A 72,089-nucleotide genomic window follows, 5' to 3' on the forward strand; every position below is an offset into this window, starting at 1 on the left:
GAATAGACAATAGCACTTGTAAACTCGAGCCCACCAAAAGGGATCAAGCAATAAACTATCTACTTTATTGCTGCCAAGTACCTAAGTAAATACACTGAAATATAACCCCGCACAGAGTAAGTGTACCCAATCTAAAAATACACTCACAAGGAGCCTGTGCGTTCCTTCCCATAGAATAAGAGTACCACTGTTAGCTATATAAGGAGATGCATTTGTTCAATAAAAATCAGTATCAGAAACAGTACCATAGCTGCCTGTCACTCATCTTCCATCGCAATCAACAGAGGCTGTCGCTGTGTCTTCAGATCTTCACTTGCGCACCGTAGGATACCCTCTCCGCAGTCCAACTGGTTCAAGTTCTAGTTCCGACGACCAAACTGTAGACGGTTTATGTACCGTATGCAACCCAGCTTCCTACACACACACACACACACACACACACATTAACAGTTCCTGTGATAATAACTTTAGCTTCATGTGTGCCAGTCAGTGTGATGTCCTTGAATCTGTGCCTAAAATTAAGTCAAATGCAATCGGACTGGATGAAATACATCCAAAATTTCTAAAAATCTTACTTCCGAAAATATTACCACATGTGACTTATATTTGCAATACTGTCTTAACAAAATCAATACTTCCAAGTACATGGAAGCTTGCGAAAATAACAACGGTACTAAACTAAACTAAACTAACACTAAAGGAAAAAATGAATATAGACCTATATCAAATCTATCGTTAGATAGATATAGATCGGATAGAAGACAGGTAGTGGTAAGTGGAAGTAGAATTTCTTCAATGATGAGCACTGCACGTGGTGTGCGTCAAGGTTCAATTTTTGGGCCGCTTTTGTTCTCATTATATGTGAATGACCTGCCAGACGTCCTGTTAAATTGTAAAAGTCATATGTATGCGGATGACGTCCAAATGTATGTTAGTCGTCCATTGAGTAAAATTGATGAGTGTATAAGTGTGTGTAACAGTGATTTGCTCAATGTGAGTAGCTGGGCGAAGCGTAATGGTCTGGCACTTAATCCAGATAAATGTAAATGTGTAATTATATACAAGAAGCAACTAAATACGATGGCCTATCCAAAACTTGAAATCGAAGGAAAACAAATTAATTACGTAGATCATGTGGAAAACGTAGGATTAACATTTAACAATACGCTTTCTTGGAGTAGCCAAGTAGTGAAAGCTACTGGTAGAACATACAGTCTACTAAGAAAACTCGCACCAACACAAAAATACCTACCAGATATACTCAAACTAATGATAGCTAAGACATATTTGACACCCACCTTATTCTATGGTATTGAAATATTGTGGAAATTGTGAAATTAGTGAAAACTAAAAGTAACATTTAACAACATTGCCCGCTACATATATAATAAGAGACGAACCGATCATATCTCAATCTTAGCAAGACAAATATTCAAAATGGATTTAAAGACATGGATAGGGTACAGAACAATTATTTTTCTACATCGAATAATCTATACCAGACAGCCGAGCTACTTATATGATAAATTAACCATAAGGTACAAACTTGCCAATTCAGGAAAACAATTTTTAACAAATGCTATTCGGTTATGGAATGAGTTACCTTTCAATATTAAAAATATTAGTAGAGCAACGCAATTTAGGGATAAATTAGAAAAACACTTGATAAACCCATAAAAAAAAAAAATAAATAAATAAAAATAAAGAATAAAAATAATAATAATAATAATAACAATAAAAAATAATAATAATAAAAAAAAAAATTTTAAAAAAAATGCAAAAAAATTAGAATTAGTATTAGTATTAATATTAATAATACAAATATTAGTCATAAAAATAAAAAAAAAAAAAAGAATTCTGCTGCATAACCATATACGGTAACAAATGATCTTTACAGAGGGCGTTGGAAATAACAACAACAAACTGCATTTTTTTTTGAGCCGCACCACTGGCAAAATTTACAATATTTAAGCTGCTTGACCCGACATACTCCCCCTATTGGAAGCCTGACTTTCAACAGCATATTTAACGGGCAGTAGGCACAGCTTGTTGACGGCGTGCTTGGTGATTCCAGATGACGTTTTCAGCACAGCAACTCGGGAAACGCCATCTCGTCCAGGCAAAAGCTCGACCACTCTCGCCAGGGGCCACTTCATGGGAGGAAGATTCTCATCCTTGACAAGAACCAAATCTCCGACTGCTAAACTAGGCTTCGGAGTGCGCCACTTTGAGCTCTGCTGCAGAGACGTAATGTACTCTTCCTTCCACCGGGAACAAAAAAACAACTGCAAATACGAAACGCGCTGCCAGCCGTCCAGGCGATCGAAGTTTAGCTGCGTGACGTCAGGCTCAGCGAACGAAGCAGGAGGGCCACCATTCTAGAAATGCGCTGGAGTTACAACATCTAGTCGACAGGGCTCTCTGAAATTGAAACTATTGGTCTTGAATTAATAACTGCCGTGATGAGGCACAACAGCGTCCGCAGCTCGTCAAATCCAAGCACCGAGTGGCCTATGGCACGGTAGATGTGGTACTTGGCCGTCTTCACTGCAGCCTCCCATATACCACCAAAATGCGGGGAGCGCGTACTGGCAGTTCGTCCATAGCTTCAACCAAACAAAAATCTAGCAGCGCATTCTTAGCGTCGACAAAATTTGTTGCGTTGTCTGACCAAATTTGCCGCGGCTTTCTCTCGTACATATGAAGCGCTTTAGGCCATGAAGAAAAGCAACTGTGGATAAGTCCTTTATAAGCTCCAGATGAACAGCCTTGGTAGCGAAACAAAGGATACGAAGACGTAGCACTTTCTTGGTCGTTGACATGCAATGACTGCATCTTTCAAGAGGCGATGCAGTTACTGCACCGTCAAGTGGCCCGTGTGAAACCAGCAGAACTCTGTTTCGCGCGGACTCCAGGCAAAACGCAGCCCTCCTCCCACCCAACCGACCGAGGGGCGCTGCCGCATGACGCGCGGTGCGTAGCCGAACCAAACGCGAACATACAAGAAAGATAGATATTAGACTAACATTAAAGGAAAATTAGCACTAAACTTACTAAGAAACTAAGCATGCAATCAAAATACAAATACCACCACAGTTACTAATTAATACAAAGGTGTGTAAGGATTAGTAATTTAAAAAAAGGAAGAGAATTAGTGGTGGATATAATATGGTAGAGGGAATTATATTCCGAGCATAAGACCCTATACGGTTCATGCAAGGAATAAGTCGATCTACAAAGTAGAAGGAAGAACGGTATAAAATTTCTAGTCAGTCTAATCGGAATGGTGAAGCTTATGCGGCTCAACAGATCAGGGCTGTCTATGTCACCCCTGATCAAGTTGTGCATAAAAATCACACCAAGCATTTTTCTACGGTTAACTAAGGATGGGAGGTTTACTAATAGCAGTCTACTAGAGTAAGATGGGAGTCTCACACCCGCATCCCAGTTAAGGCCCCGCAGAGCAAAGACTACAAAGTTTTTCTGTACTGATTCTATACGGTCGTGGTGTAATTTGTACTGAGGGCACCATACACAGGAGCCGTATTTTAAGATCGGACGAACAAGCGAGGTATAGAGAGTCTTTGTTATATAGGGGTCGTCAAATTCCTTTGACCACCTCTTTATAAACCCACTCCCCTGGCCTTATTTACCATGGTAGAAATGTGTTCAGAAAACTTTAGCTTGGGGTCTAACATAACACCCAGATCATCCACCAGGGTAAATCGCTCAAGAGAACCACCAAATAAGGTATAGGGAGTCAACAAAGGGCTAGAATGATGAAATGTCATAACTTTGCATTTCGAGGCATTAAGGTGTAACAAGTTTGCAAAACACCATGACTGAAAGCTATTGAGATCGCATTGCAAGCGAGAATGAAATTAAATGTCCTTGTACTCGACACAGAGTTTAACATCATCCGCATACATAAGTACTCGAGAGTATGTTAATACTGAAGGCAAGTCATTAATAAAGAGTGTGAAGAGTAAGGGGCCTAGATGGCTGCCTTGTGGTACTCCCGAAGAAACCTTTACTGGTAAAGAGATGGAGTTTTTGAAGAGGACTCTTTGAGACCTAGAACAAAGATAGCTACAAATCCATCTCAGGAGGTTGGGCTGAAACCCTAAAAGGTCAAGTTTATGTGCTAGGTTAGGTTAGGTTGAGGCGGCTGCCGGGCTTGCTCGGAACCGGTCACACTTAGGCCGTTTTCGGCCCGTTGTGATACCGCATAGGATCATTCCATCCTTCGTTGTGAGACTTCCTGTCTCATAGTTTGTGACATAGTTTGGACATCTCTGAGATGTCGTGTAGAAAGGCTGAGCCCAAGTTGTGTAGCCTTCTTCTGCTGAGAGCTGGGCAGGAGCAGAACAGATGTTCCACTGTCTCCTCCTCTTCCTCATCTCTACAGCTGCGACAAAAATCGTTATGTGGGGCCCCAGCCTGTTAGCGTGGGTGCCTATTAGCCAGTGTCCCGTGAGGGAACGTGTGACTACGCTGCACCTTTCCTAACTTGAGGAGCTCGGAGGTGCGCTTCATGTCCATGGTCAGCCATGTTTGCCGAGTTTTGCGACATCGTGGCACTGTTTGCCACATATCGTTTTTTAGTCGCTTGCATTGCTCCCTTATAATGAGCTTGCAGGTGGCCATTGGCATACAGATATCCTCCTTGTCTTGAAGAAGGGGGATTGTAGTGCCAGATCTGGCCAGCTCGTCCGCTATACAGTTGCCCTAGATGTCCCGGTGGCCCGGGATCCAAATCAGGCTAATAGCAAATTGCTGAGCCATCTCGTGCAGAGATTTGCGGCAGTCTGCCATGGTGGCCGAGTTCGAGGAAATCGCACTTAGCGATTTGATCGCAGCCTGGCTGTCGCTATAAATGTTTAGCTTAGTTGCCGTAACGGCAGCCGCTTGTAGGCAGTCTAGAGCCTCCCTGATTGCTGTGACTTCCGCTTGAAAGACACTGCAATGATCTGGGAGCCTGAAGGAATGCCTTATGTTTAGCTGTTCAGAGTAGATTCCCCCTCCGACTCTGTCGTCCAGCTTTGATCCATCTGTGAAGATGTTTATGGCCCCATCTGGGCCTGGGAGTCCCTCGAGCCATTCGTCTCTGTGAGGGATGATTGTGTCGAAGGGAGTGACTGTGTACTCTCTTGGAACTTGTTAGTCTGTTTTTGAGGGGACGGTACTGCTATTATTTAATATGGCTGAGTGACCTATGCACTGTGTCACCCATTGATCTGAGTCTCTTAGACGTATTGCTGCTGCTTCTGCCCGTTCCTTTCCTGCGAGGTCAAGGCTCTGTAGGCATAGGATGGCATTTAGCGCATCATTTGGGGTGGTGGGAAGAGCTCCGCTGATACATAGGGCGGCAGTCCGCTGGACTTTGCCCAGTTGCTGGGTGATCGCCCTTTTTGATAGGGCCGGCCACCACACCGTAACTCCGAAGAGTAGTATTCGTCTAACTATAGCTTGATATATCCATTGGACTATGCTTGGGATCATACCCCATATTAGCCCAATAGCTTTTTTGCATGTGTAGTGTGCAGTCATTGCCTTCTTCACTCTGTCTTTGACATTCGGGTTCCAGCTAAGCTTCTTGTCAATTACCAACCCTAAGTAACTGGCACTGTCGCTAAAGGAGAGCCTGCATCCTTGTAGTGTTAGAGGGTTGAGGGGCGGGACCTTGTATTTATTTGTGAATAATACGAGTTCCGTTTTTGAGGGATATACTCCCAGACCGCGCGATTTTGTCCAATCCGACAGTTGCGCTAGCTTTGTGGTCATTAAGTCGCACAGTGTTTGGGGGTATTTCCCCGAGAAGATAATCGCAACGTCGTCCGCATAGGCCACGACTTTGCAGCCCCCCCCTTCTAGGTCACATAGAATCTTGTTGACTGCTATGTTCCACAGAAGAGGAGACCGGATACCACCTTGCGGCGTGCCTCTGTTGACATACCTTGACTGGGCGGACGATCCCATCGATGATGTCACCGTCCTGCATGTGAGCAATTGATCAATGAGCATCACCAAGTGACGGTTCACCCCCAGGTCAGTCGGGGCTTCTATAATGGCTCCCGGTACACCGTTGTTGAAAGCTCCCTCAATATCGAGAAAGGCTATGAGTGAGTACTTTTTGTGATGCAGAGATTTCTCTACCGCTGAGATTACTTCATGAAGATCCGTTTCCGAGGATTTTCCTTTCCGGTAGGCATGCTATGCGCCTGACAGCAACTGAGGGTGTATAGTTGTCCTCAGTTGCAGCGCGACGAGTCTCTCAAAGGTTTTGAGGAGGCAGGACGATAGGCTGATTGGTCTAAAGTCTTTTGCAGTTGAGTGCGAGGCTTTTCCTGCTTTGGGAATGAAGACTATCTTTGCAAAATTTTTGCCAAGAGGCCCTTTTTGCTTTCCTTGTTTCCTTTTTATATAGTGACAGACTGATTTTGTAGTCTGCCCAGTGGCTCTCCTCGTTCGCGCTTTTGGCCCTGTTGAAGAGGGTCCTGCAGCTTTTACGTAGGATGTCTATTTGTTTTGACCACCAGGGGGGTTTCTTTTTCCCCCTAGGTTTGCTAGAGGGGCATTCTGCCGCGAAGGCTTTGTTGCATGCTTCTGTGAACCTGTTCACTAGGCGATCTAGGTCGTCTTTTGTGTCCGGGCATGATGGTGCTTTGGAGGGGAGTAAGTCCTCCAGGGCTGAGATATATTTTTCCCAGTTGGCTTTCCTGGTATTAATATAGTCCTTAGGTTTCGGACACTCGAGTGATAGTGTGGTCTCGATGTATCTGTGGTCAGAGAAAGAGTGGTCATCAAGGACTTTCCAACTCTTGACTATGTCTAACAGGTTGGGAGACACTAAGGTGAGGTCAATAACCTCCTGTCGATTTTTAATTATAAAAGTGGGGTCGTTGCCCCGATTACAAATAAATAGATTTGAGCTAAGGATGAAGCTGAAAAGTGACTCACCCCTTACACTTGTGTTCGAGCTCCCCCATTGAGTGTGGTGAGCGTTGGCATCGCAACCTAGTCGCTGGCTAGTTTGCGAACAAGGTCGTTGGGAGGATCGTTTCCCTCATGGGCCAAGTAGGACGACATCAGCCTTAGATGTGTCCCTTTCAGCTCTATGCTTGCCGCCGTGTTGTCGCTATCGCTATAATTATGGAGCAGAAAGATATGAAGGTGCTTTCTGGCGAGAATGCAGGTGCGGGTTTTACCTTCATGTTGAGCTACAATTATCTTGTACTCCATCGACCCTACTCCACAAGTTGTCTCCCACTATCCAAGGTTCCTGGATCAGGGTCTGCTCCGCTCTCTTCGAAGCGGAGTATAAGAGCAGCGGATGCTGCTTTACAGTGGTGGAGACTGATCTGAAGGAGCCTTAGGGACATCTTTAGTGTTCTCCACCACTGTAATGTCGGCATCCGGATCTTCCTCGACTTCCTCGTGGCAACACATCGCCTCGAAGTCGCATCTCAGCGTGCCATCGGTGGAGTAGCCCTCTAGGTCTCTCTCTGTGTGATCGTCGGGTGCTTCGATCTCCGATGCTGCGTCCTGCTCGACTGGCTTGTCGACAGGACGTGCCCCGGCCGCCGCATCCGACTTGTAGAACTTTGCGGTCACAGAGCTGAACCCAAAATTGAGCTCGCCTTTGGCAGCCTCAATCGGGGCCAGCGACTCTTTGTTGAGGATGACCACCGCCTGGTTTGTGGGGCCCTGTGTCGTCGTCTCAACTTTGACCACCTTCCAATCCGCTGCTGGGAAGTGTGGGTTGCATCTTTGCATCATTTTTAGGATACGCACTACTGGGCACTTCGCTCCAGTCTACAGCCACGAGCTTCGCCCCTGTGTAGACTTCCCCGACTTGCGCTACCGCTGCTTTGTACAGCTGTACGGAGCGCTCGTCTTCACAGGCTACGATTTTTATGCAGCCCTGGGGTCCAGGCTGCTTTTCCAGCAGCTCGAAGCAGCGGTCGGCCAGTGCCGCTTCCACCCACTTCCACTGGTTCCTAGGGATTCGGGAGTCCGCGCTGCCTTTGTCCAGGACGCCAATCAGCGTCCTTTCTCTGGCAATCTGCGCGAATGATGTGTTAGGCAGTACTCTGGAGCGCTTCGGTGTTGGCCCCGGAGTCTCTTGCGAGCGCTGCCTTTTTGGCTGAGGGGCTTCCTTCTTCGGTGTTTCCTTGCCAAAGTTCGGCAGCACCTTCGAAGCCCACTCAACCTTCTTTATTCATTTGTCCGTTGGGCTGGACATCTGGCTTGCGTTCTGCCGACGGAGTATATTGCCAGCACTCCTTCTGTCGGCATATGTGAATGTCTTGGCTTGGACGCTTGTAGATGGTAACTCGTCCCCTCCACTTTACCAGCAGGCAGAGCAGCCGCAGGATTGCATAGCCACTCTGCCAAGGTATCGGTTTTGGGAGCCAATTCACCACCCACCCCGACACCGGGATGGGACCCCTTCGGGCTCTCCCTAGTATCTTCCGCCGCGCATGTTTTCACTGCTGATTTGCGTGTCGGGCCAGGCCTTTGAGTCGCTGCCTTCCCCTGTTTGGGATTGCTCCCTGTTGGCATTTGGGGAGTGCCAGACTCATTTTGTTTGTTTTTTAATTCTTCCATTCTTTTCCCACGAGCTGCAGAGAAGGGGTACGGTCCGTCCGGGCAGAGATCTACGTTGACCGGATAAGGCATACTTAGAACAGGGGGCTGCCAAGTCCCTGAGCTCTCCGTTAACGACTGGGCTAGTTTTATATACCGGGCCCCCAGCCAGGCTGACTCTCGGCACGGGTCGAATAACACACTTAGTCCGGCCCGGTGTGGGCTGAATGTGGGGATTGGGATGTGGGTAGGTAGTGTGTAGGGATAGGGGAGTGTATGAGCTACTTATACGAGGCGGCACCACAAGCGCATCGTCAGTTTTGCTACTTCGCGAACACCCGCTGGCTGTCCCGGGCTGCTTATTTTCGGTACTCTCCCTAGGGATGTTCGCTTATTCGCAGCTGACCTACCTATATGACCTGTATATAATCCGCTATCCGCAACTTGCGACCCGTCCGGTGGCCTCAGCTAGGCCCCCTTTGAGCCACATCACGAGCTCACCAGACCAGAAAGCTTATGTGCTAAAAGGGAATGGCTTACAGAGTCGAATGTTTTACTTAAGTCGGTGTAAATAACATCCGTCTCTAAGTTACCTTGAAAGCCTTTGATAATGAAAGAGGTAAACTCTAACAAGTTCATGGTGGTTGATCGCCGCCTTATAAATCTATGCTGAGTGGGAGATATAAGTGACTTGCAAAGATATTGCAAGTGCGGAGTTAAGACCTTCTCAAACATTTTGGGAATAGCGGATAGCATTGCTATACCTCTATAATTTTTTGCGTCAGACTTGCTACCTTTTTTAATGGAGAGGAATTGTAAACGATTCCTTTCAGATGGGGGGAAGCATGAAGAATCGACGGACAGGGTGAAAAGTTTAAGCAATGGTCCACACAGAGCCTCGGCGCAGTATCTGAGTACACAACCTGGAACCCCATCTGGACCCGGTGAAAACACCGGCTTAACTAGTCGAAGATCATGAAGTAAAGAACATTCATTTAACAAGGGACTGAAAATGCCGTTTGACCTCGGTAAACCGTATGGGTACGGATGACCAGAGTAGCTTTCCTCAGAATAGGTGGTTTGGAAAAATTGGTCAAAAAGATCGGCAATTGCCTGATCATTATTTGCCGACGTATTACAAAATGATAACGAGGATGGGTGAGCGGACATTCTACGCTTACTGTTTACGAAGCAGTAAAACTTTTTAGGGTCCTGAGAAAAACGTATCCTGCATCAAGATAGGTAGTTCTCATAGCATTGTGCATTAAGAACTGAAAAGTTTGACCGAGCTATTACATAGCGAGAGTGAGAAGTAGGAGAAATAACTTCCTGAAATTTTTATAAAGTCTTGATTTTAAGTTTTTTTAGACTGGATAACTCATTTGTAAACCAAGGGGGTTTTCCAGATCTAATCGGACAAGAAAGCGGGACACAAGAATCAAAAAATGTGCCAAGAGCATTGTAAAAAATGTTTGTGCCTTTTATGACATCAGTGCACAAGTACAAAGCGGACCAATCAAAATCCCTGATTAGGTTATTAAGCTTCGCAAACTCGGCTTTACGAAAGCAGCGGACACGTTCAGGTAGTGTACTCGACCGATCCAATACAGTTGGTCCTATATCTAGCGACACCTCGAAAGTAGGGTGGTAGGCGTCTTCAGGTATAGTGAGCGGAAGGGCTCGGGTTTACAACACTTTGGTCGGATCCGATACAAAGCATAGATCAAGCAATCGACCCAAGGAATTTTTCACATGATTGACTTGAGACAGGGACAGGTCAAGCAAGCCGTCAACAAAGTCATGTCGTGACACTAGGATGGGCACTAGGATACTAGACTCGTTTACCGAAGACCAAATAGTTCCTGGCAAGTTGAAGTCACCAAGAACTATCATACGATCTTTATCAGATAGCGAGGAAGAAACAGCGGTTAAAGCGGACAAGTGCTGCTCATAAATTAAAATATCCGAAGAAGGTGGGATATACGAGCAAGTAATGAATATAGCGAAAGCGGGAAGAATCAGTTTTACACACAGGAATTCCAGTTCCTGTTGAACTTGGACTGTGAAGTGTTCTGACGTGAAGTAAGAGTCCACTGCAATTAGAACCCCTCCTGCACGTCGAGACGAACGGTCCTTTCTAAAAGTTGTGTACCGACCTGCCAAAACCTCGGAACTAAGAATGTCCGGCTTTAACCAGGTTTCAGTAAACACAATAACGTGGGAAGCAAATGCAACACTATCCCGGAAAAGAATGCTGAGCTTACTACGCAAGCCTCTTACATTCTGATAGGTTACTAAAAGAGAAGTTAGTTTTTTGGAAAGGTTGAAGCAAGACGGGAAGTTGCCGCAATTACATCATTAGATGTGAGGTCAGGGGCCAGCCGTGAAACAAAAACTTGCCGTTTTGGTGGGACTCCCACCAGTTATTTAGTCACCACAGGCCTAGTACCTTTGGTGGCAATATCCAGAGGTCCGGAACGTCTATTTACTGGTGGGATCGGGGTAGACGGGACAACTAGCGAACTTGCGGACACCACGGACTCGTACGCTGCAGACGTACTTGGCTGCACATTCTCCGAGTAGATGAATTCGGATACCGAATCTGCATCGCCAGCAGCTGACGTTGCCCTTGGATTAGCAAACGAGATCAACTGCTGCACACTTGGAGTGGTCGGAGTCAGTTTTAGGGCGGCGCACGGCTGAGTGATGGCACTTGCAGATCCCGCGGAGTGACCTTTTTACGCCTCGGAGACTCATTAAGCAGTTGCAGACTGCCAAATTGTGACTCCATGGCTAGGAGCCGATCGTATTGCTTTTCAAATCCAACAGTCAGCTCCTTAAAGCCCTTCCGCGTCTGCCTCATAAAAGCCACCATGTCATTCTCCACTGCACGGCATGCCTCGCAACTGTAATGCAACCCATAACGTTTGGCTATAGCATCACTCACGAGTCTAGAAAATCCAACGCATTTTGCGTGCACTACGCTGTCGCAGAGCTAGCAGGGGACATTCGGCTGATCGTGGGTGATCTGCTTCTTACAGGTTTTTTGGCGCAGACCACAGCGTATTCCATTTTTATTATTTATTTATTTACTGAAGAAAATTTGCGAAAAAAATAAAATTTCCAAAAAAAATTGGTATTAGACCAATGTGCCAGACAACGCTCAAAGCGGAATTGGAAAAAAAGAGAGCAGAGTAAAGAGTGGTTATTTCATTTTATTTATTTATTAAATAAACAAATTATCTGTTAATAATGGTACTTAATTACTAAAGGCGGAAAAAGAGAAGTTAAAAGTTAGATAAATTTAAGTGGTTATAAATATTGCATGCAATTAGTTTAAGAGACAGTTCAGGGGATAGGGGTTGGCAGAGGGAGTTAATATTATGGCATAAAACCCTAAAAGGTTCATGATCAGCATAATTAGACCTACATATGGGTAAACGGATAGGCCTAAAAGTACGGGTGGGTCTAGATGGAACGGCCAAGTCAATCTGACCCAAGAGAGTTTGGGAGTCAACATTAACATTATAGCGAGAGGTACTAAGCAGAGAGCGCTATTGCTCAGAAAGTTTAAATAGCATGAGAGAAAGAACAGTAATTGAAGTTGAGGTGATATCGAGAGAGTGATAAAACAACAAAAGCTACAAGACGAGAGACGATGCAATGTAATGCAATGCAATGTACTCACGGCAACAACAAAAACACAACAAGCCAACGCCGAAAAATTTTAAGTTCAATAAATAATAATTAAACACAAATCAAAAGGCATGCACTCGCGGAATAGAATAGATTTCCAGATAGTAGGTGGATTAGGAAGGTATTTAATGTTTATGTGAAAACACCGGTTGTTTATGTAAAACAAAGGGAAAATATGCGGAGCGTAAAACAAAAACGCGTCTGATCTACGAAAGAGAACGAGAACGAATAATTTAACATATGAGGAAATGGCAACTCTACTAGGTCAAATTGAAGCGGTGCTAAATTCACGCCCTTTGTATACAGCAACAAATGATATTGACGATCCGGATGTATAACCACCAGGTCATTTTATTATTGGAAGGCCAATATTTGGCCCGATTGAGACAATTTCAGAGGAACAAATCGGGAATCTGGATTGGATAGGAGATTAATTCAGAAAATTAAAAGAGAATTTTGGATTAAATGGAAAGAAGATTATTTGCACACACTGCAACAAAGAAATAAATGGAAAATAGGAATGCAGAATATTAAAAAAAGACAGATTAATAAAAGATGAAACCTGTGACCCAGCTAGATGGCCCTTGGGAAAAATAGAAGAAATACATAAAGGTAAGGACGATAGAGTCAGACGTCTCAAACTACCGTTGTATCTCCAATTTATCTGCCATTCCTAAACTCTTCGAAAAAATTATTACTTCTCAGCTCCAACAATTTTGTAGTTCCCTGTTTTCAGAATCACAGCAAGGATTTGTATAACGTCGCTCTTTTTCGTCTAACCTCCTCGAACTTTCCACCTATATAACTGCCGGATTTGCAAAGCAATGTCAAACTGATGTAGTTTATACTGATTTTAGTAAAGCTTTCGATTCAGTTAATCACAATCTCCTCATCCACAAACTATCTCTACTAGGATTTCCGACTAAACTTCTTCACTGTACTAATGTGTACCTTTGCAATCGTTCTCAGCGTGTCTGCTTCCAATCTTCTCTTTCTAAACCAGTTTTTGTCTCTTCGGGTGTGCCGCAAGGTAGCCATCTCGAGCCCTTATTATTTAACCTCTTTATCAATGATCTTCTCCAAGTTTTAACTAATTCACGAGTCCTAATGTATGCTGACGATGTCAAGCTATGATTTTCCTACAGCGATCCGGTGTCCCCGTTATTTCTTTAATCGGAACTCGACGCTCTCAACAATTGGTGTAACAATCGCTGCCTTTGTCCAGGACGCCAATCAGCGTCCTTTCTCTGGCAATCTGCGCGAATGATGTGTTAGGCAGTACTCTGGAGCGCTTCGGTGTTGGCCCCGGAGTCTCTTGCGAGCGCTGCCTTTTTGGCTGAGGGGCTTTCTTCTTCGGTGCTTCCTTGCCAAAGTTCGGCAGCACCTTCGAGGCCCACTCAACCTTCTTTATTCATTTGTCCGTTGGGCTGGACATCTGGCTTGCGTTCTGCCGACGGAGTATATTGCCAGCACTCCTTCTGTCGGCATATGTGAATGTCTTGGCTTGGACGCTTGTAGATGGTAACTCGTCTCCGCCACTTTACCAGCAGGCAGAGCAGCCGCAGGATTGCATAGCCACTCTGCCAAGGTATCGGTTTTGGGAGCCAATTCACCACCCACCCCGACACCGGGATGGGACCCCTTCGGGCTCTCCCTAGTATCTTCCGCCGCGCATGTTTTCACTGCTGATTTGCGGGTCGGGCCAGGCCTTTGAGTCGCTGCCTTCCCCTGTTTGGGACTGCTCCCTGTTGGCATTTGGGGAGTGCCAGACTCATTTTGTTTGTTTTTTAATTCTTCCATTCTTTTCCCACGAGCTGCAGAGAAGGGGTACGGTCCGTCCGGGCAGAGATCTACGTTGACCGGATAAGGCATACTTAGAACAGGGGGCTGCCAAGTCCCTGAGCTCTCCGTTAACGACTGGGCTAGTTTTATATACCGGGCCCCCAGCCAGGCTGACTCTCGGCACGGGTCGAATAATACACTTAGTCCGGCCCGGTGTGGGCTGAATGTGGGGGTTGGGATGTGGGTAGGTAGTGTGTAGGGATAGGGGAGTGTGTGAGCTACTTATACGAGGCGGCACCACAAGCGCATCGTCAGTGTTGCTACTTCGCGAACACCCGCTGGCTGTCCCGGGCTGCTTATTTTCGGTACTCTCCCTAGGGATGTTCGCTTATTCGCAGCTGACCTACCTATATGACCTGTATATAGGTAGGTCGTTCGCTATCCGCAACTTGCGACCCGTCCGGTGGCCTCAGCTAGGCCCCCTTTGAGCCACATCACGAGCTCACCAGACCAGAAAGCTTATGTGCTAAAAGGGAATGGCTTACAGAGTCGAATGTTTTACTTAAGTCGGTGTAAATAACATCCGTCTCTAAGTTACCTTGAAAGCCTTTGATAATGAAAGAGGTAAACTCTAACAAGTTCATGGTGGTTGATCGCCGCCTTATAAATCTATGCTGAGTGGGAGATATAAGTGACTTGCAAAGATATTGCAAGTGCGGAGTTAAGACCTTCTCAAACATTTTGGGAATAGCGGATAGCATTGCTATACCTCTATAATTTTTTGCGTCAGACTTGCTACCTTTTTTAATGGAGAGGAATTGTAAACGATTCCTTTCAGATGGGGGGAAGCATGAAGAATCGACGGACAGGGTGAAAAGTTTAAGCAATGGTCCACACAGAGCCTCGGCGCAGTATCTGAGTACACAACCTGGAACCCCATCTGGACCCGGTGAAAACACCGGCTTAACTAGTCGAAGATCATGAAGTAAAGAACATTCATTTAACAAGGGACTGAAAATGCCGTTTGACCTCGGTAAACCGTATGGGTACGGATGACCAGAGTAGCTTTCCTCAGAATAGGTGGTTTGGAAAAATTGGTCAAAAAGATCGGCAATTGCCTGATCATTATTTGCCGACGTATTACAAAATGATAGCGAGGATGGGTGAGCGGACATTCTACGCTTACTGTTTACGAAGCAATAAAACTTTTTAGGGTCCTGAGAAAAACGTATCCTGCATCAAGATAGGTAGTTCTTATAGCATTGTGCATTAAGAACTGAAAAGTTTGACCGAGCTATTACATAGCGAGAGTGAGAAGTAGGAGAAATAACTTCCTGAAATTTTTATAAAGTCTTGATTTTAAGTTTTTTTAGACTGGATAACTCATTTGTAAACCAAGGGGGTTTTCCAGATCTAATCGGACAAGAAAGCGGGACACAAGAATCAAAAAATGTGCCAAGAGCATTGTAAAAAATGTTTGTGCCTTTTATGACATCAGTGCACAAGTACAAAGCGGACCAATCAAAATCCCTGATTAGGTTATTAAGCTTCGCAAACTCGGCTTTACGAAAGCAGCGGACACGTTCAGGTAGTGTACTCGACCGATCCAATACAGTTGGTCCTATATCTAGCGACACCTCGAAAGTAGGGTGGTAGGCGTCTTCAGGTATAGTGAGCGGAAGGGCTCGGGTTTACAACACTTTGGTCGGATCCGATACAAAGCATAGATCAAGCAATCGACCCAAGGAATTTTTCACATGATTGACTTGAGACAGGGACAGGTCAAGCAAGCCGTCAACAAAGTCATGTCGTGACACTAGGATGGGCACTAGGATACTAGACTCGTTTACTGAAGACCAAATAGTTCCTGGCAAGTTGAAGTCACCAAGAACTATCATACGATCTTTATCAGATAGCGAGGAAGAAACAGCGGTTAAAGCGGACAAGTGCTGCTCATAAATTAAAATATCCGAAGAAGGTGGGATATACGAGCAAGTAATGAATATAGCGAAAGCGGGAAGAATCAGTTTTACACACAGGAATTCCAGTTCCTGTTGAACTTGGACTGTGAAGTGTTCTGACGTGAAGTAAGAGTCCACTGCAATTAGAACCCCTCCTGCACGTCGAGACGAACGGTCCTTTCTAAAAGTTGTGTACCGACCTGCCAAAACCTCGGAACTAAGAATGTCCGGCTTTAACCAGGTTTCAGTAAACACAATAACGTGGGAAGCAAATGCAACACTATCCCGGAAAAGAATGCTGAGCTTACTACGCAAGCCTCTTACATTCTGATAGGTTACTAAAAGAGAAGTTAGTTTTTTGGAAAGGTTGAAGCAAGACGGGAAGTTGCCGCAATTACATCATTAGATGTGAGGTCAGGGGTCAGCCGTGAAACAAAAACTTGCCGTTTTGGTGGGACTCCCACCAGTTATTTAGTCACCACAGGCCTAGTACCTTTGGTGGCAATATCCAGAGGTCCGGAACGTCTATTTACTGGTGGGATCGGGGTAGACGGGACTACTAGCGAACTTGCGGACACCACGGACTCGTACGCTGCAGACGTACTTGGCTGCACATTCTCCGAGTAGATGAATTCGGATACCGAATCTGCACCGCCAGCAGCTGACGTTGCCCTTGGATTAGCAAACGAGATCAACTGCTGCACACTTGGAGTGGTCGGAGTCAGTTTTAGGGCGGCGCACGGCTGAGTGATGGCACTTGCAGATCCCGCGGAGTGACCTTTTTACGCCTCAGAGACTCATTAAGCAGTTGCAGACTGCCAAATTGTGACTCCATGGCTAGGAGCCGATCGTATTGCTTTTCAAATCCAACAGTCAGCTCCTTAAAGCCCTTCCGCGTCTGCCTCATAAAAGCCACCATGTCATTCTCCACTGCACGGCATGCCTCGCAACTGTAATGCAACCCATAACGTTTGGCTATAGCATCACTCACGAGTCTAGAAAATCCAACGCATTTTGCGTGCACTACGCTGTCGCAGAGCTAGCAGGGGACATTCGGCTGATCGTGGGTGATCTGCTTCTTACAGGTTTTTTTGGCGCAGACCACAGCGTATTCCATTTTTATTATTTATTTATTTACTGAAGAAAATTTGCGAAAAAAATAAAATTTCCAAAAAAAATTGGTATTAGACCAATGTGCCAGACAACGCTCAAAGCGGAATTGGAAAAAAAGAGAGCAGAGTAAAGAGTGGTTATTTCATTTTATTTATTTATTAAATAAACAAATTATCTGTTAATAATGGTACTTAATTACTAAAGGCGGAAAAAGAGAAGTTAAAAGTTAGATAAATTTAAGTGGTTATAAATATTGCATGCAATTAGTTTAAGAGACAGTTCAGGGGATAGGGGTTGGCAGAGGGAGTTAATATTATGGCATAAAACCCTAAAAGGTTCATGATCAGCATAATTAGACCTACATATGGGTAAACGGATAGGCCTAAAAGTACGGGTGGGTCTAGATGGAACGGCCAAGTCAATCTGACCCAAGAGAGTTTGGGAGTCAACATTAACATTATAGCGAGAGGTACTAAGCAGAGAGCGCTATTGCTCAGAAAGTTTAAATAGCATGAGAGAAAGAACAGTAATTGAAGTTGAGGTGATATCGAGAGAGTGATAAAACAACAAAAGCTACAAGACGAGAGACGATGCAATGTAATGCAATGCAATGTACTCACGGCAACAACAAAAACACAACAAGCCAACGCCGAAAAATTTTAAGTTCAATAAATAATAATTAAACACAAATCAAAAGGCATGCACTCGCGGAATAGAATAGATTTCCAGATAGTAGGTGGATTAGGAAGGTATTTAATGTTTATGTGAAAACACCGGTTGTTTATGTAAAACAAAGGGAAAATATGCGGAGCGTAAAACAAAAACGCGTCTGATCTACGAAAGAGAACGAGAACGAATAATTTAACATATGAGGAAATGGCAACTCTACTAGGTCAAATTGAAGCGGTGCTAAATTCACGCCCTTTGTATACAGCAACAAATGATATTGACGATCCGGATGTATAACCACCAGGTCATTTTATTATTGGAAGGCCAATATTTGGCCCGATTGAGACAATTTCAGAGGAACAAATCGGGAATCTGGATTGGATAGGAGATTAATTCAGAAAATTAAAAGAGAATTTTGGATTAAATGGAAAGAAGATTATTTGCACACACTGCAACAAAGAAATAAATGGAAAATAGGAATGCAGAATATTAAAAAAAGACAGATTAATAAAAGATGAAACCTGTGACCCAGCTAGATGGCCCTTGGGAAAAATAGAAGAAATACATAAAGGTAAGGACGATAGAGTCAGACGTCTCAAACTACCGTTGTATCTCCAATTTATCTGCCATTCCTAAACTCTTCGAAAAAATTATTACTTCTCAGCTCCAACAATTTTGTAGTTCCCTGTTTTCAGAATCACAGCAAGGATTTGTATAACGTCGCTCTTTTTCGTCTAACCTCCTCGAACTTTCCACCTATATAACTGCCGGATTTGCAAAGCAATGTCAAACTGATGTAGTTTATACTGATTTTAGTAAAGCTTTCGATTCAGTTAATCACAATCTCCTCATCCACAAACTATCTCTACTAGGATTTCCGACTAAACTTCTTCACTGTACTAATGTGTACCTTTGCAATCGTTCTCAGCGTGTCTGCTTCCAATCTTCTCTTTCTAAACCAGTTTTTGTCTCTTCGGGTGTGCCGCAAGGTAGCCATCTCGAGCCCTTATTATTTAACCTCTTTATCAATGATCTTCTCCAAGTTTTAACTAATTCACGAGTCCTAATGTATGCTGACGATGTCAAGCTATGATTTTCCTACAGCGATCCGGTGTCCCCGTTATTTCTTTAATCGGAACTCGACGCTCTCAACAATTGGTGTAACAATCGCTGCCTTTGTCCAGGACGCCAATCAGCGTCCTTTCTCTGGCAATCTGCGCGAATGATGTGTTAGGCAGTACTCTGGAGCGCTTCGGTGTTGGCCCCGGAGTCTCTTGCGAGCGCTGCCTTTTTGGCTGAGGGGCTTTCTTCTTCGGTGCTTCCTTGCCAAAGTTCGGCAGCACCTTCGAGGCCCACTTAACCTTCTTTATTCATTTGTCCGTTGGGCTGGACATCTGGCTTGCGTTCTGCCGACGGAGTATATTGCCAGCACTCCTTCTGTCGGCATATGTGAATGTCTTGGCTTGGACGCTTGTAGATGGTAACTCGTCTCCGCCACTTTACCAGCAGGCAGAGCAGCCGCAGGATTGCATAGCCACTCTGCCAAGGTATCGGTTTTGGGAGCCAATTCACCACCCACCCCGACACCGGGATGGGACCCCTTCGGGCTCTCCCTAGTATCTTCCGCCGCGCATGTTTTCACTGCTGATTTGCGGGTCGGGCCAGGCCTTTGAGTCGCTGCCTTCCCCTGTTTGGGATTGCTCCCTGTTGGCATTTGGGGAGTGCCAGACTCATTTTGTTTGTTTTTTAATTCTTCCATTCTTTTCCCACGAGCTGCAGAGAAGGGGTACGGTCCGTCCGGGCAGAGATCAACGTTGACCGGATAAGGCATACTTAGAACAGGGGGCTGCCAAGTCCCTGAGCTCTCCGTTAACGACTGGGCTAGTTTTATATACCGGGCCCCCAGCCAGGCTGACTCTCGGCACGGGTCGAATAATACACTTAGTCCGGCCCGGTGTGGGCTGAATGTGGGGGTTGGGATGTGGGTAGGTAGTGTGTAGGGATAGGGGAGTGTGTGAGCTACTTATACGAGGCGGCACCACAAGCGCATCGTCAGTGTTGCTACTTCGCGAACACCCGCTGGCTGTCCCGGGCTGCTTATTTTCGGTACTCTCCCTAGGGATGTTCGCTTATTCGCAGCTGACCTACCTATATGACCTGTATATAGGTAGGTCGTTCGCTATCCGCAACTTGCGACCCGTCCGGTGGCCTCAGCTAGGCCCCCTTTGAGCCACATCACGAGCTCACCAGACCAGAAAGCTTATGTGCTAAAAGGGAATGGCTTACAGAGTCGAATGTTTTACTTAAGTCGGTGTAAATAACATCCGTCTCTAAGTTACCTTGAAAGCCTTTGATAATGAAAGAGGTAAACTCTAACAAGTTCATGGTGGTTGATCGCCGCCTTATAAATCTATGCTGAGTGGGAGATATAAGTGACTTGCAAAGATATTGCAAGTGCGGAGTTAAGACCTTCTCAAACATTTTGGGAATAGCGGATAGCATTGCTATACCTCTATAATTTTTTGCGTCAGACTTGCTACCTTTTTTAATGGAGAGGAATTGTAAACGATTCCTTTCAGATGGGGGGAAGCATGAAGAATCGACGGACAGGGTGAAAAGTTTAAGCAATGGTCCACACAGAGCCTCGGCGCAGTATCTGAGTACACAACCTGGAACCCCATCTGGACCCGGTGAAAACACCGGCTTAACTAGTCGAAGATCATGAAGTAAAGAACATTCATTTAATAAGGGACTGAAAATGCCGTTTGACCTCGGTAAACCGTATGGGTACGGATGACCAGAGTAGCTTTCCTCAGAATAGGTGGTTTGGAAAAATTGGTCAAAAAGATCGGCAATTGCCTGATCATTATTTGCCGACGTATTACAAAATGATAGCGAGGATGGGTGAGCGGACATTCTACGCTTACTGTTTACGAAGCAATAAAACTTTTTAGGGTCCTGAGAAAAACGTATCCTGCATCAAGATAGGTAGTTCTTATAGCATTGTGCATTAAGAACTGAAAAGTTTGACCGAGCTATTACATAGCGAGAGTGAGAAGTAGGAGAAATAACTTCCTGAAATTTTTATAAAGTCTTGATTTTAAGTTTTTTTAGACTGGATAACTCATTTGTAAACCAAGGGGGTTTTCCAGATCTAATCGGACAAGAAAGCGGGACACAAGAATCAAAAAATGTGCCAAGAGCATTGTAAAAAATGTTTGTGCCTTTTATGACATCAGTGCACAAGTACAAAGCGGACCAATCAAAATCCCTGATTAGGTTATTAAGCTTCGCAAACTCGGCTTTACGAAAGCAGCGGACACGTTCAGGTAGTGTACTCGACCGATCCAATACAGTTGGTCCTATATCTAGCGACACCTCGAAAGTAGGGTGGTAGGCGTCTTCAGGTATAGTGAGCGGAAGGGCTCGGGTTTACAACACTTTGGTCGGATCCGATACAAAGCATAGATCAAGCAATCGACCCAAGGAATTTTTCACATGATTGACTTGAGACAGGGACAGGTCAAGCAAGCCGTCAACAAAGTCATGTCGTGACACTAGGATGGGCACTAGGATACTAGACTCGTTTACTGAAGACCAAATAGTTCCTGGCAAGTTGAAGTCACCAAGAACTATCATACGATCTTTATCAGATAGCGAGGAAGAAACAGCGGTTAAAGCGGACAAGTGCTGCTCATAAATTAAAATATCCGAAGAAGGTGGGATATACGAGCAAGTAATGAATATAGCGAAAGCGGGAAGAATCAGTTTTACACACAGGAATTCCAGTTCCTGTTGAACTTGGACTGTGAAGTGTTCTGACGTGAAGTAAGAGTCCACTGCAATTAGAACCCCTCCTGCACGTCGAGACGAACGGTCCTTTCTAAAAGTTGTGTACCGACCTGCCAAAACCTCGGAACTAAGAATGTCCGGCTTTAACCAGGTTTCAGTAAACACAATAACGTGGGAAGCAAATGCAACACTATCCCGGAAAAGAATGCTGAGCTTACTACGCAAGCCTCTTACATTCTGATAGGTTACTAAAAGAGAAGTTAGTTTTTTGGAAAGGTTGAAGCAAGACGGGAAGTTGCCGCAATTACATCATTAGATGTGAGGTCAGGGGTCAGCCGTGAAACAAAAACTTGCCGTTTTGGTGGGACTCCCACCAGTTATTTAGTCACCACAGGCCTAGTACCTTTGGTGGCAATATCCAGAGGTCCGGAACGTCTATTTACTGGTGGGATCGGGGTAGACGGGACTACTAGCGAACTTGCGGACACCACGGACTCGTACGCTGCAGACGTACTTGGCTGCACATTCTCCGAGTAGATGAATTCGGATACCGAATCTGCACCGCCAGCAGCTGACGTTGCCCTTGGATTAGCAAACGAGATCAACTGCTGCACACTTGGAGTGGTCGGAGTCAGTTTTAGGGCGGCGCACGGCTGAGTGATGGCACTTGCAGATCCCGCGGAGTGACCTTTTTACGCCTCGGAGACTCATTAAGCAGTTGCAGACTGCCAAATTGTGACTCCATGGCTAGGAGCCGATCGTATTGCTTTTCAAATCCAACAGTCAGCTCCTTAAAGCCCTTCCGCGTCTGCCTCATAAAAGCCACCATGTCATTCTCCACTGCACGGCATGCCTCGCAACTGTAATGCAACCCATAACGTTTGGCTATAGCATCACTCACGAGTCTAGAAAATCCAACGCATTTTGCGTGCACTACGCTGTCGCAGAGCTAGCAGGGGACATTCGGCTGATCGTGGGTGATCTGCTTCTTACAGGTTTTTTTGGCGCAGACCACAGCGTATTCCATTTTTATTATTTATTTATTTACTGAAGAAAATTTGCGAAAAAAATAAAATTTCCAAAAAAAATTGGTATTAGACCAATGTGCCAGACAACGCTCAAAGCGGAATTGGAAAAAAAGAGAGCAGAGTAAAGAGTGGTTATTTCATTTTATTTATTTATTAAATAAACAAATTATCTGTTAATAATGGTACTTAATTACTAAAGGCGGAAAAAGAGAAGTTAAAAGTTAGATAAATTTAAGTGGTTATAAATATTGCATGCAATTAGTTTAAGAGACAGTTCAGGGGATAGGGGTTGGCAGAGGGAGTTAATATTATGGCATAAAACCCTAAAAGGTTCATGATCAGCATAATTAGACCTACATATGGGTAAACGGATAGGCCTAAAAGTACGGGTGGGTCTAGATGGAACGGCCAAGTCAATCTGACCCAAGAGAGTTTGGGAGTCAACATTAACATTATAGCGAGAGGTACTAAGCAGAGAGCGCTATTGCTCAGAAAGTTTAAATAGCATGAGAGAAAGAACAGTAATTGAAGTTGAGGTGATATCGAGAGAGTGATAAAACAACAAAAGCTACAAGACGAGAGACGATGCAATGTAATGCAATGCAATGTACTCACGGCAACAACAAAAACACAACAAGCCAACGCCGAAAAATTTTAAGTTCAATAAATAATAATTAAACACAAATCAAAAGGCATGCACTCGCGGAATAGAATAGATTTCCAGATAGTAGGTGGATTAGGAAGGTATTTAATGTTTATGTGAAAACACCGGTTGCTTATGTAAAACAAAGGGAAAATATGCGGAGCGTAAAACAAAAACGCGTCTGATCTACGAAAGAGAACGAGAACGAATAATTTAACATATGAGGAAATGGCAACTCTACTAGGTCAAATTGAAGCGGTGCTAAATTCACGCCCTTTGTATACAGCAAAAAATGATATTGACGATCTGGATGTATAACCACCAGGTCATTTTATTATTGGAAGGCCAATATTTGGCCCGATTGAGACAATTTCAGAGGAACAAATCGGGAATCTGGATTGGATAGGAGATTAATTCAGAAAATTAAAAGAGAATTTTGGATTAAATGGAAAGAAGATTATTTGCACACACTGCAACAAAGAAATAAATGGAAAATAGGAATGCAGAATATTAAAAAAAGACAGATTAATAAAAGATGAAACCTGTGACCCAGCTAGATGGCCCTTGGGAAAAATAGAAGAAATACATAAAGGTAAGGACGATAGAGTCAGGCGTCTCAAACTACCGTTGTATCTCCAATTTATCTGCCATTCCTAAACTCTTCGAAAAAATTATTACTTCTCAGCTCCAACAATTTTGTAGTTCCCTGTTTTCAGAATCACAGCAAGGATTTGTAGAACGTCGCTCTTTTTCGTCTAACCTCCTCGAACTTTCCACCTATATAACTGCCGGATTTGCAAAGCAATGTCAAACTGATGTAGTTTATACTGATTTTAGTAAAGCTTTCGATTCAGTTAATCACAATCTCCTCATCCACAAACTAGGATTTCCGACTAAACTTCTTCACTGTACTAATGTGTACCTTTGCAATCGTTCTCAGCGTGTCTGCTTCCAATCTTCTCTTTCTAAACCAGTTTTTGTCTCTTCGGGTGTGCCGCAAGGTAGCCATCTCGAGCCCTTATTATTTAACCTCTTTATCAATGATCTTCTCCAAGTTTTAACTAATTCACGAGTCCTAATGTATGCTGACGATGTCAAGCTATGATTTTCCTACAGCGATCCGGTGTCCCCGTTATTTCTTTAATCGGAACTCGACGCTCTCAACAATTGGTGTAACAATCGCTGCCTTTGTCCAGGACGCCAATCAGCGTCCTTTCTCTGGCAATCTGCGCGAATGATGTGTTAGGCAGTACTCTGGAGCGCTTCGGTGTTGGCCCCGGAGTCTCTTGCGAGCGCTGCCTTTTTGGCTGAGGGGCTTTCTTCTTCGGTGCTTCCTTGCCAAAGTTCGGCAGCACCTTCGAGGCCCACTCAACCTTCTTTATTCATTTGTCCGTTGGGCTGGACATCTGGCTTGCGTTCTGCCGACGGAGTATATTGCCAGCACTCCTTCTGTCGGCATATGTGAATGTCTTGGCTTGGACGCTTGTAGATGGTAACTCGTCTCCGCCACTTTACCAGCAGGCAGAGCAGCCGCAGGATTGCATAGCCACTCTGCCAAGGTATCGGTTTTGGGAGCCAATTCACCACCCACCCCGACACCGGGATGGGACCCCTTCGGGCTCTCCCTAGTATCTTCCGCCGCGCATGTTTTCACTGCTGATTTGCGGGTCGGGCCAGGCCTTTGAGTCGCTGCCTTCCCCTGTTTGGGATTGCTCCCTGTTGGCATTTGGGGAGTGCCAGACTCATTTTGTTTGTTTTTTAATTCTTCCATTCTTTTCCCACGAGCTGCAGAGAAGGGGTACGGTCCGTCCGGGCAGAGATCTACGTTGACCGGATAAGGCATACTTAGAACAGGGGGCTGCCAAGTCCCTGAGCTCTCCGTTAACGACTGGGCTAGTTTTATATACCGGGCCCCCAGCCAGGCTGACTCTCGGCACGGGTCGAATAATACACTTAGTCCGGCCCGGTGTGGGCTGAATGTGGGGGTTGGGATGTGGGTAGGTAGTGTGTAGGGATAGGGGAGTGTGTGAGCTACTTATACGAGGCGGCACCACAAGCGCATCGTCAGTGTTGCTACTTCGCGAACACCCGCTGGCTGTCCCGGGCTGCTTATTTTCGGTACTCTCCCTAGGGATGTTCGCTTATTCGCAGCTGACCTACCTATATGACCTGTATATAGGTAGGTCGTTCGCTATCCGCAACTTGCGACCCGTCCGGTGGCCTCAGCTAGGCCCCCTTTGAGCCACATCACGAGCTCACCAGACCAGAAAGCTTATGTGCTAAAAGGGAATGGCTTACAGAGTCGAATGTTTTACTTAAGTCGGTGTAAATAACATCCGTCTCTAAGTTACCTTGAAAGCCTTTGATAATGAAAGAGGTAAACTCTAACAAGTTCATGGTGGTTGATCGCCGCCTTATAAATCTATGCTGAGTGGGAGATATAAGTGACTTGCAAAGATATTGCAAGTGCGGAGTTAAGACCTTCTCAAACATTTTGGGAATAGCGGATAGCATTGCTATACCTCTATAATTTTTTGCGTCAGACTTGCTACCTTTTTTAATGGAGAGGAATTGTAAACGATTCCTTTCAGATGGGGGGGAAGCAAGAAGAATCGACGGACAGGGTGAAAAGTTTAAGCAATGGTCCACACAGAGCCTCGGCGCAGTATCTGAGTACACAACCTGGAACCCCATCTGGACCCGGTGAAAACACCGGCTTAACTAGTCGAAGATCATGAAGTAAAGAACATTCATTTAACAAGGGACTGAAAATGCCGTTTGACCTCGGTAAACCGTATGGGTACGGATGACCAGAGTAGCTTTCCTCAGAATAGGTGGTTTGGAAAAATTGGTCAAAAAGATCGGCAATTGCCTGATCATTATTTGCCGACGTATTACAAAATGATAGCGAGGATGGGTGAGCGGACATTCTACGCTTACTGTTTACGAAGCAGTAAAACTTTTTAGGGTCCTGAGAAAAACGTATCCTGCATCAAGATAGGTAGTTCTTATAGCATTGTGCATTAAGAACTGAAAAGTTTGACCGAGCTATTACATAGCGAGAGTGAGAAGTAGGAGAAATAACTTCCTGAAATTTTTATAAAGTCTTGATTTTAAGTTTTTTTAGACTGGATAACTCATTTGTAAACCAAGGGGGTTTTCAAGATCTAATCGGACAAGAAAGCGGGACACAAGAATCAAAAAATGTGCCAAGAGCATTGTAAAAAATGTTTGTGCCTTTTATGACATCAGTGCACAAGTACAAAGCGGACCAATCAAAATCCCTGATTAGGTTATTAAGCTTCGCAAACTCGGCTTTACGAAAGCAGCGGACACGTTCAGGTAGTGTACTCGACCGATCCAATACAGTTGGTCCTATATCTAGCGACACCTCGAAAGTAGGGTGGTAGGCGTCTTCAGGTATAGTGAGCGGAAGGGCTCGGGTTTACAACACTTTGGTCGGATCCGATACAAAGCATAGATCAAGCAATCGACCCAAGGAATTTTTCACATGATTGACTTGAGACAGGGACAGGTCAAGCAAGCCGTCAACAAAGTCATGTCGTGACACTAGGATGGGCACTAGGATACTAGACTCGTTTACCGAAGACCAAATAGTTACTGGCAAGTTGAAGTCACCAAGAACTATCATACGATCTTTATCAGATAGCGAGGAAGAAACAGCGGTTAAAGCGGACAAGTGCTGCTCATAATTTAATAATAATTTAATAACATTCACGGAATTGAATTTGTTGCAGTCAAAGTTCGTGTTGGCTCCGCATTTTTCTATTTAACCTGCTCTTACATTCCTCCCAGGTCTGATGCTGAGCTTTACTTACACCACCTCTCAGCAATTAATATTGTTGTTTCTGCATTAGGGTGCCATGATCGAATTATTGTCATGGGGGACTTTAACCTCCCATTTCTTTCTTGGCTGCCTTGTGATGACGCTAACCTATTGTTTCCCAATTGCCATAATGACTTTATCAATGGGCTAACGGATAGTTCCCTTGTCCAAATTAATGCCGTTAAAAACATGAGGGACAGACTTCTTGACCTCGTTTTTGTTAACGATGGTTCTCTTGCTACGGTATCTAGAGCAAGTCCAATATCTCTCCCTGAAGATCCTTACCATCCAACTTTGTTGATATCACTGGAGTGTACACAATCTGGATGTGTTGACAGTTCCATGGCTCCTTGTCACATAAAGTGTTTTCGCAAAACAAACTTTATCGATTTAGATCTACATCTCTCGCGTGTTGATTGGTCGTTTCTTTATTCATTACCGAACATAGATGCAACTGTTGACTCGTTTTATAGTTCTATTTACTCCGCCCTAAATACGTTTGTTCCTGATATCACTGTACCTGTATCGTCCAAGCCTCCTTGGTTCTCCAAGTATTTATCATACTTAAAAAATAATAAATCCCGGCTCTATAAAAAGTACCAGAAGTCGGGCTCCACGTTGGCTTTAGCTCTATACTCCTCCGCTCGCTCTCTGTTCCTTGCCGTCAATAGTCAGTGTTATAATCATTACTGTACGAGCTAAGTCCCTCCAACAGTTTTCCAGTGGAATCCGTCTGCACAATTCAGACCTTCCTTAATCCGCTCGATGTAGTTCCTTGCTCGTTCGTTTATTTCGTATATATCTCTTAAATCTAGTGATCATCATTCAGATCGTTTTGGCTCGCTACCATTGATACTATCGATTGCGCTTCTTTATACGTACATAATGTAACGCGCCAACTTCAAATTAATTCACAATTTTACTACTATTTACATATTAATCCAAATCTTCAAATTGTTAACCATTATTAAGTAATTTAATCCTATATTCTATTAAGGGGCGTCAACATTCTCCCCACCTTGGAAGCTCCTTCCAACATTAAGTTCATCGGCATCTGTAGGCAGCGGGCAGAGCTTATGTACGTTGCGCTTAAATAATCCAGTCTTGGTCCTGAGTGTTACAACCCGAACTGCACCATCAGCTCCTGGGTGTAACTCTGCAACTCTTCCCAGCAGCCATTGTCCGGGCGGAGCGTTGTCTTCCGCAATAAGGACCAGTGTACCAAGTTGAATGTTGTTGGCTACAGTGCTCCACTTTGTCCGCTTCTGCAGAAACGTCAAATATTCCGCCGACCAGCGGTGCCAGAACATGTGGTGTACCATTAGAATGCGTTTCCAATGGTTGCTCATGGACAGTTTCAACAGTGCGTCGTCTACTGGTTCTACTAACGCGTTCAGGGGTCGGCCAACCAAGAAATGACCGGGAGTTAGCGCCTCGAAGTCATTCGGGTCCGATGACAAGGGATGCAGAGGTCTAGAATTCATCACCGCTTCTACTTGTGTGATGGCAGTCGCAAGATCTTCGTAGTTGAGTGCTGTGCTGTTGGTGCATTTCACCAGCAGCTGTTTGGCCACCTTCACGGCGCTCTCCCATAATCCTCCAAAGTGAGGGGAGCGTGGGGGAATGAAGTGAAACCTGACTCCTCGCTGGCTGCATTCGTCGTCAATGAGCTTCTGACTTGGCGAGTCGAAAGCTCTGTTGAGCTCTCGTGACGCACCTACAAAATTGGTGGCGTTGTCGCAATATAGGTCAGAGCTCAATCCACGTCTTGCAAAGAACCGTTTTAACGCCGCGATGAACGCATTTGAGCTTAAGTCCGACACGATCTCTATATGGCATGCCTTTGTTGCAAAGCATACAAATATGCACAGATACACCTTTACTGGGCGTTTTCCTCGCATGTGAAAGTGCATCCATATTGGTCCAGCAAAGTCCAGTCCAGCGCGCTCGAAGGGGTAGATATTGCCTCGCACTCGGTTAGCTGGCAGCGCTCCCATCAGCTGTGTTGCAGCGAGCGGCCGACGACGAAAGCATGGTATGCAGCCACGGATCACCCTGCGGGCAAGTTTCCTGCAATTGATTACCCAATATCTCTGTCGCAAAAAGGCACATAGCGATTGTGCCCCGGCATGTAAATTCTTTCGATGTGTGAGTTCAACAAGCGCCTCTACCACTTTATGGTTACTCGGCATTAAGATGGGATGCCTTGTGTCAAATGGCAATTCGGCATTGGACAACCTTCCGCCGACTCGAATAATAGCTATTCCCTCTTCCTCTTGTAAAAACGGGCTTAAACTCTGAATTCTCGCTGATTTGATCACCTTTCCCTCTTTAAGCTTAATGAATTCCTCATGCAAGCTCAACTGCTGCACATTATACACAATATAGCGCAATCCGCCCTCCATTTCAGCTGCAGTAAGGTTGCCTGTTTCATTTGAGTTTGATCTCAACGATATTCTACGCCAGCGAAAAATATAGCTAAAAACTCGCTGCAATTTGAGGAAATCATTTGCAAATTTGCATCTCCCCACGACATCTAACTTCTCATTACTTTCTACCTTTCCAACTGTCAGCGAGAACTTACATTTCCTCTCCTCTGGAACTGTTTGTATTTCCTCACTCCCATTAAATTTGGTCCAGTCATCTGCTGCGTCCATTAAAAATTCTGGACCGTTCCACCACATCCTTGACTTGCTCAATTCGGTTACCAATAATCCCCTGGATACAATATCGGCAGGGTTTGATTTGGTGTCGACCTTGAACCAATCCTGTACATGTGTGAGCTCTTGTATTTGAGCCACCCTATTGGCAACGAAGGTGGTCCATCGACTAGCATGTGACGACAGCCAATTTAACACAATTGTGGAGTCCGTGAAATAGTTAACCTTCTCTACTGGTATGTGAAGACAGGCGCATACCTTTGCCATTAGCTTGGCCACTAACAATGCCCCTTGTAACTCCAAGCGCGGCAATGATGTTACCCTAACTGGGGCTACTTTGGACTTGGCCGTTACCAGTCGCACCGAAATTCCTCCCCCTTCATCCCTAACACGAGCATAAATTACGCCGCCGTAAGCTCTGTTGGATGCATCAGAGAAACCAAACAGTTGCAAAGTGCATGGGTCGGCCGTAATTGGAATTGAGGATCGCGGAATTGAAATTTTGTCAATTAGTTTCAGTTCTTCTCTATATCGAAGCCATTGAGTTGCGTAGCTTGCGGGTAACTCCTCGTCCCAATCCTGCTTTAGAAGCCAAAGTTCCTGAACAAAGATCTTGCCCAAGATCAGCAAGGGACTCAAGAACCCTAACGGATCAAACACCTGAGCCAATTCGGACAGCACTGATCGCTTCGTGGCGATTGCGGAGACCTTTATGTTAAAGCAAAATTGGAATTTGTCCTCTAGACTTGACCAATATATCCCCAAAGTTTTAGCTGCGTCCTCTGTTTTTAGCATCAGGGGCTCTACGCTGGTGTTGTTGTCCATTCCTTGATAATTGCTGCGCCATTTGTGCAGCTCGAACTTTCCTAGCCCTAATAATTCGGTCACTTGTTCTTTCAACTTTGTCAGTTCCTCTTTTGATTCGGCTCCACACAGCATATCATCCATATAGAAACTTCGCTTTACTGCCTCTCTAGCTAACGGAAATTTTTCCGCGTACCTGTCGACCAAGTAATAGAGGCAACGTACTGCCAGGAACGGCGCCGAATTTGTTCCATAAGTGACCGTGTTTAGGCGTAGCACCTGGATAGGATCCGAAACGTTGCATCGCCATAGAATGCATTGATAGTTTCTATGTGGTTCCGCAACCAATATTTGACGGTACATTTTCTTTATGTCGGCCGTAAGGGCGTATCTATAGAAACGGAACCTGGTCAAAGTCTCGAACAGATCAGGCTGCAACGTTGGACCAACCAAGGTTGCGTCGTTCAGTGACCTGCCGTTGCTAGATCTACATGAGGCATCAAATACGACTCGTAACTTGGTCGTCAAACTCTCTGGGCGAATAACCGGATGATGTGGCATGAAGTATTCGACCTTTTCTTGTCCGGCGGGCTCTATTGCCGTTAAATGCCCTAACTGGCGATATTCTTCAATAAATTGAACATATTGTTCCTTCAGCGCTTGGCTACGATTTAACCTCTTCTCTAAATTCAAGAACCTGGTAAGTGCGATTTGATAAGTTTCGCCTAACTCAACTTTAGGATTCTTAAAGGGCAGAGCTACCACTAAATGTCCTGAGGCCTCTTGCTTAACATGCGTCACAAAACAATCTTCGCACTGTTTTTCTTCCTCAGTGAACTTATCTACTGTTTCAGGGACTTCTTCACACTTCCAAAACCTTTGTACGAGCTCTTGCAGCTGATCATTTTTCGACCCCTTTCGTTCAATGTCAGTTGCTAACAGTGCAACTTCAGAAGATTTCGTGAATTCACCTACGACGACCCAGCCTAACAGAGACTTTTGAAGCCTTGGAAGGTGTGCTCCTAGTTTAATTTGCCCTGCTACAATTAGCTTGAAAAACAATGTGACTCCAACTAGCATGTCAATATCTTCCCCGGACTGAAATGTAGGGTCGGCCAGCGTAACTCCCTTGGGTGGAACCCACTCCGAACAAATTCCTGAGCTTGTTGGGTTATACTGAGTTATTTCCTTCAGCACACAGAAGTCCTCGGTAGCCATATATCTGGTGACTCTAGATTTAAAAGTCGCTTGCACCTCTCCCATAACTTGAGATGTTGCATTTCCAATACCACTGAGTTGTATGACTGAGTCGCGCATTTCTAGGCCCAGGGCCGAGACTATCCTAGCCGTCAGAAAATTTAATTGACTCCCGGAATCTAACACGCACCTGCAATTGCGATATCCTCCGTCTATAGCTTTGATTTGAACTACAGCGGTCGCAAGAAAGTTGGTGGATGATCTAGACAATAGGGAGCTATGCAGTGACTTTGGCTCTTGCAACTCCTGCCCTTTGAGCCCCGGCTCCTTGGCAACAATAGGTATCTCTCGATGCAGAAGTTCATGATGCGGCTTGCTGCAAATCCTACAACGCGGACCATTACAGTTTCTAGTTGTATGTCGCTTGCTAAAACAAATCAGGCACAGCGAATGCTTCTTTGCCTCATGGTAACGTTGTACTGGTGATAGTTCGTTAAACCTTTGACACCCTTTCAATCCATGGGTCCCAGGGCAAACGTAGCAGCCATTGCTGCCTATTGTTGCAGCTAAGGTCGCATTTTTCATCTCACCTTTACCACTGGGTCGGGCTCCATTGCCTCGCCGAACTTCCCTATTTGCCATATTGACTCCTCTGTTTATCAGAAACTGCGATAACAATGACCACGACGGTAACTTTTGGCAATCCCACTCAACTTCCCACCTATCCATTGTATCTTCATCAAGCTTTGTGCGAATCAGATGGAAAATTACTGCATCCAGAATCTCCTTATCGTCGCTTAACGAGTTGAGTGCTACTAATTGGGCATTTACATTGTCTACCAGCCCTCTCAGTCCCTCTGAGTCGGGTCTCTTTAGCCGCCTTAAGTTGAATAGCTCCTGTACATGTGATTGCAGAATAATTGCCTTATTTTCATAGCGATCTTTCAATAATCGTAGTGCCTTGCGATAATTAGGCCCTGTTAATTCCAAACCCTCAATCGCACTTAACGGTCCAGCTCCTAACGCTGATCTCAAATGAATAAATTTAGACAACTCATCCAATTCAGAGTCTGATTCTATTAGAGTAGTAAAGGTGTTGTACCAGCTGGTCCATTCCGTAAACTTTCCAGCGAACTCAGGCAGCTTTAGCTTGGGAAGTCTCGATGAACGAGACACCTGTGTGCTATTTAGAAGATCACCTACATTGGACTGCCGCCGTCCCCTATGTCCAAGACAGCTTAGTAACTTGGCCTTTAATTCGCAATAAACCTCCTCAGCTTCATAGCGGCTTTCATATTCGCTGGCGTCCTCGCTATCGTGTTCAATTTTAGCCTGAATGTTGCAGAACTGATTAAAGTTTGTCTCAATTAGACTTAACCTGGCTTCCAGCTCCGCAGCCGTCATGGAGTCGCTATTTTTTTCGATATAGACCTTGTTACGGACAAAGGAATTCATTAACGCCGTTCGAGAAGTGAGCACCTCCGCATCTTTACCCTTTCTAGGTGCCATTTGCACTGACTATTTACACCGGTTTTACCCGTGACAATTTAACAATAAAAAAATACTCAATATTGGCATGAGTAAGTAACCCGGTACCAAGTTTAGCCACTCTAGTCAATAATCGGCTAACTTTAAATTCTCACTACACTGCCCAATTCAATAATTGATCAACAATTAACCACTGTGCGCCACTGTACCAAAATGTGTACTTGCGCCCCAACGAACCGGCAGGCAAAGAAGAAACGACTACAAAGTTAAATCAATGTCAAATAGCAATTACTGTTCTTTAAGTGCCGGCTTGTAACTGCATATATATGTAAGTATGTATGTGCCTTGCTTCAACGTACAGCAGTGCACGCAATAGGCTGTATGTGTGTATGCAGATACCTAAGCGCTCAAGCTAACTGTAATTGTAATCTGCTTTCTACACGAGACCCCGCTTACAGAACAATTAAAGCACAGAAGTCTCAAAGCCGCTTCCACTTGACACTAACACAATTGTATTGTTTTAAGATTATTCACACACATCGAATTGGAACTAAACATGCCTGCAAGAAATATTAGATGCTCAAAGCAGTTCACACTCACAATTCGATACCGAAGCCGCTGTCGCACTCGCCGTCAGCCAGACTCAGGGTGAAATATTTATTGAGTTCCAGTCGTGAACTCCATCCGGTAATTGAACCTTCTCCAAAGGTCCCTGCTCGGGCGCCAAATGTACGAGCTAAGTCCCTCCAACAGTTTTCCAGTGGAATCCGTCTGCACAATTCAGACCTTCCTTAATCCGCTCGATGTAGTTCCTTGCTCGTTCGTTTATTTCGTATATATCTCTTAAATCTAGTGATCATCATTCAGATCGTTTTGGCTCGATACCATTGATACTATCGATTGCGCTTCTTTATACGTACATAATGTAACGCGCCAACTTCAAATTAATTCACAATTTTACTACTATTTACATATTAATCCAAATCTTCAAATTGTTAACCATTATTAAGTAATTTAATCCTATATTCTATTAAGGGGCGTCAACAATTACCTTTCACAATGTAGTAGAAACTTTCGTAGTGATCCTAAAAAATTCTATTCGTTCGTTAACTCTAAGCGCAAGTCAAACGTTTTTCCTCCGTCCCTTCATTACCAGAACAAAACAGAAGCTTCTGCTGTTGGTATTGCAAATTTATTCGCTAACTTTTTCCAAACAACGTACTCGTCTCATATTTACAACGCATCCACTCCGTATCCGTACCAGCTACCTCAAGCTAACAGCATTTTTCTGCCCTTTTTCGAGGAAAGCGTTGTTCTGGAAGGTTTGTCATCTATGGACATATCGTTTTCTGCGGGTCCAGATAAGGTACCAAGTTGCATCTTAAAACACTGTGCCCAGTCCCTTTGCAAACCCTTGACCTTTCTCTTCAACCTCTCTTTGGAACAGTCTTGTCTCCCAGTAATTTGGAATGAGTCCTATATCATTCCGCTTCACAAAAAAGGTTCAAGATCAAACATTGAAAACTATCGTGGTATCGCAAAGCTTTCCGCCATCCCTAAGCTTCTTGAGTTCCTGGTCACCCGGCAACTGCAACATCTTTGTTGCAGCCTGATATCTCCGTCGCAACACGGTTTTTTCAGACATCGTTCAACATCGACTAACCTTCTTGAGTTTTCTAACCTAATCCACCGTGGTTTTCAAATTGGTTCGCAGACGGATGTAGTTTTTACTGACTTCAGCAAGGCATTCGATTCTGTGAACCATGCTCTGCTTATTCACAAGCTCTCTTTATTAGGGTTCCCAACGAATCTTCTAGATTGGATTTTGTCCTATCTCTCTAACCGCACTCAACGTGTTTTGTTTTCTAACGTGTTGTCAAATACTGTAAATGTTACTTCAGGTGTGCCACAGGGAAGTCATCTGGGCCCGCTTCTGTTCATTTTATTTGTGAATGACCTTCCTCAAGTTATAGCATACTCTACTACACTAATGTATGCTGATGATGTCAAAATCTGTCTTTCTTACTCTGATTGGTATTTGCACACACGCCTTCAACTTGATCTAAGTGAACTACTATTGTGGTGTTCAACTAATCTTCTTTTTCTGAACCTTTCCAAATGCAAACTTATGACATTTTACCGTCGCGCTCCTCATTTTGTCCCATATGTTCTAGGAAATCATGTCCTTGAACGAATTTCGAGTTCAAATGACCTCGGAGTCCTTTTTGATCATAAGATGTGTTTTAACACCCATATAGCTGCAACTGTAAATAAAGCTAAGGGTGTTTTAGCGTTCATCAAGCGTTGGTCTAAGGAGTTTGACGACCCGTACGTTACAAAACAGCTGTACATCTCGTTAGTACGTCCTATATTGGAGTATTGTTCTTGTGTGTGGAGCCCGCAGTATAAAGAACAGCAGGCTGTTATGGAATCCGTGCAAAAGCAATTTTTAATTTTTGCCCTTCGGAACTTTAACTGGGACTCAGGTAGAATCTTGCCACCCTACCGGTCTAGGCTAAATCTTATTGACCTGCCGTCGTTGCACCATCGCAGAATATGCAATGGCGTAATGTTCGTGCACAAGCTCCTTCTTGGGACTGTTGACTCCCAAACTCTCTTGGGTCAGATTGATTTGGCCGTTCCATCTTGACCTACCCGTACTTTTGCCTATCCGTCTACCCATATGTAGATCTAATTATGCTGATCATGAACCTTTTAGGGTTTTATGCCATAATTATAACTCCCTCTGTCAAACCCTATCACCTGAACTGTCTCTTAAACTAATTGCATGCAATATTTATAATCATTTAAATTTAGCTAACTTTTAACTTATCTTTTTCCGCCTTTAGTAACTAAGTACCATTATTAACAGATAATTGTTAATTAAATAAATAAATAAAAATAAATTAAAATATCCGAAGAAGGTGGGATATACGAGCAAGTAATGAATGTAGCGAAAGCGGGAAGAATCAGTGTTACACACAGGAATTCCAGTTCCTGTTGAACTTGGAATGTGAAGTGTTATGACGTGAAGTAAGAGTCCACTGCAATTAGAACCCCTCCTGCACGTCGAGACGAACGGTCCTTTCTAAAAGTTGTGTACCGACCTGCCAAAACCTCGGAACTAAGAATGTCCGGCTTTAACCAGGTTTCAGTAAACACAATAACGTGGGAAGCAAATGCAACACTATCCCGGAAAAGAATGCTGAGCTTACTACGCAAGCCTCTTACATTCTGATAGGTTACTAAAAGAGAAGTTAGTTTTTTGGAAAGGTTGAAGCAAGACGGGAAGTTGCCGCAATTACATCATTAGATGTGAGGTCAGGGGCCAGCCGTGAAACAAAAACTTGCCGTTTTGGTGGGACTCCCACCAGTTATTTAGTCACCACAGGCCTAGTACCTTTGGTGGCAATATCCAGAGGTCCGGAACGTCTATTTACTGGTGGGATCGGGGTAGACGGGACAACTAGCGAACTTGCGGACACCACGGACTCGTACGCTGCAGACGTACTTGGCTGCACATTCTCCGAGTAGATGAATTCGGATACCGAATCTGCATCGCCAGCAGCTGACGTTGCCCTTGGATTAGCAAACGAGATCAACTGCTGCACACTTGGAGTGGTCGGAGTCAGTTTTAGGGCGGCGCACGGCTGAGTGATGGCACTTGCAGATCCCGCGGAGTGACCTTTTTACGCCTCGGAGACTCATTAAGCAGTTGCAGACTGCCAAATTGTGACTCCATGGCTAGGAGCCGATCGTATTGCTTTTCAAATCCAACAGTCAGCTCCTTAAAGCCCTTCCGCGTCTGCCTCATAAAAGCCACCATGTCATTCTCCACTGCACGGCATGCCTCGCAACTGTAATGCAACCCATAACGTTTGGCTATAGCATCACTCACGAGTCCAGAAAATCCAGCGCACTTTGCGTGCACTACGCTGTCGCAGAGCTAGCAGGGGACATTCGGCTGATCGTGGGTGATCTGCTTCTTACAGGTTTTTTTGGCGCAGACCACAGTGTATTCCATTTTTATTATTTATTTATTTACTGAAGAAAATTTGCGAAAAAAATAAAATTTCCAAAAAAAATTGGTATTAGACCAATGTGCCAGACAACGCTCAAAGCGGAATTGGAAAAAAAGAGAGCAGAGTAAAGAGTGGTTATTTTATTTTATTTATTTATTAAATAAACAAATTATCTGTTAATAATGGTACTTAATTACTAAAGGCGGAAAAAGAGAAGTTAAAAGTTAGATAAATTTAAGTGGTTATAAATATTGCATGCAATTAGTTTAAGAGACAGTTCAGGGGATAGGGGTTGGCAGAGGGAGTTAATATTATGGCATAAAACCCTAAAAGGTTCATGATCAGCATAATTAGACCTACATATGGGTAAACGGATAGGCCTAAAAGTACGGGTGGGTCTAGATGGAACGGCCAAGTCAATCTGACCCAAGAGAGTTTGGGAGTCAACATTAACATTATAGCGAGAGGTACTAAGCAGAGAGCGCTATTGCTCAGAAAGTTTAAATAGCATGAGAGAAAGAACAGTAATTGAAGTTGAGGTGATATCGAGAGAGTGATAAAACAACAAAAGCTACAAGACGAGAGACGATGCAATGTAATGCAATGCAATGTACTCACGGCAACAACAAAAACACAACAAGCCAACGCCGAAAAATTTTAAGTTCAATAAATAATAATTAAACACAAATCAAAAGGCATGCACTCGCGGAATAGAATAGATTTCCAGATAGTAGGTGGATTAGGAAGGTATTTAATGTTTATGTGAAAACACCGGTTGTTTATGTAAAACAAAGGGAAAATATGCGGAGCGTAAAACAAAAACGCGTCTGATCTACGAAAGAGAACGAGAACGAATAATTTAACATATGAGGAAATGGCAACTCTACTAGGTCAAATTGAAGCGGTGCTAAATTCACGCCCTTTGTATACAGCAACAAATGATATTGACGATCCGGATGTATAACCACCAGGTCATTTTATTATTGGAAGGCCAATATTTGGCCCGATTGAGACAATTTCAGAGGAACAAATCGGGAATCTGGATTGGATAGGAGATTAATTCAGAAAATTAAAAGAGAATTTTGGATTAAATGGAAAGAAGATTATTTGCACACACTGCAACAAAGAAATAAATGGAAAATAGGAATGCAGAATATTAAAAAAAGACAGATTAATAAAAGATGAAACCTGTGACCCAGCTAGATGGCCCTTGGGAAAAATAGAAGAAATACATAAAGGTAAGGACGATAGAGTCAGACGTCTCAAACTACCGTTGTATCTCCAATTTATCTGCCATTCCTAAACTCTTCGAAAAAATTATTACTTCTCAGCTCCAACAATTTTGTAGTTCCCTGTTTTCAGAATCACAGCAAGGATTTTTCGTCTAACCTCCTCGAACTTTCCACCTATATAACTGCCTGATTTGCAAAGCAATGCCAAACTGATGTAGTTTATAATGATTTTAGTAAAGCTTTCGATTCAGTTAATCACAATCTCCTCATCCACAAACTATCTCTACTAGGATTTCCGACTAAACTTCTTCACTGTACTAATGTGTACCTTTGCAATCGTTCTCAGCGTGTCTGCTTCCAATCTTCTCTTTCTAAACCAGTTTTTGTCTCTTCGGGTGTGCCGCAAGGTAGCCATCTCGAGCCCTTATTATTTAACCTCTTTATCAATGATCTTCTCCAAGTTTTAACTAATTCACGAGTCCTAATGTATGCTGACGATGTCAAGCTATGTTTTTCCTACAGCGATCCGGTGTCCCCGTTATTTCTTTAATCGGAACTCGACGCTCTCAACAATTGGTGTACTATTAACGCTCTTCCTCATAACATTTCCAAATGTAACGTCATGACCTTCCATCGCAACAAGCCTTACCTTTTTGACTTCACAATTAATAACATTTCCTTGGAACGCATTTACAAAGTTAATGACTTAGGCATTATATTCGTTCCGAACTTATGTTTTAATTCTCATAAATACGCTATTTCGAATAAAGCCAAAGGAGTCCTTGGCTTTATCAAAAGATGGTCGAAGGAATTTTCTGACCCCTATACCACTCAACTACTCTACGTTTCTTTTGTACGGCCTATCTTGGAATATGGTTCCTGTATCTGGTCTCTCCATTACCAAAAATATCAAGATATGCTTGAGTCCGTTCAAAAACAATTCCTTATCTTTGCCCTGCGCGGACTTAATTGGGACCCCTCTCGTCATCTTCCGTCTTATGAGAGTCGGCTGCGCCTCATTAACTTGCACTCTCCTGAAAGCCGTAGAACTAGTCATGGAATTCTCTTTCTCCACAAACTTCTCCTAGGCGAGGTTAAATCCTTATCCTTATCAGTAGTGCTGTCCCATCCTGCCCGACTAGGCAATAGTTTCCTCTCCGTCTTCCTCTCTGTCATTCAAACTACTCTGACCATGAATCTTTCCGTAGCCTTTGCCGCGATTACAATACATTTTTCCATATTTTTTCCTTTGATACTTGCGCTTCCAAAGTAAAATCTTCTTTAATGAATAATTTAAGGTTACTTCTTTCGGCCTTGCACTGTATTACCGTACTTTCCAGTAGCAGATAATCTTATGTTTTGTACATTCCTATTTTTACACAGTTTAACTGTCCATAGTTGAACTCTTAACATTTTAACGAACCCAAAAGGGTTCGCTACAACGCCTCTCCCAACGCCCAATAAAAACCCGGCTACTGAATTGCAACACCTCGCCCAACGTACTACACGAACACCCCCCCTCCAAACATAGCCACCGATTGACACGCGCCGTCTTCGTAACGCTGACCCAACACAGCAGGTCACGCGAACTTCCACCACTCCAGACCAAGCAACCGGCCAGGCGCAGTCTTCCGGGTTCATCGGCTGCAAAACGATGACACCGCGAAAGCCCACGACAAGCCCCCAACGGCAAACCTGCCAGCTCGCCAAAAACACGAAGAGACAGAACTAGGTCAACCCGCGATCGCCAGAACGGCAAAGTGCACCCCGACGCGGAAGTGCACTTCTGAACTCGCTGACACAGCGCCCATTGGCGTATAAATAGACGCCGACTGAAAACCAGAAAGCAACTTACGCAGAGACCCAGTCCGGAGTACAGACGCGGTACCCGGAACCCACCAGAAGACATCGGCGCCCAATTAAAAATAAGTCATTTAAACCGCTAAGAAATACAATAAAGTGTCAAATTTGCAAAGTAAAAACACCCGATTGCGTAAGCTCACCCCAATCAGCCGAGGCACCGACGTCGCCCCACCCCGAGTCCACACGGTCGTGATGGACCTGAAATAGGTCCATCACAAGTGGCGCCCGAGCAGGGACCCAAGGGAACGTCAGCGAGGGTTTGTGGATTAAAACCCCACGGCCCCTAGAGCAAGAACACAAGAGAACAACCCAAAGAAAACCCCGACCTAGCGCAATATCAACGGCAAGAGTTGCGCAACAAGCAGACGAAAGCGCGACAAAGCGACAGAGAAACGAGAACAGTGCCGTCACCCCGAGAAGAAATTCGAAGCGTCAGCCGCGAAGCTCGACACGTTGCCCTAGTGAAGGAAATGCGCCAGCCCAGCGAAACAGCCAACTCGAGCAACAATCGGAGCGATGGAATCCCATACAGAGGAACAGGCCAGTGGGTATTACCCTGGAGAATTCGTCGCCAACCCAGGGGTGAGTACTGGCTGGATACACAAACGTCGCCGAGAGGAGCTGGAGTCCTTTCCGGAGGAATTCGGATTCAGCCGCGAGGGGAACGTGGAAGATTTGCGGAGGAGTTTCGCCGAACTAGTCGCCAGGCCCCTCGAACACGATGCCTGGGTCAGGTTGGCAGAGCTCGAGCGGCAGTACGCCAGATCGCCAGGACGAGCCAGATCGCCCCAGCCCGACACCTCAGCACCAACAGAGAAGCGGAAGACGGACCCCAAACTCAGCCTACAAGTTCCAGGAATCATGGAGGGCAAAGCCAGCACCTCACCGACATCGATAACCGCCGAAGATCTACCGAAGCCCCCGCCCCCGGAGTCAAGGCCTTCGCCCATGAGAAGGATCTTGCCGACAGCAGGAGGAAATGGCCCCACAGACGGTCATTACTACAGTCACGCCGCACAGATGGCGGAACGGATCCGAAAGTGGGGAATCCAGTTCGACGGGCAGGACGACCCACTGTCGTTCGTCGAACTACTGGAAGAGCGTGCCCTCTCGTACGGGGTAGACATGAACTACGTGCCGCGAGCCATGGCAGAGCTCCTCACCGACCGAGCCAACCGTTTGTTCCGCACCAGCCGACTCCAGAGCGCCTCATTGGCCGATATCCGCCAGGAATTCCTAGCCTTTTTCCTGCCTCCCCGGTACTTCGAGCAATTGGAAAACCAGATCAGGGACCGCAAACAAGCGGTGGGCGAACCGTTCAAGGACTTCGTTATCGAACAACACCCTCCCGGCGTACCAGCTGTACGTGCGAAGACACGAACTGAGAAGTCTGACGCCATTAACGATGTTGGCCACAGAGTTCGAGAGTATCCAGCGGAGCATACCAGCGATCCTCATCCCCCCTCGACAACCACCCAGGTACACGCGGCCAACGGCACAACAAAACGAAAGCGGGAGGAATCGGGCCAAATTCCGAAAGCCCCACTGGAACACCTCGGAACCCGCAAGGAAGCCGCACCAAGCCGGCGCTTCAGCACAGGAAGCGGCACATCGAATGATCACCACCCCCATCGCCAACCCGCACGCAGCCTGTCGACGCTGCGGAGAGGCGGGACATGTATCTCGCGACTTCACCAACCCATCGATCCTCTTCTGTTGGGAATGCGGCAGGCGCGGAACGCGCACCGTGGGATGTTGCCGCCTGGACCCGTCGGGAAACGACTCGCGTCCCCAGCTGACACGGGAACAGCAGGGCACGACGCTCCCTCGGACAACCAACTAAGAAACCCGCTACAAGTACACGACGGCCGGAAATTGGCGAGAGTGACCATCGGAGGACGGCGCGCGGAAGCCACAGTCGACACCAGGGCGTCCCGAAGCTTCATCAACGCCGACCTCGCCCGCATACTTTATTATTGGACGTTGACATGCAATGACTGCATCTAACAAGAGGCGATGCAATTACTGCACCGTCAAGTGGCCCGTGTGACACCAGCAGAAGGCTGTTACGCGCGGATCCCAGGCAAAACGCAGCCCTCCTCCCGCCCAACCGACCGAGGGGCGCTGCCGCATGACGCGCGGTGCGTAGCCGAACCAAACGCGGGCATGCAAGAAAGATAGATATTAGACTAACCTTCGAGGAAAATTAGCACTAAATTTATTAAGAAATTAAGCATGCAATAAAATACAAAATACAAATACCACTACAATTGCTAATTACTAGAAAGGTGTGTAAGGATTAGTAATTTAATAAGAGGAAGAGAACTTGGCCGCGATAACGACCTGCGAGCCGCATGCGTCCGGATACGCCTAGCCGACGGCTCAGCTCTTCGCTCAATATGGTAGAGCAAGCCATTATAGGGATGGATTTCCTGTGCGCCATTGAAACCACAATACAATGTGGCGCCACACGCCTCCATCTCCAAGGCCCGCAACGCCCCATCCCAAACACGCCGATTATCACCGCCAGCCTAATACACGCCCCCGGACCCACGAACTCGAGACCTCCACCGCCAACGAATTCCCCGCCTCGACACGAGACAAGAGCACAAGGAACAAGGAACACAGAACCCATGGCCACAACGAGGCTCACCAGCCCCAGGCCCACTCCGAGAAACCCAAAACTAAGCAGAGCCACGAAGAAAGCGAGCCTGTCTCCAGAGGGCACCGACGCGGTTCCACCAACGAAGGGAAAGGAACCCAGGACGCCCCTCCAGAAGACAACCCGGCCCCAGCACGACAGCCGCCACGCAGCAGCCAGGCGCTCGAGGTACCACCTCCGACCGCCACCCTGGCCCACGAACGCGTCGCCACCGCCCTCGACACCGACCGAACCGCTACTCCCGCGCCCTCTCAGGCAGGGAAAGGCGATCACTGCCACACGAGGCACCCACCGGAACTCCGACGCACCTGAAGCCGACGCACCATCGATCGTCCCCGACATCATGGAACGCCTCCCGGACAACACCTCGTACGGCGCCGACCGGCCCAGCACCACGCCTGGAGCCATGTCGGTGAACTTCATCGGCAAACTAGCCGTTGTTCAAACGCTACGATCGCCATCGAGACCCGCACGTTCGTACATCACGCTGAGTACAACGTCGCGCAAGCACCCCCCAGGACACACACGAGCCCGCTACTCATGATCGAGGCACCCGCCGTCGTCGCCAGCATAAGCGAATGCACTCGCGAAGTCGAACCACCAAGCGCATTCGACACAACGATCCTCCCCGAGAACCCCGACCACACTTGCGACCCAGGAATCGACGACCGGAACGAACCTCCGACCCATGGCCTCCCGACATCGCGCCGAAATACGGAACCATCCCAGAGCCCCACAGCGCGCCAATCGTCTTGGTCCGCAAAAAGGACGGGAGATGGCGCATGTGTGTAGATTATCGGCCGGGTGGTACCGCCTTCGACGAGCTGAAAACACTGCTCACCATCGCACCGGTACTCGCCTGCCCAGACTTTAACGTCAAATTTTCCCTGCAGACGGACGCAAGCAACCTTGGAGTAGGCGCGGTCCACACCCAAGAGATCGAAGGGAAAGAGCGGGTCATCGCATACGTCAGTCGACGCCTCAACAAGGCAGAAGAAAACTACTCGGCCACCGACAAGGAATGCCTCGCCGTCATCTCCGCGATCCGAAAACTGCGATGCTATCTCGAAGGCTACCGATTCGACGTCATAACCGATCATCTCGCACTAAAGTGGCTGAATACCATCGAGAGCCCCTACGGTAGAGTAGCAAGATGGGCGCTCGAACTAAAGCAATACCAATACGACGTGCATTATCGGGCCGGCAACCAGAACGTAGTCGCGGACGCACTGTCAAGACAACCGCTGGAGACCCTCTTCCGCATCGAGGAAGATGATACAGCATGCACCTGGCTGAAACAAAGGATCCAACAAGTCCAAGACGAACCCCAGAAGTACCCAGACTACACGTACGAAAATGGGCAGCTATACCGCTATCTAGGACACGGAGCCGACGACGACGACCACATACCGTGGAAACTATGTGTGCCCAAAAACGGCCGGACGAGAGTACTCCGCGAATGACATGACGAACCAACTGCAGGACACCTTGACGTCCGGAAAACCATCCTGAGGACAACACAAGTACTGGTCAGGACTACACAGAGACGTGCGACGGTACGTGCAGGGCTGCGTAAGCTGTCAGAAGTTCAAAGCCACGCAGCGCAAGGCCGTGGGCAGGATGCTCACACGTAAAGCCGAAGAACCCTTCGCCACCCTGTGTGCCGACTTCGTCGGACCATTACCACGGTCCAAGCACGGGAACACCATCTTATTGGTATTCTTCGACACTTTCTCCAAGTGGGTCGAACTGGTACCCCTCAAGAAAGCGACAACAGCAAACCTCGAACGAGCCTTTAGAGAACGAATACTGAGCAGCTTCGGCGTGCCGAAAGTATTTGTCTGCGACAACGGAACCCAGTTCACCAGCCGATCGTTCAGAACATTCATGCGAAGCGCAGGCGTGGAGCTGCAACACACAGCCCCGTACTGCCCCCAAGAAAATCCGACGGAGAGAGCCAATCGGACTGTGAAAACGATGATCGCCCAGTTCGTCGACGACCACCAGAATACATGGGAGCTCCTACCCGAGATGACATTGACGATCAACTCCAGCGTCTCCGAGACGACCGGATTCAGCCCCGCCCTCCTCCTGCAAGGAAGAGAGCCCCGACTCCCCGGCGCCCTCTACGACGATGTCACGCCCGGGACAGGACAAGAAGTATTCGCCATCGTCCGGAATAACATCCAGGGAGCCAGGCAAGAGCAAGGGAGACATTACAACCTCCGCCGGCGACTATGGCGCCCCACCGTCGGATCGTTGGTACTACAACGCAAACACCACCTCTCAAACGCCACCGAGGGCTTCGCGGCAAAGCTAGCTCCGAAGTTCGACGGCCCCTACCGAGTTAACAGTTTTCCATCGCCAAACATCGCCAAATTACGACATTGCGAAAGCCGGAAACAGAAGACCGCGAATATCAACGACCTGAGAGAGTTCCACGAGCACGAGCCCGACGAGCCCACTGGCCTACACAGGAATGCTGACATCGCGGAAGAAACCAATGAAACAGCAACCCGACGCCCCGACCGCTGTACCGCAGAGTCGGCAGAACCCGGGGCACCCGGCCAAGAGAAACAACGTCAGCGAAACACCGACCGGCGGCGCCACGCCAACAACAACGCGAGCGCAACAAACCCCTTGACAACGAAGTAAACAGACCCGCTAACGAGGCAGGGGACGAGATGATCGCAGGTCGGCGGCGACCCCAAAACGCACCCCCGGTGCAGCACGGAAGAGAGGAGAAAAGCTTGATCCGCAAGTATGGACCCTGCAGAACGGCTTAAATAGCCGCAACTCTGCCTCCCATCAATCAGTGCACTCTCACCAGAAGAAGGCGAAGCCATCCGAGCCAACAACCCACCGCCGCAAGCCCCACGCACGGGTCTTCGTGACTCTCGTCGGGGAAGAAAGGGGAGGGTGTAACGAACCCAAAAGGGTTCGCTACAACGCCTCTCCCAACGCCCAATAAAAACCCGGCTACTGAATTGCAACACCTCGCCCAACGTACTACACGAACACCCCCCCTCCAAACATAGCCACCGATTGACACGCGCCGTCTTCGTAACGCTGACCCAACACAGCAGGTCACGCGAACTTCCACCACTCCAGACCAAGCAACCGGCCAGGCGCAGTCTTCCGGGTTCATCGGCTGCAAAACGATGACACCGCGAAAGCCCACGACAAGCCCCCAACGGCAAACCTGCCAGCTCGCCAAAAACACGAAGAGACAGAACTAGGTCAACCCGCGATCGCCAGAACGGCAAAGTGCACCCCGACGCGGAAGTGCACTTCTGAACTCGCTGACACAGCGCCCATTGGCGTATAAATAGACGCCGACTGAAAACCAGAAAGCAACTTACGCAGAGACCCAGTCCGGAGTACAGACGCGGTACCCGGAACCCACCAGAAGACATCGGCGCCCAATTAAAAATAAGTCATTTAAACCGCTAAGAAATACAATAAAGTGTCAAATTTGCAAAGTAAAAACACCCGATTGCGTAAGCTCACCCCAATCAGCCGAGGCACCGACGTCGCCCCACCCCGAGTCCACACGGTCGTGATGGACCTGAAATAGGTCCATCACAAGTGGCGCCCGAGCAGGGACCCAAGGGAACGTCAGCGAGGGTTTGTGGATTAAAACCCCACGGCCCCTAGAGCAAGAACACAAGAGAACAACCCAAAGAAAACCCCGACCTAGCGCAATATCAACGGCAAGAGTTGCGCAACAAGCAGACGAAAGCGCGACAAAGCGACAGAGAAACGAGAACAGTGCCGTCACCCCGAGAAGAAATTCGAAGCGTCAGCCGCGAAGCTCGACACGTTGCCCTAGTGAAGGAAATGCGCCAGCCCAGCGAAACAGCCAACTCGAGCAACAATCGGAGCGATGGAATCCCATACAGAGGAACAGGCCAGTGGGTATTACCCTGGAGAATTCGTCGCCAACCCAGGGGTGAGTACTGGCTGGATACACAAACGTCGCCGAGAGGAGCTGGAGTCCTTTCCGGAGGAATTCGGATTCAGCCGCGAGGGGAACGTGGAAGATTTGCGGAGGAGTTTCGCCGAACTAGTCGCCAGGCCCCTCGAACACGATGCCTGGGTCAGGTTGGCAGAGCTCGAGCGGCAGTACGCCAGATCGCCAGGACGAGCCAGATCGCCCCAGCCCGACACCTCAGCACCAACAGAGAAGCGGAAGACGGACACCAAACTCAGCCTACAAGTTCCACATCGACAATACCGACATCGATAACCGCCGAAGATCTACCGAAGCCCCCGCCCCCGGAGTCAAGGCCTTCGCCCATGAGAAGGATCTTGCCGACAGCAGGAGGAAATGGCCCCACAGACGGTCATTACTACAGTCACGCCGCACAGATGGCGGAACGGATCCGAAAGTGGGGAATCCAGTTCGACGGGCAGGACGACCCACTGTCGTTCGTCGAACTACTGGAAGAGCGTGCCCTCTCGTACGGGGTAGACATGAACTACGTGCCGCGAGCCATGGCAGAGCTCCTCACCGACCGAGCCAACCGTTTGTTCCGCACCAGCCGACTCCAGAGCGCCTCATTGGCCGATATCCGCCAGGAATTCCTAGCCTTTTTCCTGCCTCCCCGGTACTTCGAGCAATTGGAAAACCAGATCAGGGACCGCAAACAAGCGGTGGGCGAACCGTTCAAGGACTTCGTTATCGAACAACACCCTCCCGGCGTACCAGCTGTACGTGCGAAGACACGAACTGAGAAGTCTGACGCCATTAACGATGTTGGCCACAGAGTTCGAGAGTATCCAGCGGAGCATACCAGCGATCCTCATCCCCCCTCGACAACCACCCAGGACACGCGGCCAACGGCACAACAAAACGAAAGCGGGAGGAATCGGGCCAAATTCCGAAAGCCCCACTGGAACACCTCGGAACCCGCAAGGAAGCCGCACCAAGCCGGCGCTTCAGCACAGGAAGCGGCACATCGAATGATCACCACCCCCATCGCCAACCCGCACGCAGCCTGTCGACGCTGCGGAGAGGCGGGACATGTATCTCGCGACTTCACCAACCCATCGATCCTCTTCTGTTGGGAATGCGGCAGGCGCGGAACGCGCACCGTGGGATGTTGCCGCCTGGACCCGTCGGGAAACGACTCGCGTCCCCAGCTGACACGGGAACAGCAGGGCACGACGCTCCCTCGGACAACCAACTAAGAAACCCGCTACAAGTACACGACGGCCGGAAATTGGCGAGAGTGACCATCGGAGGACGGCGCGCGGAAGCCACGGTCGACACCAGGGCGTCCCGAAGCTTCATCAACGCCGACCTCGCCCGCATACTTGGCCGCGATAACGACCTGCGAGCCGCATGCGTCCGGATACGCCTAGCCGACGGCTCAGCTCTTCGCTCAATATGGTAGAGCAAGCCATTATAGGGATGGATTTCCTGTGCGCCATTGAAACCACAATACAATGTGGCGCCACACGCCTCCATCTCCAAGGCCCCCAACGCCCCATCCCAAACACGCCGATTATCACCGCCAGCCTAATACACGCCCCCGGACCCACGAACTCGAGACCTCCACCGCCAACGAATTCCCCGCCTCGACACGAGACAAGAGCACAAGGAACAAGGAACACAGAACCCATGGCCACAACGAGGCTCACCAGCCCCAGGCCCACTCCGAGAAACCCAAAACTAAGCAGAGCCACGAAGAAAGCGAGCCTGTCTCCAGAGGGCACCGACGCGGTTCCACCAACGAAGGGAAAGGAACCCAGGACGCCCCTCCAGAAGACAACCCGGCCCCAGCACGACAGCCGCCACGCAGCAGCCAGGCGCTCGAGGTACCACCTCCGACCGCCACCCTGGCCCACGAACGCGTCGCCACCGCCCTCGACACCGACCGAACCGCTACTCCCGCGCCCTCTCAGGCAGGGAAAGGCGATCACTGCCACACGAGGCACCCACCGGAACTCCGACGCACCTGAAGCCGACGCACCATCGATCGTCCCCGACATCATGGAACGCCTCCCGGACAACACCTCGTACGGCGCCGACCGGCCCAGCACCACGCCTGGAGCCATGTCGGTGAACTTCATCGGCAAACTAGCCGTTGTTCAAACGCTACGATCGCCATCGAGACCCGCACGTTCGTACATCACGCTGAGTACAACGTCGCGCAAGCACCCCCCAGGACACACACGAGCCCGCTACTCATGATCGAGGCACCCGCCGTCGTCGCCAGCATAAGCGAATGCACTCGCGAAGTCGAACCACCAAGCGCATTCGACACAACGATCCTCCCCGAGAACCCCGACCACACTTGCGACCCAGGAATCGACGACCGGAACGAACCTCCGACCCATGGCCTCCCGACATCGCGCCGAAATACGGAACCATCCCAGAGCCCCACAGCGCGCCAATCGTCTTGGTCCGCAAAAAGGACGGGAGATGGCGCATGTGTGTAGATTATCGGCCGGGTGGTACCGCCTTCGACGAGCTGAAAACACTGCTCACCATCGCACCGGTACTCGCCTGCCCAGACTTTAACGTCAAATTTTCCCTGCAGACGGACGCAAGCAACCTTGGAGTAGGCGCGGTCCACACCCAAGAGATCGAAGGGAAAGAGCGGGTCATCGCATACGTCAGTCGACGCCTCAACAAGGCAGAAGAAAACTACTCGGCCACCGACAAGGAATGCCTCGCCGTCATCTCCGCGATCCGAAAACTGCGATGCTATCTCGAAGGCTACCGATTCGACGTCATAACCGATCATCTCGCACTAAAGTGGCTGAATACCATCGAGAGCCCCTACGGTAGAGTAGCAAGATGGGCGCTCGAACTAAAGCAATACCAATACGACGTGCATTATCGGGCCGGCAACCAGAACGTAGTCGCGGACGCACTGTCAAGACAACCGCTGGAGACCCTCTTCCGCATCGAGGAAGATGATACAGCATGCACCTGGCTGAAACAAAGGATCCAACAAGTCCAAGACGAACCCCAGAAGTACCCAGACTACACGTACGAAAATGGGCAGCTATACCGCTATCTAGGACACGGAGCCGACGACGACGACCACATACCGTGGAAACTATGTGTGCCCAAAAACGGCCGGACGAGAGTACTCCGCGAATGACATGACGAACCAACTGCAGGACACCTTGACGTCCGGAAAACCATCCTGAGGACAACACAAGTACTGGTCAGGACTACACAGAGACGTGCGACGGTACGTGCAGGGCTGCGTAAGCTGTCAGAAGTTCAAAGCCACGCAGCGCAAGGCCGTGGGCAGGATGCTCACACGTAAAGCCGAAGAACCCTTCGCCACCCTGTGTGCCGACTTCGTCGGACCATTACCACGGTCCAAGCACGGGAACACCATCTTATTGGTATTCTTCGACACTTTCTCCAAGTGGGTCGAACTGGTACCCCTCAAGAAAGCGACAACAGCAAACCTCGAACGAGCCTTTAGAGAACGAATACTGAGCAGCTTCGGCGTGCCGAAAGTATTTGTCTGCGACAACGGAACCCAGTTCACCAGCCGATCGTTCAGAACATTCATGCGAAGCGCAGGCGTGGAGCTGCAACACACAGCCCCGTACTGCCCCCAAGAAAATCCGACGGAGAGAGCCAATCGGACTGTGAAAACGATGATCGCCCAGTTCGTCGACGACCACCAGAATACATGGGAGCTCCTACCCGAGATGACATTGACGATCAACTCCAGCGTCTCCGAGACGACCGGATTCAGCCCCGCCCTCCTCCTGCAAGGAAGAGAGCCCCGACTCCCCGGCGCCCTCTACGACGATGTCACGCCCGGGACAGGGAGTACGGTCCGGGAGGAGAACCTAAAAGGTTTCGATACAATCCGTCCCCCGACTTATAATGAGAGCATCGCACCACACCCCGCAACCGACGCCCCCCTTCGCTAGCAACCAACGATCAACACGCGCCAACTCCATAACGATGACCAAAGGCATCAGGTCACGCGAAGTTTCCCCACTCCAGGCCAAGCCATCGGCCGAGTGTGGTCTTCCGGGTTCATCGACGGAGGAAAGTCGACGCCGCGAAAATCTGCGACGATCACCAAGAACGGCAAAGTGCACCCCGACGCGGAAGTGCATTTGTCAAACCCGCAGACCCAGCAATACGGGCCTATAAAAAGACGGCGACGAGAACCAAAGAGGAATAAAGTGTCGAATTATCAAAGTAAAAACACCCGATTGCGTAAGTTCACTCCAATTAGTCGAGGCACCGACGCCACCCCGCCCCGAGTCCACGCAGCCGTTTCGTATGCACGACGAGCGACGCCCATTCAGCCCCGATCCACCTCTCTACGATAGGCCGCCCCCGACGCCGCCCTTAAGGTTCCATCCATTTCTACAAATTTCTTGTGGATTGACCCCTGGACGGGACTTAGCTTACCTCAGCCTGAAATAGGTCCATCACAGCGTAGAGAACTATGTTAAGAAAAATAAACTTATTTGTAACCATTTGATTTGTAACCAAAATAAAAACAATACACCGACGTGTGTTGTATATTTGATGGAGTTTCTGGCGCGGGTTCTTACTCACTTGTAGGGAGCTCACCTGGGATCCCTAAATATATAATAAGAGACTAACCGATCATATCTCAATCTTAGCAAGACAAATATTCAAAATGGATTGAAAGATATGGATAGGGTACAGAACAATTATTTTTCCACATCGAATAATCTATATCAGACGAGCTACTTGTATGATAAATTAACCTTTGCTTCATCTAATAGAACGTTGAATCTGGTAACCAGAAGGTACAAATTTGCCAATACGGGAAAACATTTTTTAACAAATGCTATTCGGTTATGGAACGAGTTACCTTTCATTATTGAAAATATTAGTAGAGAAACGCAATTTACGGAGAAATTAGAAAAACGCTTTATAAACTCTTAAAAAGAAAAAAAAACAAAAAACAAAAACAAATAAATAATTAAAAATATTAATAATACAAAAAAATAAAGTTAAAAAAATTAGAGCTAGTATTATTATTAATATTAAAAAAATTAGTTGTTTGAGATGCCAAGCTTTTTTGGCACCTATGTATTTCAAAATAAAAAGAGATTTTGGGTTAAACTTTATAATATATAATATAATATTTAATCTTGGTGGCTTAGCGGAAGCCGATTGCTTGCTATTGCCAGATGTACTTTATGCGAGATCGCATAGAACTAAACTATAGACGACGGCGTTAGATCAAAGTGACTGCCGAAGTGGCGGCAGCAGATCAAAGTAGTTGCCGAAGTGGCGGCGGCAGAGAGCCCCTTTAGCGAGAGAGCGCAGCAGCTCTGCAGAAAGTCAACGTTTTACAACATATGTAGGCGGCTCTCTATGCTCATACAATAATAATGCTAAAGTTACGGTTATTCCTCAGCGGCTGGCCCGAACATACTCCCCCCGTTGGGAGCTAGTCTCTCAACAGATTCCTTAAGGGGCAGCAAACAGAGCCGAGTGACGGCCCTCCTGATGTTTCCTGAGGATGTGTTCAGGTCAGCGACGCGACACACTCCGTCCTTGCCCAAAACGACATCGACCACTCTAGCCAGTGGCCAACGCATTGGAGGAAGATTTTCGTCCTTCACCAGAACGAGGTCGTTCTTGCAGATGTTTTGCGCGGGGGTACGCCACTTCGCGCGCTCTTGCAAAAGAGTGAGATACTCTTCGCGCCAACGGCTCCAAAATATTTGTTGTAGTTGGGTGACCCGCTGCCAGCCATCCAGACGATTGTAGTTCAGCTTCGTTAGGTCAGGCTCGAGGATTTGCTCATGGGGGCCGCCTAACAGCAGATGAGCAGGAGTCAAAACGTCTAAATCATCAGGATTTTCTGAAAGCAAGAGCAAAGGGCGAGAGTTAACAAATGCAGTGATCTGACAGATCAGAGTGCGCAGCTCGTCAAAGCTAAGCACAGATGGTCCAACTGAGCGGTACAGGTGATATTTTGCGGTCTTCACGGCCGCTTCCCACAACCCGCCAAAATGCGGAGAGCGAGGTGGAATGAAACGCCAGTCGATCGAGTCAGCCAAGCAGGATTCGTGGACCTCCTTCATATGCGGTTCGCTCAGACAGAGCTTCTTTAGCTCCAGAAGCTCGTTCTTGGCGCCAACGAAGTTTGTCGCATTGTCCGACCAAATTTGACTTGGCCTTCCTCGAGTGGAAGTAAAACGCTTTAGTGCGCCTAGAAACGATGCAGTGGTCAAATCCTTTACGAGCTCCATGTGTATAGCCTTGGAAGTGAAGCAGATGAATACGCTAATGTAGCACTTGATCGGAGGCCTTGTGCGGATTTCTGATCGGTAGAAAAAAGGTCCACAGTAATCTACTCCAGTGACTTCAAAAGCTCGAGATCCTTCCAAACGTTCCTTAAGTAGGTCTCCCATGATGTGTTCGACCATACGCGGCCTAGTCCTGAAGCATCTCACACATCTGCTGACGACCCTTGACACTGCCTTAACACCTCCAATGGGCCAATATTCCAGCCGAATTTTGGATAGCAAGGCGCGAGGTCCGGCATGGAGGTTTCTTTCATGATAATATCTTATCAGCGCAAAGGTAATGGAATGTCCCTTTGGCAAAATGAGCGGGTGCTGCGCGTCAAATCCTAGCGATGAGTTGCCAAGACGACCTCCAACTCTAAGTAGTCCAGAATGATCGATGAACGGGTTGAGCGAACTAATAGAACTGGATTTCATGACTTGACCATTGCGCCGAATCTCCTCTATGTCCATCCACAAACTTGCCAGCTGAATGTGTCGAATTAGAAGATGCTTTCCTTGCCGAATATCAGAAACGGTGAGTCCTGGATGCCTAAGACGATGTATAAATTTATGCATGTAGGCGAATGTGCGCTGCATGCGAAAGAATGAATTCGCAAATTTGCATCCGGACGTGAGATCGGCATGTGGAGACGTGATTAGCAATCCTCTCTTGCGAAGCTCCAAAGTTGCTATGTTGTTAGTAGGAGATACAGGCCACTTATCCTTGGAGCATAGCAAAAAGGATGGGCCGTGAAACCATAGCTCTGACTGGATAAGATGGTTGGGAAGCGAGCCTCTCGAGAGAATATCAGCAGGATTTAAAGATGTGGGAACATAGCGCCATTCCATGTCTGCCGTCAACTCCTGAATTGATGCCACTCGATTTGCCACGAAAACTTTAAATTTAGCTGGCTCGTCCCTAATCCAAGATAATGCTGTTGACGAATCCGACCAGCAATAGAACCGACCTGTAAAGATTCCCATGTCCTATACATTCTGCATGATTTTCGCAAGCAAATGGGCTCCACTTAATTCCAGCTTAGGAATCGATATAGTCTTTAGCGGCGCCACTCGCGACTTTGAGCACAAAACGTGGCTCGAAGACTGGGCTTCCCTGGACACGACATACACGCAAGCGCCATATGCTTCTAAGCTGGCATCACAGAATCCGTGAACTTCTGTAGCCACACTAGAACGAAGAACCAAGCGTGGAAATGAGATCCGAGAAATGCTTGCCAAACTATTTCTCAAGTCCATCCAAGTTGAATGCAACGCTGAGGGTAGGCTTTCATCCCAATCCAAATTTTCTCTCCAAAGCTGCTGAAGGAAGATTTTTCACCCGACAATGACGGGATTTATCAATCCAAGAGGGTCGTAGAACCGCGCAATCGTAGATAAAACCGACCGCTTTGATGGCTTTGAGGTTGTGTCCAGTACGGACAAGGCAAAAAGCAGCTGATCCGAAGCAGGGTCCCACGCGAAGCCGAGAGTTTTGGCTATGTCCATCATTAAACTTTAGGAACTTCTCTATGTCATCTTCAGGGGTTCCCTCAAGTACTTCCTGGTGACTGGAGCACCATTTCCTAAGTCTAAAGTTACCACGGGACAGTAAAGCTGATGTTTGGTGCATCTTTTCCATGACCTGTGCGACCGAATTACCGCCCGAAATGAGGTCATCCACGTAAAACTCCTGCCGCAGAGCAGCTGAGCCAAGAGGGTAGGATTCACCCTCGTCGATGGCCAGCTGGTGCATTGCGCGGACCGCTAGAAATGATGCAGCCCTCGTCCCGTATGTGACGGTGTCTAATGTGTAGACTTGAACCTCGGACTCGATGGAATCTCGCCATAGGATGCATTGATACAAATTGTCGGGTGGAGACACTCGTACGCAGCGGTACATTTTACAAATGTCCCCAGTGAGAGCGACTGGATATGTTCGAAAGCGAATCAATATGTTAAACAATGCAGGCTGAATAACAGGGCCTGTCATCATCACATCATTTAGAGAATATCCAGTTGATGTAGCTGCGGATCCATCGAAAACGACACGGAGTTTTGTCGTCGTACTGTCCTCCTTTAGGACACAGTGATGAGGCAAGAAATATTTGCAGAGGCTACGGGAATCAGGGTTGACTTGGTGCATATGATGCAAATCAATGTACTCCCTCATAAAGGCGGAATACCGCTCCTTGAGTGTAGGATTACGCTCCAGTTTTCGCTCCAGACTGATGAACCGTCGATAAGCCTGAGCATAAGATTCTCCTAAACGATCAATATTGTTGTTTAGCGGCAGACGAACTGCATACTCCCCGGATGGCAACCGTGAAAGGTGGCTTACGAAATGTGCTTCACAATCGTCTTCTTCTTTGGTATTCAACCCAACCTCCACACAATTCTCGACTTCCCAAAACATACGAAGAGTTTTATCCAACCTTGCTTCCATCTCAGCTATCGAATCTGGACAATTGTGCGTGGCCAAAAGCGCCGAGCTTGATACCTTCTGTCCACCACCAGATACGATCCACCCAAGCCGGGTCTTCTGCAGAAGAGGCAGTCCATCGGTGAGTTTGATTTGCCCTACGCAGAGGAGATCATAAAAAACGCTCGCACCAATGAGAAGATCAACCCGTTGAGGATTGAAAAATGCAGGATCAGCGAGCTGAATGTTAGATGGAATACGCCAATCGGATACATTTACTGCCATACTTGGTTGAGAATCGGTAATCGTGGGGGCGATGAGAGCAGTAAGCGTAGTTGTGTAAGCAGAGGTGCGAGAATGCATACAAATGCTTATGGTGGATCCCTCAGTAGAAACGCTGGTATCGCCCAGCCCAGACACAAGTGCAGACGATTGAGTTCTCCTAAGCTGAAGCTGCTGGGCGAACCTGGATGTGACGAGATGCAGCTGCGATCCTGAATCTAAGATGACACGACAAGGAACTAAAACGCCAGACCGATTCTTCACGAGAACCACGGCTGTAGCCAGAAGCACGACATCAGAGTGAAGACCTTGGGCAGCAAGAGAGGTAGACGAAGGTAGAGACGAGCTGCTAGCAGAATTTTGAGCAACGGAAAGAGTGTCCGGTTGAACGGCCAGATCGGGAGGAGTAATACCTGGGCAGCCTTGTGTTGTGGGCTGCATACTAACGAAGTGCAACAAACTATGATGCCTACCGCCGCATACTCGACATTTTCCACTATTGCATGCGCGGGTCCGGTGCCCCGGTTTTAGGCAATTGAAGCATAGGGAAAGCTTCTTCACTTCTTTGTGGCGTAGCAACGGTGAGAGATTTTCGAATATCTTGCACGAGTATATTCCATGGCCCGCTGAGTGGCAAAAGACGCATACAGACGGGTCGGCGGAAGAGTTGGAAGCTACAAACGTTTTCTTAACCTGCGTATAGGAATGGTTTTTTCCCACCTGATCGCTACTAGCGTGTGTCGCTGTAGCATATTCCAATCGCTCCATTTTCTGGCAGCGTTGCTTCAAGAATTCGAAGAATTCCTCTGCGGTAGGTATAGCATCCGACGATGTGTGCTCCTCCCATTTGGTTTGCGTCTTCGAATCCAACTTCTGCAGCAGCATGTTGATAACCATGAATCCCGAAATCTCCTCAGCAGTTCCCAATGTCTGCAACGCTCGCATGTGTAAATTGACTGCATCCGAAAACTCCCGAAGCCTTTTAGCAGAAGACGAGTCTACCCTCTTTAGCCCAAGAATCTTCTTGATGTGTGCCTGGAAAACAAGTCTTTTGTTATTAAAGCGTTTATTAAGTATATCCAGAGCCGCACGATAATTGGCACTGGAGAGCTCCAACGATCGAACCGAATCCAAAGCCGCATCAGCGAGGCAAGAGCGAAGGTGCTGGAATTTCTCGATGTCACTGAGATCCGCATCCGCTTCAATCACCGATTTGAACATTGCCATAAAATCCGAGAACTCGACGTATCCACCAGAAAATTTAGGCACCTTCAGCTCAGGAAGTCGCTGCTTGTGAGCCATGATGATGGTACTATGTCCGGAATGGCTTGGCAGAGTCGTAGAATTGGCAGCGGCGTGTGACTGGCTTACTTCAACAGCAGCCAGCAACTCAGCTTTCAACGATATGAAAAGAGTATCGAAGATTTCGCGCAGCTCACTCCCAATCTCGTTTTGATCGAGAGCCTCCAACTCATTATGGGCCTTATTAAATTCAGCTCGAATTTCTGCCAACATATCAAGGCGCACCTCGACTTCCGCGGCGGTCAGCTTGTCGATTTTATTCCCCGCGAAGGATTCGCCAAGCCTGTGCAATCGATCATATAATGACTGACTTTTACGTTTATACAGACTCAGTCTGGAATCAGCCACCACAATATTTCCGCCCGCGCCTGTATTTGGATCGTTGTCCATGTTAACCGTTGTGCAATCGACACAACAACGGAAAATGCAATACCGCTTAAGCGACGATGTATAGACGCGAGAGCGAGAATGCAAGACACGAAAAGTCAAGAACCGCGGCTGCAGCTGCGCAGAGAATGAGAGATTCGACGCTTAAAGTACCGGAATTTGTCTATAAATATTGCAGCCGCACTCTCACTGAATTTGCACTTTAAACTGTTTTTAATGTGAACACAAATGTATTTGTTGGTAGTTAAACTACCCAACAACACAATATTGTATAATTAATAAGTGTTTTAACGGAACGCGATTAAGCAATGGTTTTATATCACGTCGGACGGTCACCAATGTTTGAGATGCCAAGCTTTTTTGGCACCTATGTATTTCAAAATAAAAAGAGATTTTGGGTTAAACTTTATAATATATAATATAATATTTAATCTTGGTGGCTTAGCGGAAGCCGATTGCTTGCTATTGCCAGATGTACTTTATGCGAGATCGCATAGAACTAAACTATAGACGACGGCGTTAGATCAAAGTGACTGCCGAAGTGGCGGCAGCAGATCAAAGTAGTTGCCGAAGTGGCGGCGGCAGAGAGCCCCTTTAGCGAGAGAGCGCAGCAGCTCTGCAGAAAGTCAACGTTTTACAACATATGTAGGCGGCTCTCTATGCTCATACAATAATAATGCTAAAGTTACGGTTATTCCTCAGCGGCTGGCCCGAACATTAGTCATGGTAATAAAAATAATAGTCATACTATAAATGTTAGAATAAGAAAATCATGTTTAAAAGCACAACTATTTGAACTCCATGTGACTAGCGCATTAACACAAATTATAAATACTGTGGCCTTATCCGAAAAAAAATTCGGCAAAATCCGAAATATGGACGTTGACATGCAATTACTGCACCGTCAAGTGTCCCGTGTGGCCCAACCAACCGACCGAGGGGCGTTGCCGCATGACGCGCGGTGCGTAGCCGAACCAAACGCGTGCATGCAGGAAAGATAGTTATAAGACTAACGTTCAAGGAAAATTAGCACTACACGACTAAGGAACTAAACATGCATTCAAAATACATTTACGAATACCAATACAATTACTAACTAATAGAAAGGTATATTATGGTTAAAGGTAAATTATGTACCATTTGGGATGACTAACTCCCCTCCGGTGTTTATGAGGTACATACATATATGCTGTTTTCAGACCATTGATAGATGACGGTATTTTGATTTTGTGTATGGAGGCTATTATTATTCCGTGAAAGGATGTGCAAAAAGGACTTGAAAAATGACAGAAGGTGTTGAGCATCGCAGAGATTTCAGGATTACGCATAAAATGGTAGAAATCGCAACCTGTGTATAATCTGTTGTCTCTTCCTCCGGATGGACTAGCTTATATAGGTAGTTACAATATACTGATATCACGATATAGGACTCCACCAACGAGATAGCTAAAGATGTTGATTTAGGGAACTGCGGGAGTTATTCAAAAGACGGATACCCCGACTCGAAGTTATATTCATTAAATTATCTTGAGCTTGGCTGTAGAGATTCCTTTATCAAATTCTAGTTGGGTTAGGAAAAAGTCGCAGATTTTAGGAATCACGATCTTCTACTTATGATAAGTAGAGACTGTCCATTATCCGGACTTATACCTTCAAAACTGGTAATAGAACTGGCCAACATACACAACTTAATTACTCAACTATTCAAATCGAAACGTACAGTTAGTGGTACACCACCTAGATCATGCCTGGAGAGGGCGAACATATTAAGTAAATTCCATATTCGTTAACTCATATTTGCATATTAGTTTCATAATTTTATTTTCATTATTATTGTTTTTTTATTAAGAAATTCATACAAATCATGGCGGTCCACCGAAGTAATGAAAATTTAGCTTCGGCATTGATCAATCCAGACTCGCTTTGCATTATTTGCCAGGGAAATTTGCGGCAAGATCAGTTAATAGCTACCACGCCTTGTCACCACCGATTTCATAATACGTGCGTATGCGAACATTTGAAAAGCGAAAAGTCTTGTCCATTGTGCAAGTCGGAATGCGAACCTGGTAGACTGCGTTACGAAAATAATACTCTAGCAGCAGAATTACACCTAAGCTCTGGCTCCATACCACCTAATGTTCGGGGAAACGAAGACAATGGGACGGTACAACTAGATCCAACCTTATTACGTAGAAAAGGGAGAACAAACAGCCGAGGTCGAGGGCGAGGAGCAACCCCTAAACGAGGAATGCAAACAAGGTATCAAGCTAGTTTAGATCAATATTTATCCGAGAGTCGACAGTCGGTTAGTAGCAACGGAAATAGGTCACTTAGTAACGCTCAACCTGAAAACCTTACGAATTACATCCATTCGGTCATGCAAAACCAGGAGAAATCTATGATGGAAAACCTTAGTTCGTTCATAAAAACTTCCATCGAACAAACTATACAGGCCCAGTTTTCCAATATGAATTTAGCCGCAGCGGCTGCTACGGGTAACGGAGGTCCCTCAGAGTCACACAGTAATGTTAGACGAGACGTAGACAATGATAGTTACATGGTTAGAGGCGATTCCCAAGGAAGAACTCCTAGGAGTAGTCAAACAGCCGGAAATGTAGCACCGGCAAAAGCGGCAAATATCCTACTAAGCTGGCGTCTTAAATTTGATGGTTCTCGAGACGCAATGCACGTAGAAGAATTTCTATATCGCGTTCGTGCTCTTACAGGACAGACTCTGGGGAATGATGACCAGTTACTTTGCGACAATCTGCATCTGCTTTTCACAGGTAAAGCCAGCGATTGGTTCTGGGATTTTCATCGAAGAAACCACCAATACTCCTGGTCATCGTTCTGTACAGCGTTTAGGCAAAGATTCGACGATCAGAAAGATGATTTTGACCTTTGGGAAATGATACGGAAACGTCAACAGAAGGACAACGAATCCTTCGAAGATTTTTAGTCAGCCATTGAGAAGTTAGTGGCACGACTTTCACACGAGATAAGCGAACTCAAGCTGATCGATATTCTTAAGCGGAATGCGAAAAGTGCTCTGCGATATGAGCTTTTGCATTTAAAAATACAGAATAGAAGTGAGTTGAGGGAGGAAGTTAAAAAGCATGAACACTTCTGTAAAGATGCTGGCAACTTTCTACAGAGAAACAGGGTGACTAGACCTCACGTATCAGAAATTCAGAGTGAGGAAGAAGAACTCGAAGAAGAGAGTATCTCCGAGCTACGCCGCAAGCGGTTTGTTTGCTGGAATTGCGACAAAACAGGTCATCGGTTTGAAGATTGCGTAGCAGAACGCCGAGTCTTCTGTTATGGCTGCGGGGCGAAAAATACTTTTAAGCCAAAGTGCGAAAAATGTAACCCCTCGGAAAACCGCAAGCGGGATGCGCAAACCAACACCATTCTGACGCATCCGGCAATGATGACAGAATGAAAGAGCAAACTTTCCAAGAAAACACCTCCAACCCGGATTGTCCAAAAATTCGATCTAATAGGTCCCTTGTAGAGGCACAAACCCAGACGGAGGAGATAGATATAGATGGTGAAAGTTCCCGTTCAGATAAGCTAGAATTAAAGTATCAACCAAAACGTTCGACCATACGATTAAGGCAATTCTGGACCAAGGTAAAGAAGGTGCGAAAAAGACTTGTCTCGTCGGTCCTTTTGAGCTCCGATAACAGATTATTTATAGAACTAAGCATAGAAGAACAAAACTTCATGGCCTTGCTAGCTTCGGGGGCGACGATAAGCTGTCTTGGAAGTGAAGCCGCTAAGTCGTTCGCGCAACACGCCAAGGCAAAGAAATGCTCCGGAAATATTCGAACGGCCAATAATGAATCTTGTAAAGTAGTAGCGAAAATTAAGGTTCCCATAACTTTTCGCGATCATACTAAGGAAATAGAATTTTTCATAATACCCGCCTTGAAACAAAATGTGTATTTAGGGATTGATTTCTGGATAGAATTCGGTCTTGTAGCAAGACTTTTAACGGATAGATCGGTGGTACAAGAATTAGACGTAGGAAATGAAACCAGGGCTTCGGAATCCCCGCCAGTACACGATCTAAGCAAAGACCAAAAGGTTAGACTAGAATCCGTGATCCATTCGTTTCCTTCGTTTGAAAGGGAAGGATTAGGACGTACGAAAGCTATCCAACACACGATCGAAATGGTACCCGATAGACCAATCAAACAACGCCATTGGCCGATTTCACCCGCGAAGGAAAAGTTAATGTTTGACGAAGTGGAGAAAATGCTGGCATTAGACGTGATCGAGGAATCGAATAGCTCCTGGAGTAGCAATTGCGTTTTAGTTAAGAAAGGTACGAAAAATCGATTATGTTTAGATTCTCGAGAAATTAATAAGAACACTCGCAAAGATGCCTACCCTTTACCACATATTGATGGCATTCTTAGTAGATTACCACCAGCCAAATACATAACGGGACTTGACATGAAACACGCATACTGGCAGATTCCTTTGGAAGAAAAATCTCGGCACTATACAGCTTTTACCATTCCCAATAGGCCGCTTTACCAGTATAAGGTAATGCCGTTTGGCTTAACTAATGCCGCTCAGACGTTGTGCCGACTTATGGATCAGGTGATACCTGCACACCTCAGGAATCGGGTTTTTGTCTATTTGGACGATTTACTGGTGCTCTCAGATGACTTTGATTCACACTTGGTGCTGTTACAAGAGGTAGCGATGCATTTGCGTAAGGCAAATCTCACGATTAATATAGCCAAGTCAAACTTTTGTATACGGGAGATTAAATATCTGGGGTTCATAATAGGTTATGGTCAGTTAAAGACAGATCCGGGGAAAATAAAATCCATAATGGAGTTCCCGACCCCAAAAACGGTGAAACAGATAAGGAGATTTCTAGGACTTGCTGGATGGTACAGACGCTTTGTCGATAACTATGCCACAGTCAGCTACCCCTTAACGGAACTACTAAAAAAACATCAACCACTTAAGTGGAACGCATCAGCTGAAGAAGCTTTCAATAAACTCAAATCCTGCTTAACATCTGCTCCAATCCTAGCCACCCCCGATTTTAAGAAACCCTTTTTGTTAATATGTGACGCAAGCACCTTTGGTTTAGGCTGCGTACTAGCTCAATTAAACGAGGAAGGGATAGAATTACCTATAGCGTTTATGTCCGAGAAACTTTCCAAGGCGCAACGAAACTATTCGGTCACTGAACTCGAGTGCTTGGCAGTGATTAAAGGAATAAAGAAGTTTAGAGCTTACGTAGAAGGACAGGATTTCCAAGTTATAACGGACCATGCGTCCCTACAATGGCTTATGAGGCAAAAAGATTTGTCAGGTCGCTTGGCCCGCTGGGCTATAAAATTACAGGGATTTAATTTTCAAATATCACATCGAAAAGGGTCCGAAAACGTAGTGGCCGACGCGTTGTCACGCCAAGATGAACCCGAGGTAAGAGAGCTGAACGGCAACGGACCCATAGTCGACCTTACTTCTACAGAGTTTAAATCGAACGAATACATGGATCTAATAGAACACATAAGGCTTAATCAACTTAAGTTACCCGATTTGAAAATTGACGATAATTTGGTGTATAAAAGAACCGAACCATCTTCAGGGGACGCGATAGCAGATAAACAAACTTGGAAGCTTTGGATTCCATCAGGACTTAACAGCGATATAATTTCCAGGGCTCATGACCCCCCAGACGCTTCCCACAGTGGTATTGGGAAAACCGTTGAAAAAGTGAAAAGGTACTTGTTTTGGCCAAAAATGGTTACACAAATACGAGCCTATGTATCAAAATGCGACGTTTGTCGCCAGACCAAAAGTGCTAATGTCGTGCTAAGACCACCAATGGGTAAGCCAATGATTTCAGAAAGACCTTTTCAAAAGCTTTATCTAGATTTGTTGGGCCCGTATCCGCGTTCCAAGCAAGGGAATATTGGTATCTTAATAATTGTAGATCACAACACCAAATTTCACTTCTAATGTCCGCTCAAGAAGTTTACCTCAAGTAAGGTGTGTGACTTCCTAGAAAATATGTTATTTAGTACTTTCGGGGTCCCTGAGACTATACTTACCGATAATGGATTCGGGGTAACCCACCGCTGCACTGCAATATACTCACCGCAAGCCAATGCCAGTGAACGGTTAAACCGATCCGTGTTAGCGGCTATAAGAGCGTACGTCGGCAAAGATCATACTAATTGGGACAAAAAGTTACCTGAAATTAGTGCAGCGTTACGAGCCAATATCCATAGAAGCACAGGGTATTCGCCATATTTTCTTGCTTTTGGGCAGAATATGATTCTTAACGGAAAGGATTATGAACTACTTAGACGACTAAATCTCCTATCGGATGACACCAGAGTCGAATATCCAGATGTAGTACAAGTATGTCGACAAGCCGCCCAACAAAAGGTAGCTGAATCACACGAGCAGAATGCGAGGACATACAACTTACGTAGCCGGGTCCGTCAACTTAAAGTCGGAGACGTCGTGTATGCCCGGAATTTTTGTCAGAGCAACGCTTTAAAAAATTTCAGCGCTAAGCTGGCGCCTGTGTTTATATCAGCCAAGGTTATTCGCCGAGTGGGGACAATGTATTACCAATTAGCTAGCGAAGATAAGAAAAACTTAGGAGTCTATCACTTGAAAGATATTCAGCTTATACCTTAGTAAATAGCCTTCTTCAGTTTAAGTCTCATTGTAAGAACAATTACGTCTTCAACTGTGGTGTAGTGGCCGAATTTAGGGAACGAGTATAGAACATCACGGGTAAGCATAGTTTTCTTTTTGTAATGCTTAAAAGTGCAGAGCCATAGTAACTCCGAAAGTGGATCGTAAGCTGCAAGCTTTCCGAAAAGCTTTCTAAAGAGAGTCGGCGCGCAGCGCACGCATTTAAGCGAAAGACGTCACGTTTACCTTGACCCAAGAGAGTAGCGTAGCGTAGGGAGAGCATAGATTAAAAGCTTGACCAAAAGTTCGCTCAAATGGGCGAAAGATCATCCGATTATGCAGTTAAAGTTCCTAAGATCATCCGATTATGCAGTTAAAATTCCCCAAATATCATCCGATCTCCGAGCTTTTGGTTCGGTACCGCTTGGCTGAACTTGCAGAAGTTGGGCTGGAGTATTGACAAAGAATCGATTGATTAAAGCGGACGTGTTTGTGCTATACTCGGAAATAAATAAATATATATATATATATATATTTAGCCAACGAACAGTTCTGGCACCTACGCCATACCTCGTGAACCGAGTTTCAATTAAGACCCAGAATCAGGAGTAATTAACCAGGAAAGCAGTGTAAAGAAAAGAAAACATAGCTGGTATGTCCGTGATTAATTTGGAAAGTGTTCGTGGTAAAATATATATATATGAATTTGTGTTATAGGACGGCGGCCCGTAGCCACGGTACCGCTCGTGCGATCATCAGTCGCATAGGGGTGCATATACGGTGTGGTCTATGAGAGGTGTGTTGCCGGTGGATTGATAAGACAAGTAGAAACCCGCGGGAGGCACCGAGCAGCGAAACCTGCAGCTTGACGTTGTCCGTCGAAAGCCTCAACAACCGCGTGGATGCACGGCGAAAACCAAGAGGCGCCTCCGGACCCTTATTTTTGGCGTCATTGACGCCACCCGTTTATCGAGCCTCCAATGAGAGTGTAGTCCGCCGACCGACGTCGAATCGGATCGGCAACCTGAAGCCCAGCTAAGGAGTTAATTTACCCCATCTTCAAGTGATTTAGCTGCGCCAGCGACACCCCATAATGAACTCGAATTGATTGCATTATTGTTGGATTCTTCCGGAGGCGCAGTCCTACTCAGCCTGGCTGACATGTCTCTCGATCACGGCAATAGAGGACCATAGTTACTCGTGGATGTAACACAAGCCCCTTTTTCCTCTAGATTTCATGTGTCAGGCTAAAACCATTCTCTTTCGTCACTCGATGTATACAGTTTTATAGTTAGTTATGTAACACAGCCAACATAATGGTTTTTGGAAACTAATGGGTATGAGAGCAACATTAATTTTCCTTGAGATTACAAAGCAGTACACTCTAGTACGCTCATGTGCACATATACTCGTATTAAATATCTTTTCTTTTCCTTAGAATTATGCACCAACGTCATCATTGAGCTCAACGATCACGAATGGAAAAAGCGGTACTAGCCTACCAAAAGCGCTGTGAGTTTGTAAATAAGAACAAGTACATATATGCACTGAGCTGGGAAGTAACCTGCGTGTTACATGTAATTTTCTATTGATATTCCCTTTATAAATCCGTAACCATAATGTATTGGTACCTCTCACCCCTTTAGAATCTGTTACCCATATATGATGGTCATTTTTAAATCTTTATTTTTCTTAATATTTCTTCGCAATTCCTTACTAATATATTAAGCTATCGAGACACAACAAAAATGGATTTAATTATAAGTTAAGAAAACCCCCCCCCCCCCCCCCCCAAGAATTTAGTTATATGATTAGGGATTTATTGAAATATATATATAATGATATTGATTTTGAAGTACAACCCTAATATGTTCTAAATTCAGGACTCCGCCCTCAGAAAGGCATGATCGAAGTGGTGGGATGATAACTGTTTAACGTTATTCAAGGGTCTATACGGTCAGGTTACCTGTATAGCATAGGTCGGGAGGGTAGAGAAGATAGAGATACTCACTAACACCGGAGTTTCTCATCATTTGAGTAGAGTAATTGATAAGTATGTCCACACTTTCCACAACCAACTAGTTAGTCCCATAACCAATTCCTGGCTCCGGTTAAACCTGGATTCTATTGTTAGTTTTATGTTTGTTTCTTCTTTTTTTTTATTATTATTTTATTATTTTTAAATGTGCACCTAAAACATTATGCGAGTGTGTGTCAGTATGTGATAGGAGAGAGTAGAACGAACCCCGACAATCCGGCGAGCTTAGTCAGAGCATAGCTAGAGGTGCACACGAAATCTCTTCATACTAGTATGGGTAAACGACAGCTATCCCACACCTGCACGCCACACAGTTGAAAGTTTATTTATCCTGTTCTCCTGTTTGAAAGTTGTATAGTCAGAAGGGCAAAACTGAAGTTCACTGCGATGCAAGTATGTATGGGTATGGAGCCATACTTTTGCAAATGGACTCAGAGGGTCAATGTTTCCACCCGGTAGAATATATGAGTCATAAGACAACCCCAGCTGAAGAAAAGTATCCTTCATACGAGCTTTAAATACTCGCTATAGTGCAGGCTTTAAAGAAGTGGAGAGTGTATTTTTTTGGGAGAAAGATACAAATTATTACTGACTGTAATGCTTTTGCGTTAGCGATGAGGAAACAAGATGTTTCAGTGAAGGTATCTCGTTGGGCCATATTTCTTCAGGACTTCGATTATGAAATTGTAGAGTAGAGTGCATTGTTTGTTGTTGGAAGATTACTGATACATCGAATAAAGCAGGCTCAACGTCAGGATATTTGGATATCAGCAATTTGTAAGGTGCTAGAGTCGGGTTCTTACGATGACTTTTCTTTGAAATATGACATTTTGCACACGGATCCAGTTAAAGAGTTGATCGTAATGCCATCTGGGATGGAAAGCGAAATCATAATGATTGCTCATCGTCAGGGTCATTTTGGTGTCAAAAGAACTATCGATTTAGTGCAGCGCGAATACTTTATTCCAGAGTTGTTAAGGAAAGTAGATAGCATTGTTAAGTCGTGTGTGGAGTGCATTGTGAGCGTAATTGACAAATCTGATGAGCCTTTGCAAACGTATCATATTGACCATATTGGACCGATGGAGTTGACTAAAAACTGTATAACCACGTCCTAGTAGTTGTCGACGCTTTTTCTAAATTTTTCTGGCTTTATCCAACAAAGAGTACAGGCGGTGATGATGTGGTTGATAGGTTGCAGAAACAGGGCGATGTTTTTGGAAACCCGAAGCGTGTGATCACAGATAGAGGCACTGCATTTACTGCTAATGTTTTCGAGGAATATTGTAAGGAACAGTACTGCCGCGTGGTAATGGACAGGTAGAGCGAATTAATAAGGTCGTTACTACTATGTTAACCAAGCTTTCCGCAGAAGATCCGAAAGCCTGGTACAGCATGTTGGTAGGGTACAGTTCTTTATAAACTCCACTCCTCCGAGAAGTACCAAGATATCCCCATTTAAGATTTTGACAGGTATAAAAATAAGGACAAAGTATGACAGTGACTTAGAAAAGCTTGTAGAGGAAGAGTATATTTTAGAGTTGCAGCAGGAGAAAGAAGAAAGTCGCAAGATAGCCAGAGATAACATGGTGCAGATACAAAATAAAAATTTCAAGTCGTTCAACAAGTTCCTGAAACCAGAAAAAGAGTACCAAGTTAATTATATGGTAGGGCATGCCACCGACGGTCGAGCCAGACCTGGAGCCCCCGGAGATCCCTAGCATAGAGAACAAGCTTGGGTCGGTATCGGACGTGACATCAGTGGTGTCCGATGACATCCTAGATGGTTAGGTGTCAGACGTGAGCGATCTTACTAGGGATCTCAAGCGCATCGGGGTCGGGGAGGAGCTGGACTCTTCGGAGAGCGACCACGATAAGACAATGGTGGAGGTGAACCTCAGGAATGTCACTGATACTCCTGCAGATAAACATCCACCATTGTAAGGCAGCATGCGCTGCTCTCTTGCTCCACCTAGCCAAGGGTGCAGCCGACACAGTCCTCATTCAGGAGCCCTGGATCCTCGGAAACAGGGTCTCTGTTCTGAGGACTCCTGACTATAAGCTATACGTAGCTGACACCGCAGGTAAAACTCGCACCTGCATCCTTGCAAAAAGAGATTTGCACTTATTTTTGCTCGCAAATTTCAGCAATGAAGACCAAACAGCAGTGAGCCTCGAAGGCCAGGGGTGCTCACTAAGAATCTGCTCCACGTACTTTGCTACCTGAAGAGTGCTGACCAATCATGGACAACATCCAGCAACGAGTCGCTAAATCTTCTCCTTAACACCCACTTTCCCGGCTGCGTTGAAAACAGACCACACTACATCGCGGCTCCTTCCGTTACCCCAAGTGATATCATGAACCTGCTAAGCCAGGAGAACATTTCCTGGGCAATCAAAAGCTTCAAACCATACAAGTCTGCGGGACCAGATGGCATCATCCCTGCCTAACTGACTTACGCTGGACAAAAAGCCACTAATTGGCTCAAAAGGATTTACGAGGATCATACCAAAGTCTTCTTCATCCCCAAGGCAGGCAAGCCCTCGCATACTGCCCCCAAAGATTTCAGACCCATAAGTCTATCGTCCTTCCTTCTGAAGACGATGGAACGGCTTTTGGGGATGCATCTACACTCGATCACATCGATCATAGAAGCGTCCTTTAACTGTAAGGAGTACACCTTGGTAGCCTTCCTCGACATAGAAGGCGCCTTTAATAACATCCTCCCGACCGCCATCACGGGTGCACTGACGGGCCGGGGGTTGACTCCCGGACGGTGAGCCTGATCGAAGCCTAGGAAGTACAAAGTTTCGGCACTGATTCCCCCAAAACTATGTGGGGAAGCGCTGGTCTTCAGCAACAATGCCAAGTATCTTGGCCTAATCCTCGATAGAAAGCTGGACTGGAAATTGAGTATAGAGGATAGAGTAAAGAAGTCCACAGTGGCCCTCTATACTTGCAGGAAAGTCATCGGATTAAAATGGAGAATGACCCCCTACATAGTCCGGTAGCTCTACACCGCCATCATACGACCGATCATGCTCTATGGAGTAGTGGTATGGTGGCCAGCCTTAGACAGAAGGACATGCCTCAATAAACTCAGCAGAGTTCAACGCATGGCAAAGCTATGCATAACTGGCGGGCTACGCACTACTCCAGGGGAAGCCCTGGATACTATGCTGGATCTCCTCCATGTCACATGTCTTCTCATGGAAAAGAAGGTGGCAACACTGTCTGCCCTCAGAATGAGAGAAGCCAGACTGTGGAAGGCGTCCGCGGTTGGGCACTCGGGAATCCTGATGAGACTCCCGCAATTACCAGAGAGGACAGATTACTGTATTCCTAGTGATCACCTCTCGACGCCCTTCCAGGTATCAATCCCCCCTAGGGAGGACTGGGAGATGGGCGAACCAGGACCCGCAAATGCTGTTCACTTCTACACTGATGGCTCAAAGCTAGACGGCCGCGTGGGAGGCGGAGTCTCCTGCAGAGAGCTGAACATCAGTCGTTGCTTCAGGCTCCCGGACCACTGCAGTGTGTTCCAAGCGGATACGCACTTAGTGTGCGTTTTCTCGGACAGCCAAGCAGCTCAATATTGTTGAACTCAGCGACCGTAAATGACTGTAAATGGCGAACGACGCCGCCGACGAGCTAGCAAGACAGGGTACTACGAATCCTCTCCTATCGGAGAAGAAGCAGGTAGCGATGCCTCTGGCTACGTGCAGGCTCCTCACGCACGAATTGTTCGAGCAAAATGCCAATAGTAGATGGCAGCAAACCGCATCCTGTAAAATCTCAAGATTGATGTGGCCATATCGATCGAAGAAGCGCTCAGCCGAGCTGTATAGACTCTGCAGAGTACAGTGCTCTGTAGTTACTCGAGCCATTACGGGACACTCGCAGATCGGCATACATGCCTCTAGACTGTCAATCCCTCATAACGACTTCTGCAGGAGTTGTCGCGACGAGGAAGAGGAGGAATCGGTCCCCCACTTCTTCTGCCACTGCCCGGCCCTTGGATATCGTCGTCTTCGTATTTTCGGGGCCGCTTTCCTCACGGACATTTCGGACCTGTCCGAAATCAAACCGGGGACCTTGTCCAGATTCATCCAAGCCTCCGGATGGGACTGCCCTTAATTTGCAAAGGCCTGTTCTCCACGGTTTTTAGACATTGGGAAGGGGCACACGCCCGTGCGGCATCACAACGGACCTTCTTACAGGTCCAACTGAGCTTGGGAGGGTTTCATCACTCCCCCAGGCTACCGCCTGAACCTAACCTAACCTAACCTAATGATATGGTAGCTATTAAGCGCACCCAATTTGGAGCCGGATTGAAAATAAAGGGAAGATTCTTGGGTAATTATATTGTGACGCGTAAACTAAGACATGGACGGTACATTGTTGAGAAAGTGGGTGATGGCGAAGGGCCTTTGAAGACCAATACGGTGGCAGAGTATATGAAGATGTGGTCTCAATCATTCGGGTCGAATGATGAGTCAGGACGGCCGAATGTAGGGTTGGCAGCCCTTTAATGAGTATCGATCTATCGCTAGGGATAGTCAAGGTTATGAGAGGAAGATATATCGATAGTAAGTAAGAGTTCGACTGCAGGAGCGAGTAGACGTGCGTAGAGAACTATGTTAAGAAAAATAAACTTATTTGTAACCATTTAATTTGTAACCAAAATAAAAACAATGCACCGACGTGTGTTGTATATTTGATGGAGTTTCTGGCGCGGGTTCTTACTCACTTGTAGGGAGCTCACCTGGGATCCCTAAATATATAATAAGAGACTAACCGATCATATCTCAATCTTAGCAAGACAAATATTCAAAATGGATTGAAAGGTATGGATAGGGTACAGAACAATTATTTTTCCACATCGAATAATCTATATCAGACGAGCTACTTGTATGATAAATTAACCTTTGCTTCATCTAATAGAACGTTGAATCTGGTAACCAGAAGGTACAAATTTGCCAATACGGGAAAACATTTTTTAACAAATGCTATTCGGTTATGGAACGAGTTACCTTTCATTATTAAAAATATTAGTAGAGAAACGCAATTTACGGAGAAATTAGAAAAACGCTTTATAAACTCTTAAAAAGAAAAAAAAAAAGAAAAAACAAAAACAAATAAATAATTAAAAATATTAATAATACAAAAAAATAAAGTTAAAAAAATTAGAGCTAGTATTATTATTAATATTAAAAAATTAGTCATGGTAATAAAAATAATAGTCATACTATAAATGTTAGAATAAGAAAATCATGTTTAAAAGCACAACTATTTGAACTCCATGTGACTAGCGCATTAACACAAATTATAAATACTGTGGTCTTATCCGAAAAAAAATTCGGCAATTACTGCACCGTCAAGTGTCCTGTGTGGCCCAACCAACCGACCGAGGGGCGTTGCCGCATGACGCGCGGTGCGTAGCCGAACCAAACGCGTGCATGCAGGAAAGATAGTTATAAGACTAACGTTCAAGGAAAATTAGCACTACACTACTAAGGAACTAAACATGCATTCAAAATACATTTACGAATACCAATACAATTACTAACTAATAGAAAGGTATATTATGGTTAAAGGTAAATTATGTACTATTTGGGATGACTAACTCCCCTCCGGTGTTTATGAGGTACATACA

Source organism: Drosophila pseudoobscura, chromosome X (assembly GCF_009870125.1).
Source record: "Drosophila pseudoobscura strain MV-25-SWS-2005 chromosome X, UCI_Dpse_MV25, whole genome shotgun sequence".
In the NCBI taxonomy this organism is placed as follows: domain Eukaryota; kingdom Metazoa; phylum Arthropoda; class Insecta; order Diptera; family Drosophilidae; genus Drosophila; species Drosophila pseudoobscura.